The sequence below is a fragment of the Schistocerca americana genome, chromosome 9, assembly GCF_021461395.2.
Source record: "Schistocerca americana isolate TAMUIC-IGC-003095 chromosome 9, iqSchAmer2.1, whole genome shotgun sequence".
Taxonomy (NCBI): Eukaryota; Metazoa; Arthropoda; class Insecta; order Orthoptera; family Acrididae; genus Schistocerca; species Schistocerca americana.
In genome coordinates, this window is record NC_060127.1 from 62249578 (window position 1) to 62321666 (window position 72089).

General features: G+C 42.5%; 1 protein-coding gene across 1 annotated transcript; it reads left to right on the forward strand.

Annotated features, from left to right (window-relative positions):
- The first annotated feature begins 1648 nt into the window (after nucleotides 1–1648).
- Nucleotides 1649–46512, forward strand: LOC124551065 (UDP-glucosyltransferase 2-like). The gene is made up of 5 exons (XM_047125950.1): nucleotides 1649–1705; nucleotides 16104–16950; nucleotides 22505–22727; nucleotides 31259–31478; nucleotides 45426–46512. The coding sequence occupies exons 2-5, from the start codon at nucleotides 16105–16107 to the stop codon at nucleotides 45703–45705; spliced, it is 1569 nt and encodes a 522-aa protein (XP_046981906.1). The 5' UTR covers nucleotides 1649–1705; nucleotide 16104; the 3' UTR covers nucleotides 45706–46512.
- Nucleotides 46513–72089: the final 25577 nt, after the last annotated feature.

The following is a 72089-nucleotide window of genomic DNA, read 5'->3' on the forward strand; positions in this document are numbered from 1 at the left end:
CTTGCCCAATGTATAGTTTTCCAGATAATTTCATCTGAAACTTCAGATGGACCACCCTGTATATATATGGATTAGTATTTTGTGGTGTAAGAGAGATAAAGAGTGTATACGTACCCTTTTGTGTGCGATTTGTATGTGTGCATGTGTGCGCGCGCGCGCGTATGTGTGTGTTTGTGTGTGTGTGTGTGTGTGTGTGTGTGTGTGTGTGTCGCGTGCGCGTATGTGTGTGTTTGTGTGTGTGTGTGTGTGTGTGTGTGTGTGTGTGTGTGTGTGGGATCTACATGTTTTGTGGAGGAATTCATGGACAAGTAGTCGAAAGAGGGTTGGTGGTATTATTACTAATATTACTCTTTGTTGGAGTGCTACTCTATTACATTATCTATTACCGTAGGCAATGAGTTGTTTGTCATATGTACTTGATCATTCAACAGTTTTCTTCTTTTTTTTTTTTTTTTTTTTTTTCCTGCTTCGGTTTTCTGTACGTCGTAGTTTCCTTGCAGAGGTAGGAGGTGTTTTTTGTTGCCGATTCTAATTATTTTCATGTCTTTTTCTCTAGAGGTTGGTTTGTGGTTGTGTTCTGTCAGGCATTCTGGAAATGCCGAGAGGTTTGTCCCATACTTCCAGCATGTGTGTATTCTTCGTATCTAACATCCAATGTTCTTCCTGTTTGTCCTATATACCTGTCATCACAAGTGTTACTCTGTAATTGATATATACCTGCTTCCTGCTATATGTCTGTGTCTTTTGTTACTTTTTAAGCGTATTTTCTGGCAGAACTGTTGTGTACGCTATGTTTATGTCCTGTCTTTTGAAAATGTTGATGATTTTGTGTGTGAGTTTGTGTTTGTGTGGCATTAGAAACCATCTTGTGTTTTCTCTTAAAATTTATGTACATCGTAGGTAATTGGCCGGTCGCGGTGGCCGAGCGGTTCTAGGCACTTCAGTCCGGAACCACGCGGCTGGTACGGTCGCAGTTTGGTATCCTGCCTCGGGCATGGATGTCCTTAGGTTAGTTAGGTTTTTGTTTAGGGGAATGATGACCTCAGCTGTTAAGTCCCATAGTGCTTAGAGCCATTTGAACCCATCGCAGGTAAATTTGAACATAGCTCGTCCGAGAGTGAACCCAGAGCTTTCTGAAAATTTGGTGTTGCCATTATGCAGCACAACCAGCCACAATATTGCGCAACACTGCGTCAATCGAAAGAAAAAAATAGAGCAGTTGGCAGGTAAGTTCTGAGCGCAATAGGAGCACTAAAAGTAGTACTAAAAGCAGTACGACCTATCCTAGTGAGGGTGTAGACCTACTCGCGATTTATCGATATCGTTCAAACAGGCCTCAGGATCCTAGTTTGCTTTCGTAACTTTGCGTAATAACGTGCGCAAGCGAGGAATGCGAGGTGCTGGTGGAACAGGGGCGCTGTGTCAGGAGTTCTGGGACTTGGCGCTTCCACGGGGCTGCTTTCCGGCTTATCGGTGTTGCTGGAGGGTAGGGCTCAGTGCGCGGGCGTCCGTTAAGCGTACGGGTCCGGACCGCATGGCGAGCCATGCGCGCGTGTGACCTTGAGATAGTGTCAGCTCATCCTGTGCAAGGCCGCGCCGCGCGGATATATCAGCTGGGCGATCGCTGCGCACTTCATTCCCACAGATACTGCAGTACCGATAGCACGTTACTCACCGACATCCACTGTGCCGGCGTCCGTAACAGGTTGGATTCACTCATATTGATATTCTGCTTCGTTGTTGTTGCAGTCTTCTGCTTCTACATCTATGGTCTGCAAAGCACCGTGACGTGCATGGCAGAGGGTACATTCAACTGTAGCAGTTATTAGGTTTTCTTCCTGTCCCATTCATGTATGGAGGGCGGGAATAACGATAGTGTGGTGTCACCGCCAGACACCACACTTGCTAGGTGGTAGCCTTTAAATCGACCGCCGTCTGTTAGTATACGTCTGACCCGCGTGTCGCCACTATCAGTGATTGCAGACCGAGCGCCGCCACACGGCACGTCTAGTCTAGAGAGACTTCCTAGCACTCGCCCGTTGTACAGCCGACTTTGCTAGCGATGGTTCATTGTCTACATATGCTCTCATTTGCCGAGACGACAGTTTAGCATAGCCTTCAGCTACGTCATTTGCTACGACCTAGCAAGGCGCCATATTCAGTTACTATTTTGAACATATAATATTGTGAATCATGTACCGTCAAGAGCGACGTTCATCATTAATGGATTAAAGTTAAGTCTGAAACTAATTACGTCCGCTTTCTGAATTCTCATTCCTTGTCATGTACCAGACCTCACGTCAGTATAGTTCTTCCCTCCTCACGCCAGCCTGCGTGAGCTAAAACGCGTGCATTTCGGCCTCCTCTAGTAAGACGGTGTTGGCTCTTCTGCCAACACTACAGATGGTTTGCATGCCTCTGTGCTGCATGAGCGATGTGTAGGGGGTTGTAGTACGTCCCGAGAGTAATCATTTAAAGCCAATTCTTGAAACTTAGGGCAGACTTTCTCAGGATGGTTTACATCTGTCTTCGAGGGTCTGCCAGTTCAGTTCCTTCATCTACATCTACGTGATTACTCTGCTGTTCACAATAAAGTGCCTGGCAGAGGGTTCAATGAACCACCTTGAAGCTGTCTCTCTACCGTTCCACTGTCGAACGGCACGCGGGGAAAACGAGCACTTAAATTTTTCTGTGCGAGCCCTGATTTCTCTTGGTTTATCGTAATGATCATTTCTCCCTATGTAGGTGGGTGCCAACAGAATGTTTTCGCAATCGGAGGAGAAAACTGTTGATTGAAATTTCATGAGAAGATCCCGTCGCAACGAAACACGCCTTTGTTTTAATGATTGCCACTCCAATTCACTTATCACGTCTGTGACATTATCTCCCCTATTTCGCTATAGTACAAAACGAACTGCCCTTCTTTGTACTTTTTCGATGTCATCCGTCAGTCCCACCTGATGTGGATCCCACGCTGCACAGCAATACTCCAGAATAGGGCGGACAAGCGTGGTGTATGCAGTCTCTTTAGTAGACCTGTTGCACCTTCTAAGTGTTCTGCCAATGGATTGGTTTGCTCTACCCAGAATATTATCTATGTGATCGTTCCAGGTTCGAATCCTGCCTCGGGCATGGATGTGTGTGATGTCCTTAGGTTAGTTAGGTTTAAGTAGTTCTAAGTTCTAAAGTTCTAGGGGACTGATGACCTCAGATGTTAAGTCCCATAGTGCTCAGAGCCATTTGAACCATTTTTTGAAAAAAATGGTTCTGAGCACTATGGGACTCAACTGCTGAGGTCATTAGTCTCCTAGAACTTAGAACTAGTTAAACCTAACTAACCTAAGGACATCACAAACATCCATGCCCGAGGCAGGATTCGAACCTGCGACCGTAGCGGTCTTGCGGTTCCAGACTGCAGCGCCTTTAACCGCACGAACCATTTTTTGATCTTTCCAATTTAGGTTATTTGTAATTGTAATCCCTAAGTATTTAGTTCAATTTACATCCTTCAGATTTGTGTGACTTGTCGCATAATCGAAATTTAGCTGATTTCCTTTAGTACTCATGTGAATAACTTCACACTCTTCCTTATTCAGAGTCAATTGCCACTTTTCGCACCATACAGATATCTTATCTAAATCATTTTGCAAGTCGTTTTGATCATCTGATGACTTTACAAGACGATAAATGACAACATCATCTGCAAACAACCTAAGACGGCTACTGAGATTGTCTCCTATGTCGTTAATGTAGATCAGGAACAACAGAGGGCCTATAACACTTCCTTGGGGAACGCCGGATATTACTTCTGTTTTACTCGATGACTTTCCGTCTATTACTACGAACTGTGACCTTTCTGACAGGAAATCACGAATCCAGTCACACAACTTCAGTGTCTCTGTGACAGTTTCCCACGAATTAAACAAATCTGTGACCATTCGTGCTGCCCTTCTCTGTATACGTTCAATGTCTGCTGTTAATCCTATCTGGTACAGGTCCCTTTTGTAGACTGATTGCACTTGGCCAGTATTCTACCAACAAACCTAACTTTACCACCTGCTTTACCCACGACTGTAGCTATGTGACCATTCCATTTCATATCGCTTCAGAGTACTGCACCCAGGTATTTGTACGAGTTGGCCGATTCCAACAGTGTCTCATTGACATTATAGTCATAGGAGTCTACGTTTTCTCATTTTGTGAAGTGCAAAATTTTACATTTCTGAACATTTAAAGCAAATTTCCAATCTCTGCACCACGTTGAAATCTTATTAACATCTGACTGAATATTCAAGCAGCTTCTCTCAGACAATACTTCATTATAAACAACTGCATCATCTGCAAAAAGCGTGATTTCATTATTAATATTGTCTGCAATGTCATTAACATACTACGTGAACAGTAAGGGTGCCAACACCCTACCCTGGGGCACACCCGAAATTACTTCTACATCTGACGGGTCTTTAGTCCAACCGTTGGTTTGAAGCGGCTCTGTATCCAGTGCAAGTTTCTTCATTTCTACACAGCTTCTGCAACTTACATACGCACGAACCAGCTTACGGATGTCTGCATCCATTTCCTTTCATTGCCAAACGAACTATTCATTGGTGCCTAAGTACGCGTCGTATTACCGGTACCTACTTTACGTTGTTTTGTGCCACATATCCCTTTCTCGTCAGCTGGATTCAGTACTTGAGCTAACCAATCACTTTTAGCATTCTTCCGTTACAACAGACTTCCAAAAGCTTCTATTTCCCTCTGGCCTATGCGGTTCATTGCACGAATTTCTCTTCCATACGAGGCAACACTTCACATACATATTTTCAAAATCACTTCCTAATATTTAAATTTATATTAGACTACGGACCCCCCTCCTCTCGGCTTCGCACGGATACCTCTAAATATCTACGATAGAATCATTTGTCTGGCGTAGTGGTAATTACATTATCATAATATTACCACGTGAACACGAAAACTGAACTACCGGCTTTTTAATATTAATTATACACGGAGACCAATGAAACTTATATAATTTGAAAGGCACTTTGCCATAGATGTGCACAAGGAAAAGGTATGTACGTAGCCGCTAAGAGTGGTAAAGAAGCAGATCCTTTCACATTCATAATTCTGATGACACCTTCCCTACCGCGCATTAAAGTCTCCAGCACGTGAACATCGAAAATTGAAATGCTAGCAATTTCCACCCTGTGTACTGACCAGGTGCAACGGTAGGGATAACGCATGAAGGTAAACAATGTTTCGTGAAAATGCATTCTACGGATTCTCATGTATAAATGTTACAGTTATTTCATTTGCAGTAACACAAGCGTACCGGGCATCTACAATGCCACAACTGCTACGTTGCTGAAGTTGTGAGCAGTGGAAAGCGAAACGTAGTAACCAAGCGGTCGGGGGCAACAAACGTTGTTTATTATCGTTGTTTTCTCACTTCTGTCTGAGAGTAAATGGGGCTAACTTTGTATTCGTTAGTCGTTGTCACCACAAACTTTGAAGTGTTCCTAATTTTCAATTTCTTCATTTTGATGGCTAGGACTTCCCTTATTATTCGGAGAATGTATTTGTTTTAAGTTATGCCTTGAAGAACAACACTAACGGGTTGGGCTGAAAGACGAAGAGCTGGAGACACAATTTTTGCACAGGCACAATAATAGGAGTAACGTTCACATTGATAATGATAATTCTGTTGTCGTTTTGAAGGATACATTTAAATGTGATTCTAAATAATTTTAACAGTTATAATTGCAGTTTCATGAATATACAGTGCATATTTCATAATGCAAATTATTTCAAATCAGAGACTACTGTACCGCAATACAACGGCATTCGCACTGTGTTGTCGTAAAGGGAAAGTTAGTGTGCCGCTGTTAACACAAAATTTACTCTTCAACGCACTGTATCAAAGACTCACTTCAAATGATCGATCGATTAAAGCGAAATCAAAGAATTGTTTCAAGAATACTCATAGCTACTATGCAGAATTTGTTATGGGTCAGTTCTCAGACTAAAATTTCAGCAACAGTTTTACGTGGAGATCATCACTTTAAGATACATGGCACTTTTTACCCCAGATTGGGTCCACTAACACAGTTGGTCGAAGTTCGACCACAAGCGATACTAGTACAGCTAAATCCCCGAACTCTGATTCTTTAAAGAATCGAACTGCCATGTATAAAACGCCTTCAAACGTGTGATTCCTTTACAAATGAGTCAATGTGTTAAAGCAGCAATATATCAATTCTTGTAAATGGCTATACACCTTTATCCGTATTTAACATTTGTTGATATTCATCATATAACCTTTCTTCAAGACACAATCCATTCTTTAAAAGGAAGGCCAGCGTTGGCCGTAATATTGATGTTTTATTGATATCAGAATCGATTTTCGATCACATAGTGATCATCTTCAGTGCTGTACAAATTAAACTCAGACACTGGTATCAAGTTATCAATAACCAAAACTGAGAAGCGATCACAATAACTGTTACTGTGATCGCTTTTCAGTTTTGGTTATTGATAACTTGATACCAGTGTCTTTAATTTGTACAGCACTGAAGATGATCACTATGTGATCGAAAATCGATTCTGCTTTCAATAAAACATCAATATTACGGCCAACGCTGGCCTTCCTTTTAACTTAACATATATGGTCGTTTTGCACACAGCACTCCATGGAGTCGCCAGTCAACAATCCATTCTGTTCATCTGATCTCCCAAGTCCTTTGCTGTCCGTAATAGAATCTCAGCGTCCTCGGAAAAGACTGAACGCTAACTACCTTTACAAATTTCTTTTGTGTTTCCTTTACTGCTTGCTTCATGTACACCCCGATTAGCATGAGGGATAGGTTACAACCCTGATCCACAACCTTCTCAACTTCACGTTCGTTTCAGGTTCTTCGCCTCTTACAACTCCTGTCTTATTCCTGTACAAGTTATAAATTAACTCCGACTCTACGTAACTCATCCCTCACAATTTCAGCATTACATAGATCATATTACATTTAACAGTGTTTCGGCGTGGGTTTGTCATTCAACCTGCGTATTAACAAGGGGAGGCAATGACATTGGGATCACGGACTTACTTCAAGCTTTGTACGCGTTTAGTAGGCCATTAAAACAATATCATGTGCAAGTAATAAGATGCGCTACTCTAGCAAATCCGAGAAAATCGGAAGAGAAGTTTTACGCGTGTATTATAGACTGAAGAGCCAAAGAATCTGGTACACCTGGCTAATATCGTGTAGGGCCGTCGCGAGCACGATGATGTGCGGCAGCACGACGTGGCGTGCACTGATGTCTGCAGTAGTGCTGGAGGGAACTGACACCATGAAACCTGTAGGTTTGTCCATAAATCCGTAAGAGTGCGGAGGGGTGGATATCTCTTCTTAACATCACGTTGCAAGGCACCCCAGATGTGCTCCATAATGTTCATGTCGGGGGAGTTTGATGGCCAGCGGAAGTGTTAGAATAGTGTGCCTGGAGACACTCTGTAGCAACTCTTGTCGTGTGAGGTGTCGCATTGTCCTGCTGGAATTGCCCAAGTCCGCCGGAGTGTACAATGGACATAAATGGATGCAGGTGATCAGACAGATTGCTTACGTACGTATCACCTGTCGGAGTTGTATCTACACGTATCAGGGGTCCAAATCACTCCAAGTGGACACGCCCCACACCATTACAGAGCCTCCACCAGCCTGAACAGTCCCCTACTGACATGCAGGGTCCATGGATTCGTGAGGTTGTCTCCATACCCGTACACGTCCATACGCTCTATACAATTTGAAACGAGATTCGTTCGACTAGGGAACATGTCTTCCGTCATCAACAGGCCACTGTCGGAGTTCACGGGCCCAGGTGAGACGTCAAGCTTTGAGTCGTGCAGGCATCAAGGGTACACGAGTGAGTCTTCGGCTCCGAAAGCACATGTCGATGATGTTTCGTCGAATAGTTTGCGCGCTGACACACGCTGATGGCCCGGCATTGAGATCTGTAGCAATATGCGGAAGGGTTTCACTTCTGTCACGTTGAACGATTCTCTTCAGTCGTCGTTGGTCCCGTCCTTACAAGATTTTTTTCCGGCCGCAGCGATGTCGGAGATCTGATGTTTTACCGGATTCCTGATATTCAGGGTACACTCGTGAAATGGTCGTACGGGAAAATCCCCTCTTGATCGCTACCCTGGAGATGCTGTGACACATCCTTCGTGCACCAACTATAACACGGCATTTAAACTCTCTGAAATCTTAATAACCTGCCATTGTACCAGCAGTAAGCGATCTAACAACTGCGCGAGACACTTGTTGTCTTATATAGGGGTTGCCGACCGCAGCGCCGTATTCTGCCTCTGTATTCGAATATGAATGTCTGTACCAGTTGCTTTGGTGCTTTAGTGTACGACTGATGTACTTTTGCGAGGGTACTGGCCATAAGGAGTCATTGTGGTTATTTGATTAACGTTCGCGCTTTGGGAGGGAGCTGTGGACGAGGCAAAGGTTTTTAATCGATATTTTTTCACCACTGGTCATTATTAAATGTACATGACTTTTGAGAGGTAATATAATAGAAAGGAACCCACGTGCATTTTCATGAAGTTGTAGTGAATATTATACGTTACTTGACTATTTACTATGTGTAATTTAATTTTCGAGGACGAGGGACAGGCTAGGAAAGTCCAAGTCAAACGTCGCTAAATAATGACACCACTGACGTTATTCGCCGTCAGTAATATAATAAGTCAGAGTGTGCCAGACCACAAGAGTAATGTACAGCTACTCGTCGAATTTGCTGTCGACATCACACATTGCAGGATGTTATTTTGTCATACAACATGGAAAACAGATATTGAAACCTCCTGCAAACAAACGTGGGTTTTTGCATTCTGTTACCTTTCAAATGTCATATCAATTAAACAACATAACCAGTGATGAAAAAAAAGATGAATAATTAAGTTTGGGTGGGAGTCGAACTGTCACCTCATACACGTTCGTCTTACGAAGCTCGAATGCTATGACTTTTTTTAAATCTCTTTTTGTTCGTTAATGTTCATTGAAGTTGTTCGCACCGAACGTCCGTTGGCACTCGTTAAAGTTCATCACTCAGTTCTTTTACCACACAGAGCAGCTACCCCTCTGGCCGAACTCGCTGAGCTACAGTGCCTGCCCCACTTGACCACCATGAATTCTAATGGGCCGCACTTAGGCACTGACACTTAAGCCACGTAACTGACGCGTGAAACTTCTCTGGAGATTTTCTCTTAATTTCCAGAGTAGTACACCCTACTGGTTTCACATTATGTTATTTTAATGGGCTACTAAAGGTGTACAAAGTTTGAAGTAAGCCTGTGATCCCAACGTCGTGTCCTCCCTCGTTGTATTATTCGAAAGTTCTGTGCTAATGGCGTGTGAGCAGGGCCTCCCGTCGGGTAAACCGCTCGCCGGGTGCAAGTCTTTCGATGTGACGCCACTTCGGCGACTTGCGGGTCGATGGGGATGAAATGATGATGATTAGGACAACATAACACCCAGTCTCTGAGTGGAGAAAATCTCCGACCCAGCCGGGAATCGAACCCGGACGCTTAGGATTGACAGTCCGTCGCGCAGACCACTTTTTTTTTTTTTTTAATCTCATTTTGTACGTTTTCGTTCGTTGTATCTGCTCGGGGCGGACGTCGAAAGACACCCGTTTCAGTTCGTTGTTGATCCATTAACTCAGTTTTTTTATTTTTTTATTACAGTGGGCAGCTAGCCCCCTGACCGAACACGCTGAGCTATCGTGCCGGCTATGACTCAGCTACCGGGGGCGGACAGTTCTGTGCTGTCTCACGTGTACTGTCCCCTACAATTCTCCTGAGCCCAAACTCATCATCCCCGACGTCGCCTCCTACCAATCATTCCCTGTTTAGGCCAATCGTGTGTATATTTGCCTTATTAAAACGTCCGCAGCTCGTGGTCTTCCGGTAGCGTTCTCGCTTCCCGAGCACGGGGTCCGGGGTTCCATTCCCGGCGGGTCAGGGATTTTCACTTACTTGCCGCGAGATGACTGGGTGTTATTGTGTCGTGTTCATCATCATCATTCGTCCCCACTACGTTCGGAGGAAGGCAATGGCATACCGCCTCCACTAGGACCTTGCCTAGTACAGCGGTGCGGGTCTCCTGCATCGTCCCCTACGCTCTGTTACGGAGTATGGGACTTCATCATCATCATCTTATTAAAACACTGATATTTCGCGACATATGCCTTCCTCGAAATCAGACTATTTCATGGAATTATCAGCACTGCCTGGGAAACAGGAATAGAGAAAAGGTATACCAGGTCTTAGTCTCATCAAGTAAACTATTCAGTCGTGTTATAAATTTGAAGCTGCAGCCTGTCAGTGACAGAGTTTATGCTCTTTTTTTTTTTTTTTTTTTGGTCATCAGTCTACTGACTGGTTTGATGCGGCCCGCCACGAATTCCTTTCCTGTGCTAACCTCTTCATCTCAGAGTAGCACTTGCAACCTACGTCCTCAATTATCTGCTTGACGTATTCCAATCTCTGTCTTCCTCTGCAGTTTTTGCCCTCTACAACTCCCTCTAGTACCATGCAAGTCATTCCCTCATGTCTTAGCAGATGTCCTATCATCCTGTCCCTTCTCCTTATCAGTGTTTTCCACATATTCCTTTCCTCTCCGATTCTGCGTAGAACCTCCTCATTCCTTACCTTATCAGTCCACCTAATTTTCAACATTCGCCTATAGCACCACATCTCAAATGCTTCGATTCTCTTCTGTTCCGGTTTTCCCACAGTCCAAGTTTCACTACCATACAATGCTGTACTCCAGACGCACATCCTCAGAAATTTCTTCCTCAAATTAAGGCCGGTATTTGATATTAGTAGACTTCTCTTGGCCAGAAATGCCTTTTTTACCATAGCGAGTCTGCTTTTGATGTCCTCCTTGCTCCGTCCGTCATTGGTTATTTTACTGCCTAGGTAGCAGAATTCCTTAACTTCATTGACTTCGTGACCATCAATCCTGATGTTAAATTTCTCGCTGTTCTCATTTCTACTACTTCTCATTACCTTCGTCTTTCTCCGATTTACTCTCAAACGATACTGTGTACTCATTAGACTGTTCATTCCGTTCAGCAGATCATTTAATTCTTCTTCACTTTCACTCAGGATAGCAATGTCATCGGCGAATCGTATCATTGATATCCTTTCACCTTGTATTTTAATTCCACTCCTGAACCTTTCTTTTATTTCCATCATTGGTTCCTCGATGTACAGATTCAAGAGTAGGGGCGAAAGGCTACAGCCTTGTCTTACACCCTTCTTAATACGAGCACTTCGTTCTTGATCGTCCACTCTTATTATTCCCTCTTGGTTGTTGTACATATTGTATATGACCCGTCTCTCCCTATAGCTTACTCCCACTTTTTTCAGAATCTCGAACAGCTTGCACCATTTTATATTGTCGAACGCTTTTTCCAGGTCGACAAATCCTATGAAAGTGTCTTGGTTTTTCTTTAGCCTTGCTTCCATTATTAGCCGTAACGTCAGAATTGCCTCTCTCGTCCCTTTACTTTTCCTAAAGCCAAACTGATCGTCACCTAGCGCATTTCTCTATTATGAACATATAAAGCTAATTTGCCAGACACATAGATTAAACGTGGCACTCACTTCTTGCGAAATCATCCTTGTACAAATGCACTTGGTACTGAAATCTCTTTACATTTTAGTTGAAACTTGATATTTCACATATTTGTATCATATCTGCCATCAAGAGATGGCTGACTGCCCGGATCAATGTGTGACTCTCATAGCACAACTGGGAAGAATTCCGTCCTCACCACTTTAGCACAGAGGGGCCACAGAGTTTTAGTAGTTTGCAATATATATTATCAAAATTAAAACAACTGTTTACTTTCACCTCCATTTTATCTCACATAACTGATGCCTGTAGACTGTCTATTGCACGTGACCAGGCATCCTTGCAGATTCTGATAATAGTTCATTGGAACCTGCTTAGAGCATAAGTTAAAAATAATAACAATAATAATACTACAAATAATTGCAATGTGGACATAGATATTAGATTAATTTTACTCCTATTAAGATAGTGAAGTATATATACAGTATTCCTTTCTAGTGCACTGACGATACTGTAGCAGAAATGAACGGCGTCAAATACAAAAAATCAAGTCTTCCAAAGAAGTCAATATGGAAGAGCAAGAAAGATAAACAGCAGGGGGAATTTTGAGGAACGAAAAATAATAGCATAAAGTTAGAATAACGAAATAATAGGATAAATTAGAAGAACGAGAGTTAATAGGACAAAACTGATAGAAACAGTGATTGGAAAAACTGGGGTATCATTTGCGATGTGAGAGAAAGGACAGAGGCCAGATAACTTGGATAAGCTGATAAAGAAGCTACGCTACTGATAACAGGAAATGCAGTTGTGAAACTTACATCTCTGATAACATGAGAACATTTGGTTTCGTCTTCTGTCCACCGTGGTATTGGATCTGAAGCAGTTAGGTCGGTAAGTTGCGCTACACATGCAAAGCAGAAATAGAGAAGGAGGTGCAAAATGATTTAACGTTATGAATGGATACATCAAGTGCTGTTACAGAACGACGACAGTCATCTAATGTTCAAAGCGAAACACTGCATTGGTAGACTGGTTGTATTGTCTTGTAATAACGATTGCACGTACGTACGCAACCAGATGTTGACTTTAATTTTTTTCGAAGCATTTCGACCCATTAGTGTACATCCTCGGATTTCAAGACGTATATGTAACTCGGGTATTATATAGTATTAATTAGATCCTCATTGTCTATTGAGATACAAGAGTCTTGACAAGATTATAACATCTCACTTTCCAGAAAGCTACATTTATTGCGACACTTATCTTTTATAATCTCCAAGATGTTCCAGGTAGCTTAATAATGGTTCAGCACTCATCTCTTAGGCTTAATTCATTGTGCTGTAGTAACGTTACTTACAACTAATTAAGCGTGTCACAGAATTTAGTGGAAATTGAGGCAGAGAACAAAATTTAATTCTACCTATCTCCAGTGATTGCTCGTAGTTCATTTGCGGATACAGCCATGATGTTGATGTCTACGAGTTCCCCAAGTTTTATTTGTTTTAAATAAAATTCTAATTGTAATTTCATTATTTATTCACAATCTGTTCACATTTTCTAGGAAACACACTTCACACTTCCTTTTTAACAAATAACACAGGACAAAGAGATGAAGACAAAAGACATACAGCTGTTGCGTCTGAAATTTCAGCAAAAAATCTCCTGCTTTTTGTACGTATTAAAGCAGAAGATCAACTGACTTACACCTGGCGCTCAGTCAACCATTACAAAAACTCTGCTTTGGCGTGAGAACGATCGAAAAAATAACTTACTCGAATGTTGACAAATCATAAAGCATATGTTAATCAAAAGTGCTTATATATACTTTATAAATCTACAGTTTCAATGCAACAAAACAGTAATATTTATCATGCAATTTAACTTCGTTTTGTTTCCGAAATTTCTAGAATATAAAACCTATGCATCTTTGTTTGCATTAATATTTTGAAGAACATTTCTTTAAATAAATTATTTCCAATAAATTTACCCACGTTATTCCAGTTAGCAAGATGGATAATAAATTAAAATATTTAATCTTTGAAATAAAACGTTGACTACAATTACGACTTTCTCAATTCATACGTGGAAGGAAGCATAAAAGAAAAATTAATACTACTTCTACAAATGCTATTATTCTTCCATGTTTGAATGTTTATTTGTTCCAAATGAGATAATAGCGTGACGAACTTTCTTTGAGAAATCTTACGTTTAAGTATCGTGCAACTCATAACAAATGACTATTCACATTAAGTGCTGACGGGAACAGATGTAGCATATCTGTATTAGCCTAAATCGTTATTCAGCTATAAACATGCACTTAAAACTACTAATCCCATACTGTGATAGCGATCTCATGATATTGTTAACTTAGCTGTCCCCTGATGCTTTGCATGATCGATATCGTATCGCTCTCTACAAGAAATGGAAAGAATAACACACGTACAGTAAAAATATTACATATGCTGATGTGTTAACTGCAACATAATATCGCCAGAAAGCATTTACACATCAGAACCTATCAAATATGCTACATCTTAGCATTAGGAAATATGTATCATTTTCCCATTATATACTTTCATTGTAGAATTGTAATGAGGAAACCATTTAAAACTCTCGATGAACGATGTGAAGTAGAAGAAATTGAAACTTTGTCAGTGACATTGTTGTGCTGTTAGAGACGCTAAAGACTTGGTGACAATAATCACAAATACAGACGACACTTCAAACCTAATTGGCAAGATATCAAACAATTTAAAATACTCCATCGATTAACGGAAACCACGAAATCAATTTTTTGGGGTAACTATGGATGTACTGCTGCCAGCCAGGTTAGCCGAGAGCGCTAATGCGCTGATTGCTGGACTCGGGTAGGCGCGCCGGCCCCGGATCGAATCCGCCCGCCGGATTAACGACGAGGGCCGGTGTGCTGGCCAGCCTGGATGTGGTTTTTAGGCGGTTTTCCACGTCCCTCTAGGTGAATACCGGGCTGGTCCCCACGTCCCGCCTCAGTTACACGACTCACAGACATTTGATGCACTCTGCACTTTTCCATGATCTACCCTAGACGCAGACAGATGGGGTACTCTGATTCCATCCTGGGGGGGTACGGGATGGCAGGAGGAAGGACATCCAGCCATCCCTTCACATTAACATGCCAAATCCGATTTAACCACGCCAACCCTGCGCACAATGCGGGACAAAGGCGCAAGCGATAGCAGTAGCGATAGGGATGTACTGCTATTACGAAAAATATATGACACTGTAATGTATTTTCTGAAGTGAAGCAAAATTTTTGCAGTGTGGAAAAGAAACTACACAACTATTTTAGAAGTAGTTAATTACATATTTAGTACTAAGCATGTTTGCAAAACTACAAACGCAATTGATATCCTCATAAACATCTGTAAATCTTATTTCTGTGCTTCGTTTTTCTATATTTGAGTTTCTGGAGCACTATTACATCTTTGTGACTGGTTCATCTACGTTGCAGAATTTGACGTACACAAGTGAATGATATAGGTGATGTGTGCATTTCTAGATAACAGGACACTCAAAATTTACATTTTCCACTGCAACTATGAAGCAAAATCACAATGCAGACCAAAAACTATTGCAAGTTAACATTAAACTTAATTATGTTCTTAGAACATTTTAGTAGCTTACACACAGGAAGAGTAGCATTTAATACGTAAGATATAAAAATAAATGTCAACCCGCCAGGGCAACCGAGACTGCTAACGCGCTGCTTCCTGGACTCGGGTAGGCGAGCCGACCCGGATCGAATCTGCCCACCGGATTAACGACGAGGGCTGGTGTGCCAGCCAGCCTGGATGTGGTTTTTAGGCGGTTTTCCACATCCTCCTAGGTGAGTACCGGGCTGGTCCCCATGTCCCACCTCCATTACACGACTCGCAGACATTTGAAACACATTCACGCTGTTTCACGATTTACACTAGACGCAGACAGCTCGAGTACACTACTTCCTTCCCGGGGGGTATGGGGTGGTTGCAGTAAGGGCATCTGACCACCCCTTTAAATTAACCATGCCAGTTCCGTACTTAACCCTGCCGACCCTGCGCACAATGTGGGATAAAGGCAGTGGCAAAAGAAAGATACAAAAATAAATGCCAGTCAAAAATTAAACAGTGCCCGCCATCCATGTGGAGCACGTATTGGTCTCACTGCGGACTTCTAGTCACACACAAATGATATCATAAAAGTGTATGGGCCCGAAGATGGCGTTGACGCAACGTCGAAACTAGTAGCCAAATAAATATGAAATCTTAAGTACAGCAGGATGAGTTTCATTTTAATAAAAATTGTACCAGTTGATGTCCCACCATGATCCAATTTAAATATGGATGTATGAAGAACCTCAGTGTTGACAATAGCTCTACTCTCTACATGCATGTGCCATTTGTTGATGACCCTAATGCAATGCCTTGATTTCAGGATGGAGAAGACCCACATCTCGGTAGCTGCACTGTTGCTGGTGCTGGTGTCACTCACGGAGCCCTGCGAGTCGGCTAAGATCCTGGGCCTGATGAGCACGGCGTCGCCCAGTCACTACCACTTCAACCGCGCCCTCATGCTCGAGCTGGCCCGCAGGGGCCACCAGGTGACCGTCTTCACCCCAGACGTGGAGAAAAGCCCGGTCCCCAACTACCGGCTCATCCTCTCCGAGAGGGGCTACGAGGGCCTGCGGGAGGGGGAGGAAGAGCAGTTCGAGGACCTGGCAGAACGCAGCCACTGGTACCTGGCCAAACAGCTGTTCGACTGGGGCGAGATGTGCTGCGACCACGCCATCAACTCCGAAGGCGGTCGCCGGCTGATGGAGCTCACCAAAAACGAAACCTTCGACTTGATCATAGCCGAAGTGATGATACAGGAGTGCCTCTTGGGATTCGTACACGAGTTCGGAAATCCCCCTCTCATTGGGATCATAGCCTACGGGAGTCCTCCGTGGGCCAACGAGCTGATGGGGAACTTCCACAACCCCGCCTACGTGAACACCTACACCTTGCAGCATACGGACCACATGACGTTCCTGCAGAGGGTCCACAACTTCGTGTTCGACACAGCTGTCGGCCTCTACCGCAAATACCACTACTTGCCAGTGCAGGACGAGATCGCTCGGAAGTTCTTTGGCAAGTCTGTGCCTCCGCCCAGTGAAATAGAGAAGAATTTTCAGTTTGTGATGGTGAATGCGCACTTCAGCTTCGACTACCCGAAGCCTCTGGTGCCGGCCATTATAGAGATTGGTGGATTGCAAGTGGAACCACCGAAGCCACTGCCTAAGGTAAAGATAAACCTAAGATATTTACTTAAAAATTTCGAATGCGGCTGCGCTTCAGCAACGGCTAGAGGTCAGTAAACGAATGAAAAGCAGCCCACCTGTTGCAATGTAAGTTGGTTTTATTCAAACTTTTGCCATGGTTTCGACGGATTTAATCCAGTCTTCTTCAGTAAACGTGTAGGCCGAAGATAATGCAACAGCAATAACTCGGAAACATACCGGGTGACAACTGTTGAACTACATGAAATAAAACCTCATAACTTCTGAACGGTTTGCTTTAGGACATTGAAACTGCATGGCTCGTCGCGTGGCATTGGGAATTAGTATGCGCTGGATGGTTTGGTTTAGCGACGAAGCCTATTTTCATTCGGATGGGTTCGTCAATAAGCAAAATCGTAAAGTTTTGAATAATACTTTGTGTTCCAGAATAAATATCTAATTCATAAAATCAGAGTTAGAGGATTCAGTGAAAGAAATTGGGAAACTAGAATTTTTTAGCCTGTTTGACATAAAATATCGAATTTCAGTGTATTCTACATCTACATGGATACTCTGCAAATAACACTTAACTGCTTGGCAGAGGGTTCATCGAACCATCTTCACAATATCTGTTACGATAGGTTGTGTTGAGCTGACTGCAATCTGATTACAAAGAACTATTTACAAAGCATCTTCTGTGGTTACTGGTGTTTCTTTACATAATCTGCTCCTTCCCCTCTTGCTAGCAGTCGACAGGCTCCACTTCACATCTGCACTTGGCAGTTTTTGGCATTCCGCGTTATTTATTGTGCTGCATTATTTACGATTGATTTCTTAAATGTTTAGAAATTCTTCCAATCCATATGTGGCATACAGCAAACCAGTGCTTAACAGTATTGGTTAAAAACAGTATTGGTTGCAATTTTAGTTTTTAGTTTTCAACGACGCGGTTCCCCTTATTTAGGCATCTTCAGGTTATCGCGTCCATCTAGAAAAAATAACCTGTAGATGCCTAAATAAGGCGAAACGCGTCGTTGAAAAATAAAAAAATAAAATTGCAACCAAGATAAACACTGTGGCAATGAAGAATAAAAGCAGTTAAGAACGTCCCTATATAAGTTCCGTCCAAATATTTTCGGATTCGGAGGGGCAAGCTCGTGACTGAAATTTCGTGAGAAAATTCCACCGCAATGGAAAACGCCATCCCAATTCCTGTATCATCTCAGTGACAGTCTCTCCGCTATTTCGCGATAATACAAAACGTGCTGCTCTTCTTTGTACGTTCTCAATGTACTCCGTTAACCCTATCTGGTAAGGATCCCAGATTACACAGCAGTACAGTACTCATGTATATATCTGCCACTATATTGCGATTTCTGAGGTCGTGTGCATCATTTCTTCGGTTCGGGGTTACTGTGACCATTGGCTATTATTACCCCAGGATTACAGATAGACAGTTTAATAAACATCGTTGGTGTAAGCACAGTATGGATCTAAGGTATACAAAAATTAACCATCGGGAAGGCTCATTTGTAATTGTTAATCTGTCTACAACTAAGAAAAACAAATGCCAGAAATGTATTGCTCAAATTGCAAGCTGTTGTAGTTCAGGCAGTGATTCAGGTAGAACATATAATGCCGAATATCTCCGGAAACATGGAATGAAGTTTGTTTGGCCATAAGTGCCAGATATTGTCTCGACGAGTGAAGAACAGACAGCATTATTCTAACTGCATTGGATGTTCTGAAACGAGGATTTAGGTCTAAGATGAAAGAAATTGAAGGTATTATGATCAGCTAAATTTGGAGCTATGTGTGTGGTATTCCATCTTAGTATCTTTCATTGTATTTATATACCGTACTAGGCCTTCTCTTTTATGAGACTTAATAAAACGCTTAAGAAAAGCTTAGATCTAAGTATTTATTTCTGGGTGGTCAAAGTTTCATTGCGTTCTTTTCAGTACAAATGGAGCGGTAGCTGACAGTAGTGGTGGAAGAATAGGGCGGTCATTGTATCCCCAAATCCATGCTAATTTTGAGCACATACATTTTTTTCCCCTTTCCTCCTCCGCATTCTAGAAAATGTATTGTCCTAATTAGTACGTAATCCTTTCATTCAAGCCCCTATGTTCACTAACATAAATACCACAGAAGCTAAAAAACTGACCGATTTTCACATTAAAATGTGATAACCATGACTAAGTATACCTGGTTTACGGTAATTTCTCAATTTGTCTGCCGTATTATTAACGAGCAAAGTGTATGAAGTCACATAGCTAGCAAACCTGGTGGGTTTGGAACATTTCTCCTCAGTTCTTTCTCCGTGTAAAACTAATGTATCCCTCACGTAGCATGTTTATAGGTGTAGTTGTAATAACACAAAAATACAAGTCATGAATCACATATATGCAAAAATTGGTTGAAACTGCTCAGTTCATCCCTGACTCGTGCTTCTAGGTCGCCACCCCAATTCCTATGGGAGGTTGGTGTTTCTTATCCAAATTATGCTTCTTTCCAGGCGCTTAAGTGATAAACGTACCAAGCAAGTTTTACTGAAATCGATCCAATGAAAAATCATAAGGCGAAGAAATGTAGTTACTGCTGTTGCAAACCCGACACCAAGAGACAAACACACTCCCGACTTGTGGCGGATTTTTCACATCATTTTCTCTCTCTTTGCCCTTTCCTCTTGCTAATGGTAGAGGTGGTTAAAACATACACTATGTGATCAAAAGTATCCAGACACCCCCCAAAAAATACGTTTCTCATATTAGGGGCATTGTGCTGCCACCTGCTGTGAGGTACTCCAAATCAGCGACCTCAATAGTCATTAGACATCGTCAGAGAGCAGAATGGGGCGCTCCGCGGAACTCACGTACTTCGAACGTGATGGGGCGATTGGGTGTCACTTCCACACTCCTAAACATCCCTAGGTCCCTGTTTCCGATGTGATAGTGAAGTGGAAACGTGAAGGGACACTTACAGCACAAAAGCGTACAGGCAGACCACATCTGTTGACTGACAGAGACCGCCGACAGCTGAAGAGGGTCGTAATGTGTAATAGGCAGACATCTATCCAGACCACCACACAGGAATTCCAAACTGCATTAGGATCCACTGCAAGTACTATGACAGTTAGGCGGGAGGTGAGAAAACTTGGATTTCATGGTCGAGCGGCTGCTCATAAGCCACACATGAGGCTGGTAAATGCCAAACGACGCCTCGCTTTGTGTAAGGAGCGATTGAACAGTGGAAAAACGTTGTGTGGAGTGACGAATCACGGTACACAATGTTGCGATACGATGGCAGAGTGTGGGTACGGAGAGTTCCCGGTGAATGTCATCTGCTACAGTGTGCAGTGCCAACAGTAAAATTCGGAGACGGTGGTGTTATGGTGTGATCGTGTTTTTCATGGATGGGACTTGCACCCTTTGTTGCTTTGCGTGGCACTATCACAGCACAGGTCTACATTGATGTTTTAAGCACCTTCTTGCTTCCCACTCTTGAAGAGCAATTCGGGGATGGCGATTGCATCTTTCAACACGATCGAGCACCTGTTCATAATGCACGGTCTGTGGCGGAGTGGTTACACGACAATCATCCCTGCAATCGACTGGCCTGCACAGAGTGCTGACCTGAATCCTATAGAACACCTTTGGGATGTTTTGGAACGCCGACTTCGTGCCAGGCCTTACCGACCGACATCGATACCTCTCTTCAGGGCAGCACTCCGTGAAGAATAGGCTGCCATTCCGCAAGGAAAACTTCAAGCACCTGATTGAACGTATGCCTGCAAGAGGGGAAGGTGTCAACAAGACTAAGAGTGAGCCAACACCTCATTGAATTCCAGCATTACCGATGGAGGGCGCCACGAACTTGTAAGTCATTTTCAGCCAGGTGTCCTGATACTTTTGATTACATAGTGTAAGACTTACAAGCGTGCCTAGCAAGAGTTCCAGCCTTCATTTGGCCACCCAGAATAAATTTGTTGTGGTTTCTGTAAATCGCTTACCGCTAACACTGGTATCGCCAAATTTTTCCCGCCCCCTGCCCTTCTCGTTCTTGTGCACCGTCGATGACAATGTCGTCGTTGAAACGTTAAGCTCTGCCTTCATTCCATTTCTGTTTTTTCGAATTACGTTGCATTGTGGCGACTAAAGTATTTACTCTTATTCGTAACATTTATTTTGTCACATTATTAACAGACATCAAGTTGTGGGCTGTCTGGGACTGTAACTTCTAGGTTACAGATGTAAATTGTAATAACAGAATTCCGTCCCCCGTCGCAATATATTTATTTTTTAAATATCGGAGTTAGACCTCCATTTTCAAGGACCGTATAGGCGTAAAGGGCGTTACGCCCACTTCAGCTTTTCACCTAACAGTAAAGGAACGACACAGTTGCCACATTTAACGAGAGAAGTGCTAAAGAAGTGAGAGCACTTAAGTCTAGTAACAAATTACCTACATTTGGCTACTTCGTCTTTTGCTTTGGTAAAATACTTCCACATTTTGAACGAATTAGCATATTTGTGACATACTTCACCTATTGTCCAGTTCTGTCATGAAGTATTGAATTTCGTTTTATTTACGGTTACATAGCGTGACAAAACAAAATAAAAAATTAAAATATTACTCTGAGGAGCGACAACTAACTATTTTAGTTTTACATTATTACGTATTCAAAATGGTTCAAATGGCTCTGAGCACTATGCGACATAACTTCTCAGGTCATCAGTCGCCTAGAACTTTGAACTACTTAAACCTAACTAACCTAAGGACATCACACATATTCATGCCCGAGGCAGGATTCGAACCTGCCACCGTAGCGTCGCTCGGTTCCAGACTGCAGCGCCTAGAACCGCTAGGCCACTCCGGCCGGCTATTACGTATTCAACACGAGTTTTGACATGCTTACTAACACACAGAGTGGCTCAAAATACTCGATACAGTTTACTGGTTCTAGTGTCTGTAATTTATATTTGTTGATCTCGTGGGATAGTAATACTATTCTAGTAATCCAAATAAATTACGCATACAAATGAAATGAAACCGCCTGGAAAGTGACTGTGGGAGAGGGGGAGAGAGAGGGTGGAAGGATGTAGAGAGTGAGAGAGAGAGAGAGAGAGAGAGAGAGAGAGAGAGAGAGAGAGAGAGAGGGAGAGAGAGAGAGAGACGGAGAGACGGAGACAGAATTAGAGAGAGAAAGGAAAGAGAGAAAGAGACCAGGGTCATCGAAGGCACGTATTATGTTACAATACTTAATTTCTCCTATCTCTCTACCATCTCTCTCATTAGTACCGAGTGAAAATGTCTTCTCGTTCCTTCTAATAATTCTGCTTCTGAAAGATGGAAAAATGAAGGAGATGTAACTCCCATTGTGCCTGTACAATTCCTGAAAATGGAGTTGTACGTCCGAAACGCTTTGGACAATAATCTGAAAATAAGAATACTGTGACTGAAGACCGAATTTAATCAATAACTTTATTTTGCCTGGTTCGTTAAGGTGGGTGCACATTTGGAGGAATCATTTGCTTAGCAGTGAAGGTAACCGAACGTCCTTGCGACTCTTTTGAAGGACATAAAGCAGTTCCTCGACGCGGCGACGGAAGGCGTCATCTACATGAACCTGGGCACCAACATCCGCAGCGACATGCTCAAGGACTACCAGCGGAGGGCCTTCCTCGAAGCGTTTGCAGAGCTGCCCTACAAGGTCCTCTGGAAGTTCGAGGCTGAAGATTTGCCGGGGAAGCCGGCAAACGTCAAGATCATGAAGTGGATTCCGCAGAACGATGTCCTGGGTAAGTTAACAATCTAAAATTTTGATTTTCTTCCTTGAGGGAGTAATGTTAATATACGAGGGTAAGCCACTTATTATCTGCAAAGTACACTACTGGCCATTAAAATTGCTACACCACGAAAATGACGTGCTACAGACGCGAAATTTAACCGACAGGAAGAACATGCTGTGATATGCAAATAATTAGCTTTTCAGAGCATTCACACAAGGTTGGCGCCGGTGGCGACACCTACAACGTGCTGACATGAGGAAAGTTTCCAACCGATTTCTCATACACAAACAGCAGTTGACCGGCGTTGCCTGGTGAAACGTTGTTGTGATGCCACGTGTAAGGAGGAGAAATGCGTACCATCACATTTCCGACTTTGATAAAGATCGGATTGTAGCCTATCGCGATGGCGGTTTATCGTATCGCAACATTGCTGCTCGCGTTGGTCGAGATCCAATGATTGTTAGCAGAATATGGAATCGGTGGGTTCAGGAGGGTAATACGGAACGCCGTGCTGGATCCCAACGGCCTCGTATCACTAGCAGTCGAGATGACAGGCATCTTATCCGCATGGCTGTAACGGATCGTGCAGCTACGTCTCGATCCCTGAGTCAACAGATGGGGATGTTTGCAGGACAACAACCATCTGCACGAACAGTTCGACGACGTTTGCAGCAGCATGGACTATCAGCTCGGAAACCGTGGCTGCGGTTGCCCTTGACGCTGCATCACAGGCAGGAGCGCCTGTGATGGTGTACTCAACGACGAACCTGGGTGCACGAATGACAAAACGTCATTTTTTCGGTTGAATCCAGGTTGTGTTTATAGCATCATGATGGTCGCATCCGTGTTTGGCGACATCGTGGTGAACGCACATTGGAAGCGTGTATTCGTCATCACCATACTGGCGTGTCACCCGACACGATGGTATGGGGTGCCATTGGTTACACGTCTCGATCATCTCTTGTTCGCATTGTCGCCACTTTGAACAGTGGACGTTACATTTCGGATGTGTTACGACCTGTGACTCTACCCTTCATTCGATCCCTGCGAAACCCTACATTTCAGCAGGATAATGCACGACCGCATGTTGCAGGTCCTGTACGGGCCTTTCTGGATACAGAAAATGTTCGACTGCTGCCCTGGCCAACACATTCTCCTGGGACTATATGGAGGATGGTCCAGTACTTCAAATTTGAGTTTATGGAGCGTTTAAGCAGATCTCTTACCAATTGAAAACGACCGGTCAATGGTGGCTGAGCAACTGCCTCGTCACAATACGCCAGTTACTACTCTTGATGAACTGTGGTATCGTGTTGAAGCTGCATGGGCAGCTGTACCTGTACACGCCATCCAAGCTCTGTTTGACTCAATGCCCAGGCGTATCAAGGCCGTTATTACGGCCGGAGGTGGTTGTTCTGGGTACTGATTTCTCAGGATCTATGCAACTAAATTGCGTGAAAATATAATGACGTGTCAGTTCTAGTATAATATATTTCTCCAATGAATACCCGTTTATCATCTGCATTTCTTCTTGGTGTAGCAATTTTAATGGCCAGTATTGTAGTTATACAATTTTATTGTAATGAAATACGAAACTTACAAGAGCATCATTTGTCGACATAGTCTCCTTGCGTTTCGACGCACTTGGTCCATCGTTGTACAAGCTTCCTGATGCCCTCATAAAGGATGTTTCTCGGTTGAGCTGTGAGCCAGGAATGCACCGTTTCTTTCACTGCTTCGTCCTACACAAATCGACGGCCCCTTAATGCCTGTTAGAGTGGACCAAACAAGTGATAGAAGAGGCAAGATTGGGACTACATGGAGGATGATCCAGTACTTCAAATTTGAGTTTCTGGAGCGTTTCAGCAGTGTGGGGAGCAGTATGCCGACGGGCATTGTCGTGCAACAACACAACACCTTTTGACAGCAATCGTCTGCGTTTGCTTCGGAGTGCAGGCTTTAGCTTTGGAGTAAGCATCTCACTGTAACGTACACTGTTTATTGCTGTGCCACTTTCCCCATAATGTTCCAGTCCTGGACCCTGTGCGTCCCAAAAAACAGTAAGCATCAGTTTTCCTGCGGACGGTTGGGTTTTGAACTTTTTCTTGCGTGGCGAATTTGGATTTTCCATTCCATACTCTGCCGTTTACTCTCCATCTCGTAATGATGGATCCATGTTCGGACACCAGTAATGACCCTGTCTAAGAAGTTGTCCCCATCGTTACCATAGCGATCCAAATGTTTTTTGCTGATGTCCAAGGGCGTCTGTTTATGCAACTGTTTGAGTTGTTTCGGAACTCATCTTACACAAACTTTATGATACCCAAGTGTGTTATGTGTGATTTCACAGGCAGAACTATGACTAATTTGCAGACGATGTGCCACTTCGTCAACAGTTAATGGTCTGTCTAAAAGAGTCGTTTCACGTGAACGCTCAATGGTTTCTTCATTTGTGGCAGCAAACGGTCGTTCGGCTCCTTCATCGTGCGTAACACTTGTGCGACCATTTGGGAATTTTTCAATCCGTTGGTAGACACTCCGTTGAGGCAAAACTTTATTCCCGCGCTGTACCGAAAGTCTTCGATGAAGTTCGGCCCCTGACACGCCTTCCGACCACAAAAAACGGATCACTAAACGTTGCTCTTCTTTGGTGCAAATAGACAGCGGAGCAGCCATGATTAACTGCACGGCAGCGATCACGAAACTAACCTAGCAGCTTGAAAATTGCAGAGATATAACAACATATAACAGCATGCGTGATCAACGTAAGACGATAGTACTACCAACATAAACAAAAATCTAACTAAATTGCGGATAATAATTAACTTACCATCGAATACCGCGAGTGCCTCTCCGAGGAGTCTTCACGTAGATTTTCTCTGTTGGTATTTGCAGATTTTTTTGTTGTAACGTGAAGACTGAGTCAGCACTAAAAGTGTACTAATCAACACGTATTTCATGGGACCACCAGTGGAAATGTACACATGACAAAAGTCACGTAATATCTCTTAATACCGTGTCTGACCTCACTGTGCCCGGCGTAGTGCATAGACTTGGCATAGACTCAACAAGTAGTTGGAAGACTCCAGCAGAAATATTGAGCCATGCTGCCCCTACAACCGTCCATTATTTTGGAAGTGTAGGGTTTTGTGCGCGAACTGACCTCTACATCTACATCTACATTTATACTCCGCAAGCCACCCAACGGTGTGTGGCGGAGGGCACTTTACGTGCCACTGTCATTACCTCCCTTTCCTGATCCAGTCGCGTATGGTTCGCGGGAAGAACGACTGCCGGAAGGGCTCCGTGCGCGCTCGAATCAAATTTTACATTCGTGATCTCCTCGGGAGGTATAAGTTTTAAGCCCTTAACCTCGGCATGAAGTAACTCGATAGTAACTGGAGCGCACGGCGCATAAGCCGTTTGCGCAAGATGTTCCGCATAAGTAGAGCCCTTAGTACCGTCACCGCTTCTAGTAGGAATATGCTCTTTATACCTGAGACCCAGAGATCGTCCCGTTTGCCCGATGTAAAATTTTGGAAAATCCCCGCATGTAATTTTATATACTCCTGATTGGGGAAGTTTATCGCTCTTACTCTGCACGGAGTATTATTAGTAGAATAGGCGACTGTGAAATTATGGGCCCTGAGTAAATGCCCCAATTTGTAACTTATATTGCCTATATAAGGGATAGATATCGTTGCCACCTGTTTGTCATCTAACACATCCCCTGGGGTGGAAGACGTAATGTTACTTTTCTGTATTTCCTTGTTATACATCTGTCTTATCAACTGAGCCCTATAGCCATTATTTATAACAATATTCTCAAGTGTGGCCAGCTCAGTTTCTACCGCATCTGGTGCAAGAGGGATAGCTGTAACTCGATGACTATTAGAATGAAAAAAGGCCATCTTATGGGCGTACGGATGGGCCGAGTCTACAGGTATAATATTGTCGGAAAACGTGTTTTACCGAAAAATCTTAAATTGAATGCGGTTGTCAACCACAGTTAAAGTGAGGTCCAAAAAATTTAAGGACCTAGTATCGGATTCTCGCTCAATTGTAAAACTGATATTATGGCGAAGCTCATTAAAAATTGTTATGTCAAACGATAATAGCTTAGAATCTTCAGAACAATATACCTCGCGTAAACTGGTATCTAAAAGAATGGAATTTTTAACGGAATAGTTATTGCTAAAAACGAAATTTTCTTTAATCTTAGTATGCAAGTATTTCGCCAGCTTATGATAGGCACTTCCCGTACTGTCAACGATAGGGCGAATTGGATGATTTAAATTATGAACTATAAACTGGCTTCTCAATTTAGGGGGCTTGGGATTCATGTTTATCAGCCCCTTCTTTCGGATCTCTCCTATCAAATTTTTAGTATTTTGGATCCCAGTTCTAATTTCTTTTTGGAGAGTAATAGTGGGGTCTTTGTTAAGCATAACTATCACGTTGTCATTGAAAAAAGCTTCGGTCTTGTCTATGTATTCTTGCTTTGTGGATATAACTACGGAGTTTTCCTTATCGGCTTTAATGACAATAGCATCATTTTGTATTAGTTTGCGGTTAATACTCCTTAAAACCTTATTTGTATTATCCTCTTTATGTGCACTGTGTGCGACCTTACTCATAATTTTGTAGGCCAATCGGGTTTGTTTCTCGTTAGGCATTTTGGCATAATCTAGACCGATTTTCAAGTCAACTATTGTGTCTTCTAGAACTTTCGGATTTGCGGTGCTAGGCTCGAAATTAAATTTTAATCCTTTAGAGAGGAGGGACTCCTCTTGGGGCGAAAATACAATTTCTGTCTTATTAATGACCCAGTCAAAGAATTTTTTAGGTTCAGCTGTGAAATTAGTGTGAGTCATTTTGTTAGCACGTTCCTGCTTCTCAACTAAGTTAGCAATTTTTTTTGTCATGTCTGTTGGCCATCTCTTTTATTTGTAGAGCCAACCACTCATTTGCCCTAAACCAAAATGCATCTATTTGGAAGTTAAAGTGAACAGAATAAAACTTTGAAATTTCTAAGTACATCATATATGCTCTTTCATTTAAAATATCTTTCTTGGCATATAAATCGAAGATTCTAGTATTAAATACCTGGTAACACAAAATACATAATACAAAATAAACACAAAATAATTTATTCGCAATCATAGAACACTAAATTAAATAAGTATGCGGCAAATCTCTTTTCCAAAAATGGTCTGGGTAATCAGTGAAGACTGGTAGAAACAAGAATGGAGTCTAGGCTGTAGCTATCCTGGATGGTTGCTGCAGTGTCCTCTGATCTCCCAGTACCTTAAGCAGCGATGCATTCTGAGCGTTTCACTCAGACTGCAAAGCTGAAACTCCCCATCTAGTAATGTTACCGATAAAAAGTCACTGAGACAGGTAAAAAAAAACAAGAGACTTAAGATAGAATCTTGTTATCAGTGGCATAATGATAATACAAGACCATTGACGCCTTTTGTTTCGTGTCAGATATGTATGATTAGAACCAGTTTGCGCCATTTCCTGTTACGTCACGTTATCTCAAAATATTTAGATGTATGTTCTGATTTACACAGTCAAACGCTTCTGACAGCTTGTGGGATATATCAGTTGCTTCTACAGCATTTGCTAATGAATTAAGTGTATTACTACTATACCTATCAACTAGCTTAACGCCCACTGCTTCGCTCGCATAGACTATATGGTTTGCACAGATTTCTTCTATTTTTATTTAATTAAAGTTCACAAATTTCAATACTTTTAAACATTCCACGCTAATTAAGGCCATAGAAGCATGGTCTTTTTCGAATGTACTTCTGACCAAAAAGCGATTCTGGTTGCTGCAGTCCAAGATTTTGTTATTTATGTCTTTTGCCTCCTTGTAGTGATATTTCTATAGAAACTTTCATCGCCAACGTGTATTTCTTTATATCTAACGGAGAAGTGAAAAACCACTTTCGTAGATTTAGGTTTAAAAGCTTTTTAATACAACGAAATATTTTCTTAAAAACAGTGGAACACGTATTTTTTATTTCTAACAGCGAAGCCAATTACAAAATTCATAGATTTAGCTTCCAAAATGCTTTCATAATCAAATAATTTTATAAAACGTTTCATCTCCCATTTCACTCCCTTAAGAGGTTGAATTCACAAAATCATCGAAATATGTATTTTTTATTTCCAAGCCAGAAGTCAAACATCAGTTTTCGTAGACGTAGCTTTCAAATGCTTTAGTAGTTATTTAATAATGATTTATTTTCAAAAGCCTGTCACCCTCTATTTTACTCCCTTGGTTGTTGAATTTCAAAAAATGCTGAAACATGTATTTCAACAATATTATGAAAAGGATAGTTTGCTTCTCACCGTATAGTGGAAATGTCGGGACGCAGATAGCCACATTAAAAAGACTGCCAAACAAGTAAGCTTTCGACCAAAAGGCCTTCTTCCGAATCACGCACACACTTTGCAATTCACACACATTTGAACGCAGTCTTGGCTGTGTGTGTGTGTATGTATGTGTGGTTGTGTGTGTGTGTGTGTGTGTGTGTGTGTGTGTGTGTGTGTGTGTGTGTGATGTCTAATTCGGAAGAAGGCCTTTTGGTCGAAATCTTACTTGTTTATTAGTCTTTTTCTTGTGCCTATCTTCGAATCGACATCTCCGCTATATACTGACCAGCAATCTGCTCTTTTCACAATATTGTCAGTATTCCGTCCTGGATTCTCCACTCTTTGAAACGTGTATTTGTTTATTTCTTACTGAGAAACCAATACCAATTTTCGTAGTTCTAGCTTCAAAATCACCTTAATTGCAACATGGTTTTAAAAGGCCTTTCATCCCCTATTTCATCCTCTTAGGAGTGGAATTTCGAACAATCCTTCTTATACGATGCCTACAGTATAAGATCCACACTCTCTCCTAATTTCAAGTTTGTATTCTTAGCGGTTTGGACTCGACGATGAATCAGTCTTGCCCTAATTTACCCTCTTAGGTATGGTACAGAATTTCTAAATCAGTGAAACACATATTTTTTCATTTCTAAATGAGAAACCAAATAACAATTTTCATAGTTGTATATTTAAAAATGCTTTAGTAGTTCTTTAATAATGATTTATTTTCAAAAACACTAGCTTTAAAAATATTTTCGCAATGAAAAATTTTCATAAAACCTATCACACCCTTAGCGGATGAATATCCAAAAACTGTAAAACATTAATTTTTTTCGCTATTTTGTCGAAAGTCGACATGTTAAGAAACGTGGCTGTTGTACTTAAAGGTTTATAATTTATATAAAAAAACAGCTGCCAGCCACATGTATGGTTTAAAAAGGTTTATTATCTTCAGACCATGACCGGTTTCGGATTTTTCTTTACAAATCCATCTTCAGATGGCAGATTACAAGCATTCTTAGTTGGACCTAGTTTTGTTTATGTTATTCGTTTGCTGCACTGGGAAAGAAAAGAAATATTTTTGTTGTCATATCGGTAATGGTATTTTTACGAAAGATTTACTTCTTTCACAAAATCTAATTGCTCATGAGATGGTTTTTTTCATTTCCAAATGAGTAGCCAAATACTAATTTTCACAGATTTAGCTTTAAAAATACTTTCACAATGAAATATGTTCATAAAACATTTCACTGCTTTAGGGTCTGAATTCCCAGACACAGTAACACACGTATTTTGTTTTTTATTTCCAACCGAATACCAAAACTCAAATTTTCATAGATTTAGGTTTAAAAATGCTTTCATGATGAAATATTTCATAAAAAAATGGTTGAATTTCTAAAAACACTGCAACATGTGTTTTTTTCCCTTCTAACTGAGAAGTCAGATTCCAATTTTCATAGACGAATCTTTCAAAATACTTAAGTATTTCTTTAATAATTATTTATTTAAAAATAACTGTCACCCACTACCTTACCCCCATAAGGGCTAAATTTTCAAAAATGATGAAACACGCACCTCTCGATTTCGACTAAGAAACCAAACACCTATATTCGTGGGTCTACCTTCAGATTAGCACACTGGACTCGCATTTGGGAGGATGATGGTTCAATCCAGCATCCGGCCATCCTCGTTTAGGTTTTCCATGACTTCCCTAAATCACTTCAGGCCAATGCCAGGGTGGGTCCTTTGAAAGGGCACAGCTGACTTTTTTCCCTAATCCGATGAGACTGATGACCTTGCTGTTTGGTCTCCTCCCCCAAATCAACCCAACCCTTTACCTTCAGAATTACTTTGTGACATATTTTCAAAAAACCTTTCATCGGCTCTTTCGCCCGCCTAGGGATGGAATTTCCAAAACTCCATTCTTAGACGACGCCTACAGTCTAAGATCGACGCCACCTGCAAATTGCAAGTTTCTATTCTTGAAGGTTTGGGCTTGACGATGATGAGTCACTGGGTGAGTCAGTCAGTTAGTCCGAACACGGCTTTTTATGTGCAGCGATCACGTTCTCAGTAAACAATCGTCTCGGTGAAGATGTTGTGTATAGAGCTCCCTGGAGCCTGGTTAGCACGCCTCTGTCCACTGCCCGCAGCCCACCCCAACGTGAGGGTGTTCCTGGCGCACGGCGGCCTGCTGGGGACCTTCGAGACGCTGTACCACGGGGTGCCGGCAGTGGTGGTCCCGTACATGCTGGACCAGGCGCTCAACATGCACAAGCTGGCCGCCCACGGCGTCGCTGTGGAGCTGGACCCTCTGACCCTGACCAAGGAGAAGGTCTTGGACGCTCTCAACAAGGTCCTCAAGGATCCCAGGTATGTCGAGACCATCTCCTCTACACAAAGCGTCCCAAGATTCTGCAGACGGTAGGCGATCCTACAGGGATTGCTTCGAGAGCAGGTGATAACACAGGTTTTCGTGCTTTAATGGCCGTTGCCATTGAAGGTAAAATCAAATGGCTCTGAGCACTATGGGGATCAACTGCTGTGGTCATTAGTCCCCTAGAACTTAGAACTACTTAAACCTAACTAACCTAAGGACATCACACACACCCATGCCCAACACAGGATTCGAACCTGCGACCGTAGCAGCAGCGCGGCTCCGGACTGGAGCGCCTAGAACTGCACGGCCACCGCGGCCGGCGAAGGTAAAATCTTCTGAATTGTTAGGTAACGTCATTTGCATCTCCAAACTTCTCAAACACTGGGCGTTTCGATCCGTCTACGGGGATTTGCTTCATGAACCTTCTTCAAAAATAGTATGCTATCACTGGGTGGCTGAATAAAACCTGGTGATATCATAAGAGATCCAAACAGAGGAGTTGATGCGTCCAGTATCGCAGAAGTTTGAAGAGGCATATGACACGACCTAACAACTCAGACTTCATATCTAAGAAACAATACAGCCCAGAAAACGAAGACCAAAAGTGGTCGTTTAGGAGAAATAAATCGTATAGTTGCAAATTTAGCACAGTGCTAGGAGGGAGTGTCCTGAACAACATAATAAAAATCCTGACCGGTCAGTGCTACGGTCGCAGGTTCGAACCCTGCCTCGGGCATGGATGAGTGTGATGTCTTTAGGTTAGTTAGGTTCAAGTAGTTCTAAGTTCTAGGGGACTGATGACCTCAGAAGTTAAGTCCCATTGTGCTCAGAGCCATTTGAAATAATTTTTGACCGGTGAGGTGTGAGCGTCGGGATGGGGGGGAGTGTAAGAAGGTCACTTCATTAAGATATTCTTGAGTACCTTGAAAACCGCGGCTTCTAGCAAAACTATTTCCCAGTGCAAATTAAACTACATCAAATTTTGCTGCAAAAAAGTCCTAATCTTCTTTTTCTTTAGGACTAATAGCTTCCACACTGCACATTGTGCTGTCTGTATACAGTTAATGTTTATCTTCAACTGAAGTGCGTTAGGAAAAAATATTAAATATGTGTACCACATCTACGTGCAGTAGAGCCAAAATAAGGGATAAATTGTGTTCCAGAGGCGTAACTGTGTGGAGGGGGTAGATATGTGGTGTAGAAGCACAAGGAAAGGTACGTCGCCAGATTGTCTTCGTACACCTATCCTCACTCAAGAACTCCAAAGGTCGAACAAGTGATTACCCACGCTTGTTCCTCACTGCGTCACAAGAAGCAACTACAGGGTGTTTCACAAAGTTATACGGACACTCCACAAGGCATCGTATGAACCACTAGTGCATACATGTCTGCTGAGTGTTTATTTTCCTCAAGGTGCGTTAACGCTAGATGGAAAGTAGACATGATTTACTAACAGCACTAACGCAAGTAATGCATATGTACAGAATCTACGTAATTTTATACACTGTATTGTATTGTATGTTAACCGGCGGCCTAGAAAAGATGGAGAGGCTCCATCCCCACCGCAGCCGCAGTGGTCCACAACCCCACGACGACTACCGCAGTCCACATCACCTCTCCCCCACCCCACACCGAACCCAGGGTTATTGTGCGTTTCGGCCCCCGGTGAACCTCCCCAGGGAACGTCTCACACCAGACGTGTGTAACCCCTATGCTCGCGTGATAGAGTAATGGTGGTGGACGCGTACGTGGAGGTGTTTGCACAGCAATCGCCGACATAGTGTAGCTGAGGCGGAATAAGGGGAACCAGCCCGCATTCGCCGAAGCAGATGGAAAACCGCCTAAAAACCATCCACAGACTGGACGGCTCACCGGACCTCGACCCCAGTCCGCCGGGCGGATTCGTGCCGGGGACCAGGCGCTCCTTACCAATCCTGAAAGCCATGCGGTAGATGGCACGGCTAACAGGGCGGGAATTCTATACATACTATTCTGCACTGCCAGAGGGGAAATTTACGCTTAGCCGTCCTGTATGGCAGCTGTAGTGTTCTTCTCGGACATATGACTTCCTCCACAAATAACGCTGCTCGATTCTCAGTTTACAGACTGTATCCCCCACCGATTTTTTGTCCAGTTCTCTTATTTGCTGTTATGAAGTGGGTTTTTATGTAAAATACGTTGCCGTGTGTTCAATTTCTTAGTGTGCTGTAACCCTCACACTGTTAAAATTATTCCAGATGAGATCTATGAGGTTTGCCCAGAAAGTAATGCACCACATTTTTTTCTTCAGCAATTCTTTATTGAACATAATGAAAATTGCACACACGAAAGAATGGTGTTTTATCTACAGACCCTATTTTTCCACGTAATCTCCATCCCGTTCTATGGCCTTCCTCCAGCGTGACACAATGGTGTGTCTGCCCTGTCGGTAGCAATTCCTTGTCCTGGTGTCGGAGCCAGTGCTTCACTGTCTGAATCACTTCGTCCTCAGAATGTCTTCCACGAATGGCAACCTTTAGTGGCCCAGACAAGTGGAAGTCAGGTGTGACAGCCGAGGATGGTCTCCCCGACCGATGCAAATCGTCGCTCAGTCCAGAACCGCGGAACTGCTACGGTCGCAGGTTCGAATCCTGCCTCGGGCATGGATGTGTGTGATGTCCTTAGGTTATTTAGGTTTAAGTAGTACTAAGTTCTAGGGGACTGATGACCACAGATGTTAAGTCCCATAGTGCTCAGAGCCATTTGAACCATTTTTTTTTTAATGCAAATCGTAGAGCTCCGCCGAACCGCCTTCTGATGACCTCACCCTCCTTTTCCAGCGTCTAACTGTACTTCTGTCGACAGCAGATGCCCCATACACTTTTCACAAGCATTTGTGAATATTCCCCAAAGTTTCTTTCTCTGTAGTGTAAAATTCAATGATGGTACGTTGCTTGTAACGTGCATCACTTACACCATTTTCAAGGTGCAGCTATGCTATCCGTTGGAAGTGCGGAAACTTGGCTTGCTCACTTAGGAGGCTTCAGATAATACATACGTAACGTTTCGCATTCGAAGCATTGTTTTCGGCTGAGAAAAAAAATGCGGTGCATTACTTTCCGGGCAACCCTCGTACATCGTCGGATACATGTTGACAGCATTCTGCACTCGGAAATCCGGCCGCGGTGGCCGAGCGGTTCTAGGCGTCTAGACGTTGAGCAGTGCTGTTGCTCAGCGGCTGGCGCTGGGTGCCGGCGTTGATCTCTTGGTCAGCGTCAGCAACCTGTAACAGGTTTTTGTGTCCGATAGGTCATATATCAGATGCACAGTTAGGGCGATGTTGGCGATTTGTTTGTGCGTCAGTGGGCGAGCTCTTCGGTTTCCCAGCTGTAGCCCGTTGGTCGGCTTTAATAGCAGCTGGTATATCCAGTCAACGTTGCTGATATGCAGGGGCTTGCCGACGTTTGTCGCTTGTGGGTGTATGTTAGCTTGCCGTAGGCGGTTATGTCCTAGCTAGTTGGCCGCTTATGCTTCCACCTACGGTTGTTCCCTGAATGAGAGGTTCCCTGAATGAGAGGTATCACGTCTTTAAATACCGGGTGGTTCCCCATTTAACACGTTATAGCCGGCCGAGCGGTTCTAGGCGCGAAGTCCGGAACCGCGCAACTGCTACGGTCGCATGTTCGAATCCTGCCTCGGCCATGGATGTGTGTGATGTCCTTATGTTAGTTAGGATAAAGTAGTTCTAAGTTCTAGCGGACTGATGACCTCAGATGTTAAGTCCCATAGTGCTCAGAGCCATTTGAACCATTTTTGCACTCGGAAAAGGCTCTTCAGTCTGGTAGAACTTGACACAACCAGCTGTGGAGCTTTTTCACCTAACAGCTGACTTAGTAATTGCTAATAAGTACCTACTTAGCAAGCTGAAAATAACTCCACTGTATAAATGTGAGCTCGGTGTGGAGTTATTTTGTCTATTCGCAAAAGAAAACTGGACAGTAAAGGTTTGGGAGGTGAGGTCTGTCTGTAAATTGAAAACTGAACAGCACTGACGAAGGGGGAACTTGCCTTTCCCGGAAGAATCCTGCAGCTACCGCACTGGATGACAAAGAATCAATTTCCCCTCTAGCAGTGTAGAACAGCATGCAGCGTGCAGAGATTTACATACATTCTGTAGACATACATTACTTGCGTTAGTGTTAATAGGAACTCGTCCCTGCATTCCGTGTAGTGTGTGCAAATTAACATTCCCCGGGCACGTCTGCATATGCGTCGCCAGTGATCCGTAAGGTACGCTGTGGAGGTGCATATAACTTTGTGAAACAACCTGTAGTTGCCTCTTGTGACGTAGTGAGGTAGATAGAGGGGGAATCACGTGTTCGACACTCTGTATTCAGATCTGTGAAGGAGGACTGGTGAGTGAACTCAATCGGACAACTTGCCTTCCTTCGCCTGTCTGCGCCACACACCTCTGCACTCAACACTGTTACTCTCCCAGGACACAGTCTATCTCTTAATACAGTTCTACTGCACATAGATGTGGTACTCACATTTAATTTTTTTAACCCATTTCATTTACGAATAAACATCCATTTTATACCGTTAGAGCAGTATTTCTATTCATCTGCGATGCTTCCGTCCCCCGCACTACGGAAACTACTAGTAGTATGGCAAAAGTGAATAGGATATTTTTTGTAGGAAATTTAACTTCGTTTAATTTAGTACTGAAAAATATTTTCCCTTGGACTCGCGGTTTTCGAGCTATTCGAGAAAACCTTTGAAAAGCGATGTTCGAATGCTTCCTTATCCCAGCGCTCACACCCCACCGATCAGGATGTTTAGTATGTTGTCCATGACACTTCATCCTAGCACTGTGCAATAATTTACTACTAAATAATTTTTCCCCTAATTTTCCTTCGTTGACTCGACTAATAGTTGGAAACAGATATTTTCTTACTCACATCAACAACCGACAACTTACATCGACCTGTCCAAATTGCAGTTCACCAGTGACACTGCATGCTTTACTAAAGCATCTACCCACACAACTAAATTCTGGAACCCAAATTATTTGGTTTCACAGCTGACACACGTAGTTTGTGGTAGGGACATAGAAGATGGTCAAGCAGTACTATCCAAACTGTTCTTAGAAGTGCATATTTCATGGGAGAATTGGCACGTGCTTACAGGGCGAACCTTTCTCCACACGATCCAACACCATCTACTCAAATTCCGCTGTGGGGCAACTCTTTGATAAGAGTCTGCAGCCGGCCGAAGTGGCCGAGCGCTTCTAGGCGCTTCAGTCTGGAACCGCGTGACTGCTACGGTCGCGGACTCGAATCCTGCGTCGGGCATGGATGTGTGTGACGTTCTTAGGTTGGTTAGGGTTAAGTAATTCCAAGTTCTAGTGGACTGATGACCTCACATGTTAAGTCCCATAGCGCTCAGAGCCATTTCAACCATTTGATTAATCTGCACCAGCTTCATGTGTCGTGAAGGATCCAATTTATCGCTAGTACACACCTGCGGCGGCAAGTATCTGCCAAATCTGAAATCTTCTATGCAAACTTTTTAGACTTTCCGGGGACTACAGAATTGGTCAAAAAAATGGAAACACCAAAAACACTAAAGCATGTCTAATGTGGTGTAGGAAACCAATTTGCGTTCATAACAACTTCCGTTCATCTCGGAATAGATAAGTACAGGTCCTGTGTGGTTTTCAAGGTGTTATGTTATTCTTCTTGAAAAACAGTGGCAGGTTCAGGTAACTATGATGAAGCTAAAATGGTCACATAATCCTTGGCAGTATTGCCACGTTGCACAGTAACCATTATGCCCATTTATTTATTTTTTTATTTAATCGCATGGCTAGCCCCCCCCCCCCCCCCCGCCCCCCCCCCCCACCCCCCACCCCGACGGGCAGGTCGTTCACCGGGTGCTGGTCTTTCAATTTGACGCCACTTCGGCGACCTGCAGTCGATGAGGATGATAGTATGATGATGAGGACAGCACAACACCCAGTCCCTGGGCGGAGAAAATTCCCCGACTGAGCCAGGAATCGAATCCGGGCCCAGAGGATTGACAATCCGTCACGCTGACCATTCAACTACCGGGGCAGACATTATGCCTATGGAATAGCATGATAGGGCTACCCAAATAATCGCCGAACGCCCATCATTTTCCATTCTTGGACTATAAACTAGGCTAGAAGTTAGAAAGAATGTGAAACCAAACTCATTTCTTCAGATGACTTTCTTCCATTGTTCCTATAGCCGATCCCGTGACTAGAGGGGTAGCTACAGTGCTGGACGATTGGCAGCAGATGGTCGAGATGGGAATGGAGGCCGGTGAAGAGCTGTAGAGCCTCGGCTGTCGAAATCAACACTTTATTTTACTTGTACATTCGTGCTGTGTCAGAGTGGGGTAGCGACCACGCCCCCACTAAACAGAGGGGACAGCCAGGTGAGCAGATAGACGACAACCAGGCTCCAGCCAACTGGCTGCAAACACGTCCCGAGCTTTGCATGTAACCCCATTGCATGAGTCACGTCAGTGGCGAATGAAGATGATAGGGAATCTTGCTTCAGCAGCCAGCTATGCGATGAACGACCGCAACCTAGAAGCCCTTGGTGTGCGGCACCCACACCTTGAGGTTGGAATTCGGTTGCTGTACACAGTATATGACCCACTGTTTCTGGGCAGGTGTTCAGCTTGTTGATGGAATGGGCATGGGATGACACACTGCACCAAGGCACTATGTCTGGGAGGTGGGTCAGTGCAAGATGCTGGTACGATGACGGAGACGTGAACTTGAGGCAGCTGCAGATTGCTCCATGTGGTCTACTCATCTGGCATAGACCCCCAAGTCCTGGTAGACACCGTTTATACAAGATAGCAACGCACCTGTAATGCCAATGAGCCACTTCTAGTCACGTTCTCAGTAACTCCAATAGAAGCCATTGTCCGCCCCGATAGCTGAGTGGTCAGCGTGACAGATTGCCGCCCTATGGGCCCGGGTTCGGCTCCCGGCTGGGTTGGGGATTTTCTCCGCTCAGGCACTGGGTCTTGTGCTGTCATATTCATTTCATCCCCATCCGACGCGCGGGTCGCCCAATGTGGCGTCAAACATAATAAGACCTGCACCAAGGCGGCCGGACCTGCCCCCCAAGGGTCCTCCCGGCCAATGACGCCAGACGCTCATTTCCATAGAAGCCATTGATGGTAAAATCCTCTTGCCCGTACTGCAAGAACTGTACACTGCACTAGTACCAGAGAGAAGTGTGATAGGACCGTTGCTGTTTACAATATACATAAATGATCTAGTAGAAAGCGTCTTTAAGACTATTCGCAGATGATGCAGTTGTCTATACCAAAGTAGCAACGCCAGAAGATAGTAAGAATTTGGAGAACGACTTGCAAAGAACTGATGATTGGTTCAGGCTCTGCCAGTTGACCGTGAACATAAATAAGTGTAAAAATTTGTGCATACACAGGAAAAGAAATCCACTACTGTACAACTACACTATTGATGACAAACAGCTGGAGACACCGTCTGCCACAAAATATCTAAAGAAGTGGCTTATAAGGCGCTTGTTGGCCCGATTCTTGAGTATTGTTCATCCATCTGGGATCCCTATTAGGTGGGACAGTTAGAGGAGAGGAGAAGATCCAACGAAGAGCGGCGCGTTTCGTCGTGGGATCGTTTAGCTGGCGAGAGAGCGTTACGGAGATGCTAAACAAGCTCTACTGACAGACGATACAAAAGAGGTGTTGTGCATCACGGAGAGAGTTACTATGAATTTTCGGGGCAGCTCTTTTCAGAAGAAGTCGAAAAACGTATTGCTTCCCACCACATAAGTCTCACGTATTGACCATGAGCAGAAAATTCAAGAAATTAGAGCCAATACAGTAGCTTACCAACAATCATTCTTCTCACGCACTATTCGCGAGTGCAACAGGGTTGGAGGGATCAGATAGTTGTATCGAAAGTACCCTCCACCACACACCATTAGGTGGCTTGCAGAGTATAATGTAGATGCAGATCCACTTTTATGCTGTTATAAAGTAAAGTTACAATATTTCACATTGTTATATTTTCTGAATAGTCTCAACTAATTTCCACAGGAAACTACCGGTAATCTGAAGACGTCCCCGACGGTCGAGACCAGTAACTCATTGATGAAATTATACGTGACACTGCAGCAAATATACAACTTTGAAAAGCATTTCGACAATCACTGATGTTTCCATCACGATCAAAATACTATTTTCAAAAACTGCATTCACGTAATTAGTAGATTTAGTGATAACTTACGGCATTATTGTATTGAATTTGTTGTCTGAATCGCTGGAATTACCAGAGACAGAATACAGCATGTGAAAGGTGACCTAAATCTTAATGGAAATCCGACTGTAGCTAAAAAAAAGTCGACAGACATTAACAGTATTTGAGAAGGAAGCGAGACAAGTTTGTAGCCTATGCCCCACGTTATTCCGACCGTTATCTACTGGTGGTTTAGAAGGCGCATTAAGTTGTACGTTCAGGAAAATGGGCTGTTATTTAAACACCTCACTTAAATGATCATTCGGCCGCCAGAACATCCACCTGACACAGCCAGTTATGTACAGCATGTTGCATCAACTCCTAAAACTTTGAATGTTTCAAACTCCTAACTAAAATTGATATAAATTTTGTTTAAATTGGCGTGCTCACATTAGGTTTAAATAGATCTGCTACGTAATAAAAATATAATGTCTTATTTTTTTTTAAATATAGCTCTTGGTTCAAATGGTTCAAATGGCATGAGCACTATGCGACTTAACATCTATGGTCATCAGTCCCTTAGAACTTAGAACTACTTAAACGTAACTAACCTAAGGACATCACACAACACCCAGTATAGCTCTTGGCGTAACCGTCTGCAAATAAGGAAATACTCTATATTCATAACTCCTCAGAATAAATATTTCTTACGTTTTCTATCTACGTAAATATTCCTTTCAATTACTATTTGTAAGATACAGAGTGTAGATCACGTAATAGAGAAAACCAGGGGTCAATTTGGAAAGCAAATTAAAGTACAGAGGCAAAAAATTAAAAGTTAATGTTTGCTGACAGCATTGTAATTCTAATAGTGACGGCGATGGACTTGGAAGAACAACTGAAAGAAATGGTCAAAGTCCTCAGAAGAGGTTGAAAGATCATAAAATAAAAACTGAGTAATTGAGGTACTTCAATTCAATCATGTAACAGAAATATAGCTGATAAGTACATATATCCAAAAGTAATATGATGAATAAAACCGTCATGCAATAAGATAATTAAACTGAGGTGACAAAGTCATGGGATAGTTCCAAATATCCTTTTGCCCGGCGTAGCGCAGAAGTTCGACGTGGCACGGACTCAACATCCCCGAAGTCCCCTACAGCAATATTTAGCCATGCTGCCTCTATAGCTGTCCATACCTGCAAAACCGTTGCCGGTGCAGGATTTTGTGTACGAACTGATCTTTCGATTATATCCATTAACGTTCGATGGTATTCATGGCGGACGACCTCGGTGGCCAAATCATTCGCTCTACTTGTCCAGAATGTTCTTCAAACCAATCATGAACAGTTGTGACCTGGTGGCAAGGCGCATTGTCATCCATAAAAATTCAATCGTTGTTTGGGAACATGAATGGTTCAAATGGCTCTGAGCGCTATGGGACTTAACTTCTGAGATCATCAGTCCCGTATGACTTAGAACTACTTAAACCTAACTAACCTAAGGACATCACACACATCCATGCCCGAGGCAGGATTCGAACCTGCGACCGTAGCGGTCGCGGGAAACGTGAAGCTCATGAATTGCTGCATATGGGTTTGGGTAGTTTTGGGGGAGGAGACCAGACAACGGTCTCATCAGATTACTGAAGGACGGGGAAAGAAGTCGGCTGTGCCCTTTCGAAGGAACCATCCCAGTATTTGCCTGGAGCTATTTAGGGAAATCACGGAAAACCTATATCAGGACGGCCGGACGCGGGATTGAAACGTCGTCCTCCCGAATGCTGCAAATGATCTCCAGGTAGCCGAACATAACCATTTCCAGTCAATGATCGGTTCAGATTGATGAGAGGACGCAGTCCATTCCATGTAAACTCAGCCCACACCATTATGGAGCCACCACCAGCTTGCTCAGTGCCTTGTTGACAACTTGGATCCATGGCTTCGTGGGGTCGGCGCCACACTCGAACTCTACCATGAGCTCTCACCAACTGAAATCTGGACTCATCTCACCAGGCCGCGGTTCTCCAGTCGTCTAGCGCCTAACCAACATGGTCACGAGCACAGTAGAGGCGCTGCGGGCGATGTCGTGCTGTTGGCGAACGCACTCGCGTCGGTCGTCTGCTGCCATAGCCCATTAACGCCATATTTCGCCGCCCTGTCCTAACGCATGCGTTCGTCGTACGCCCTGCATTGAGTTCTGCGGTTGTTTCACGGAGTGTTGCTTGTCTGTTAGCACTTACAACTGAACACAAAGGCCACTGTTCACGGTCCTTGAAGTCCGTCGGCCACTGCGCTCTCTGTGGTAAGCAGTAATGCGTGAAATTTGGTACTCTCGGCACACTCTCGACACAGTGGATCTCACAATACTGAGTTCCCCAAAGATTTTGAAAATGGGATGTCCCCTGTGACCAAGCACCAGACCGCATTCAAAGTCTGTTAATTCCTGTCGTGGGGTCCATAATGACGTCGGAAACCATGTCACATGCATTACCTGAGTACTAATCCTCCAATTCATTGCTCTTTTATAACCTATGTATGCGACACTTCCGCCATCCGCATGTGTGCAATATCGTTACCCCGTAACTTTTGTCGCCTCAGTTTATATGCATGTTATTGGCAGTCGTCTTTGTCATGTGCTAAGAAAACAGCATGTAAGATTGGCATTTGCGTAATAATAGTCTGGCAAGAAATAACTAACAATAACTCTACCTGAATTCGGCAGTTTAGGTCAATATATATACAGGGTGTTTATAAATGAATTTCGGGGTTTTAACGCTTTATAATATTTATTATATTAAACTTACAGTTATAAATGATATGTAAAATGCAAGACCAACTCAAACAGTTTTACCAAGAACCTTATAAATGTTCAGTGTGAGCACCATTTGTCACAAGGCACACATCAAGTCTATAGCCGAGTTCTTCCCAAACGTTGATAAGTGCGTCTTCAGTGATTATAGCAACAGCTGCTTCAATCCGGTTTCTTAATCCAGGGAGTCTGTTGGTAGCGGAGGCACGTACACACGATCCTTGATGAAGCCCCAAAGGAAAAAATCGCATGGAGTTAGGTCGGGTGAACGTGGAGGTCATGCAAAGCAAGCCCTGTCACTGGGCCCCTTGCGGCCTATCCAGCGCTTGGGTACAGTGAAGTTCAACCAATCGCATACTTCGCTACGCTATGCCAAACACAACTGTTTGAGTTGCTCTTCCATTTGACTTATCATTTATAACTGTAAGTTTAATGTAATAAATATTATAAAGCGTTAAAACCACCATACCGCATTCAAAGTTTTAAATATATTTATAGGGTGTTTATAAATGAATGTCGGGGTTTTAACGCTTTATAATATTTATTACATATACGCTCCTGGAAATTGAAATAAGAACACCGTGAATTCATTGTCCCAGGAAGGGGAAACTTTATTGACACATTCCTGGGGTCAGATACATCACATGATCACACTGACAGAACCACAGGCACATAGACACAGACAACAGAGCATGCACAATGTCGGCACTAGTACAGTGTATATCCACCTTTCGCAGCAATGCAGGCTGCTATTCTCCCATGGAGACGATCGTAGAGATGCTGGATGTAGTTCTGTCGAACGGCTTGCCATGCCATTTCCACCTGGCGCCTCAGTTGGACCAGCGTTCGTGCTGGACGTGCAGACCGCGTGAGACGACGCTTCATCCAGTCCCAAACATGCTCAATGGGGGACAGATCCGGAGATCTTGCTGGCCAGGGTAGTTGACTTCTAGAGCACGTTGGGTGGCACGGGATACATGCGGACGTGCATTGTCCTGTTGGAACAGCAAGTTCCCTTGCCGGTCTAGGAATGGTAGAACGATGGGTTCGATGACGGTTTGGATGTAGCGTGCACTATTCAGTGTCCCCTCGACGATCACCAGTGGTGTACGGCCAGTGTAGGAGATCGCTCCCCACACCATGATGCCGGGTGTTGGCCCTGTGTGCCTCGGTCGCATGCAGTCCTGATTGTGGCGCTCACCTGCACGGCGCCAAACACGCATACGACCATCATTGGCACCAAGGCAGAAGCGACTCTCATCGCTGAAGACGACACGTCTCCATTCGTCCCTCCATTCACGCCTGTCGCGACACCACTGGAGGCGGGCTGCACGATGTTGGGGCGCGAGCGGAAGACGGCCTAACGGTGTGCGGGACCGTAGCCCAGCTTCATGGAGACGGTTGCGAATGGTCCTCGCCGATACCCCAGGAGCAACAGTGTTCCTAATTTGCTGGGAAGTGGCGGTGCGGTCCCCTACGGCACTGCGTAGGATCCTACGGTCTTGGCGTGCATCCGTGCGTCGCTGCGGTCCGGTCCCAGGTCGACGGGCACGTGCACCTTCCGCCGACCACTGGCGACAACATCGATGTACTGTGGAGACCTCACGCCCCACGTGTTGAGCAATTCGGCGGTACGTCCACCCGGCCTCCCACATGCCCACTATACGCCCTCGCTCAAAGTCCGTCAACTGCACATACGGTTCACGTCCACGCTGTCGCGGCATGCTACCAGTGTTAAAGACTGCGATGGAGCTCCGTATGCCACGGCAAACTGGCTGACACTGACGGCGGGGGTGCACAAATGCTGCGCAGCTAGCGCCATTCGACGGCCAACACCGCGGTTCCTGGTGTGTCCGCTGTGCCGTGCGTGTGATCATTGCTTGTACAGCCCTCTCGCAGTGTCCGGAGCAAGTATGGTGGGTCTGACACACCGGTGTCAATGTGTTCTTTTTTCCATTTCCAGGAGTATATATATATATATATATATGTGTGTGTGTGTGTGTGTGTGTGTGTGTGTGTGTGTGTGTGTGTGTGTGTGTGTGTATTTGCAAGGTACAGAGCACGAGTTGCTCGAGATATACCGCCAGGTAATGAGGGACTGGCGCTGATGACCTCGCTGTTTGGCGCCCGTAAACCTCAAACACACACACACACACAATGAGGGACTTAGTAAATGAGACGCTTGTCCAACTAAACCATGTGACGCTGAGGAATTTTGATTAGGAAATCTCTTACTAAAAATAATAGACCAGTCGCGCTATTTTTGAAGCAAACTAGCTCATAATGCCAGAAGTAAAGAGGACATACGAGTACAATGCAAACTGGCTTTTCTGGAAAGGATGAATGCATCGAAGTCTAACACAGATATCAATGATAGGAAGATTTTACTGAAGCTATTTGTCTGGAGAGAACCTTTAAATGGAAGCAATGTGTTGGTGATAAACAAGATGCACAATAAGAGTATAGAAGCTTTTAAAATATGCTGCTACAGTAAAAGCCCCTAGGTAGGTGGGTAGTTTTGCTAACTAATGAAGAGGTACTGAAAAAAGCAAACTGAGGTACAAGTCTAGGATGAGGGCCGACTGATTCTAAGGCATCAGTTAATAGAAAAATTGGTAATGGGAGGAAGTGGGAGAAGGGGAAATTGCTGAGGTTCCAGAGAATATAAATTACGGTAGTCATGCAAAGATGAATAAACATATGACATGGATGGCTGGTACCCATAGTCTGGTGCACAATTTTAATCCATCAAGAAGTTTAAACAGCTGTCATTTGAAAGCAGTGGTAATGATTCCACTGTTGTTCAAACGAATTGGTCCATTGTGAATAGCAAACTGTTACTTTTTTGGAAGTTCACGTCTTAATGTCTTGTTTTTGTCTTCAGTTACAGGGAAAACATGAAGCGGCTGTCAGCCATCTATCGGGACAAGCCGCAGACGGCCCTGGAGACGGCCGTCTGGTGGACAGAGTACGCCCTGAGGCACCGGGGTGCGCCACACATGCGTTCCGCTTCCCTGGATCTCTACTGGTACCAGAGGTGGTTGCTGGACGTCATCGCCTTCGTCCTCCTGGTCGCTGTCTCGGGCTGTGCTGCTGTCTACCTTCTAGTCAAGAAGCTCATCTCGTCACTCTGGCCCAACAGTGGGAAGGTCAAGACCCACTGACAGGGATATGGGCAAATAGGGCTCATCAAAACGTGTGGAGGATGCTGTATCTCTGTCTGTCTTGTAGTGAAGAAGCTCATAACTTCACTCTGAGCCAACTGTAGAAACGCCAACACCTATCATGACATATGAGAAGCTCCAGACCAACTGTCTTGTAGTGAAGAAGCTCATAACTTCACTCTGAGCCAACTGTAGAAACGTCAACACCTATCATGACATATGAGAAGCTCCAGACCAACTGATACACATGTGACCAGATGGGATTGTAATCAGTGCATGTGGTGGATGATTTTGACAGTGCACAGTGCTCTCAAAGAGCAGCATCTTTAGACTGTGATCTCTCACATGGTTTACGTTTTCTAGTCAGTCTATTGCTTCTAGTAATTCCATGCAGATTCAAAAGCAAACAGTGAAAGACTATAAACCTGAGAATAATGAACTGTAATGTGTGTCGAGGTGGTTGCTAGACTGGAAAACCTTCATTCCCTGAACGCATGTAGGTATGTTAGTAGAAAAGATGTTCCCTGATTTGGAAGATTAATAGCCACCCATACAGCACAGTCTTCTTAGATTTGTGGTCCACAGTTCCAGGCTGGAGGATAATAAAGGAAACATACTGAGGACAGGAGAGCCATTATATCAGAACTGAACATGAGTTTAGTTTCGACATATACGAGATCACAAGAATGAGTCCTCTGTTTCCTACCCACCGTTTGTTCTCCTGTTAGGTCAGGACGATTATTGTCATCTATCTAGACGTGAGCAAGAATGTTCCTGTAATTTGTACTGTTAATACATAAGCGTCATAATAATTTTTTCGAATTAATAAATGATTACTTTATAATTACTGCTGTTGATCACAAATATCATTTTATGAACTCTACACCACTCCCACTTACCACGGCCTTAAAGCTTGTGTGCCTCAACGATACAGATTTATCCAGACGTCGTACTAACTTATCGTTCCCAAAAGATAAGCTGCAACCTTATCAGTAGCAGCAGAGGCAACAGTTTGATTGATTGATGTGGCCTTCTAACATTAGCCGACATGGCCTTACTAGTTTGGTATTACGAACAGCTGGAAGCAAGGGGAACTAAAGCCGCTACATTTCCTATAAACATCCAACTCTGCTGTATGGCTTAATAATGACGGCATCCTCTTGGGTAATCTATTCCAAAGGCAAAATATTCCCCCATTCGGATCTCTGAGTGAAGACTCTTGCCGGCCAGGGTGGCCGAGCGGTTCTAGGCGCTACAGTCTGGAACCCCGCGACCGCTACGGTCGCAGGTTCGAATCCTGCCTCGGGCATGGATGTGTGTGATGTCCTTAGGTTAGTTAGGATTAAGTAGTTCTAAGTTATAGGGGACTGATGACCTCAGCAGTTACGTCCCATAGTGCTCAGAGCCATTTGAACCATTTTGAAGACTCTTCTGGAGGATCTAATAAACAAAAACAAATAAAACTGATGTTTGTGGGTCGGAGCGTGTAATTTTACATCCCTTAATTGGATAGGCAAGCTATAGAATTTTGGAAGAGAAATGGATAAGTTATAGTGGGAATGTGGGAATTATGGTGTTAGGTGAACCTGGGGTTAGCAACCGAAATACAAAATGGCATAACGCAATACTATGTCAGTAGGATAATAAAGAGAGTTAAGGCACACTCCATCCTTATCACTGATAAGATAAGCGTGGTATCAGGTTACACATCCTGTGTCGAGCTACCCACTTGGCCGACTTATATTCAAAGCCTCTCCAACACTCTCTCCCCTGAGGAGCCACTGAGAAGTGCTCAGTGGCACCCAGGAGAATCACCACAAACCTAAGGCGATTGTGCACGTTATAGACTCTGTCATGAAGTAACTCGATACCGTTCATGTGGTCCTATCCACAAACGTTATGCAAGTCGACTCGATACTGCTCATGTCATACAAAAATGGAGGAAAACCCCTCATTCTTCCTGGACCAAGGAGAAACGAGCATCCCCTCTTCTCCACCGCCTCTCCATCTTCATCTTTTATAACTGGGACACTCTGAAATTGGTGTAGGCTGTGTCTATTTGTTAGTAACAAATTATGATAAGTCATGTCAGTTGAGGTCTAGGGTGTCGCTGTTTGTAAACAACAACACAATATTTCATCATTAGAGGCACCAGCAGAGGTCCTACCCTTGCATATATGAAAGTACTCTCATTCTCCCCAAATTTTTCGTATTTTTGTATTTTTTCCGTTTATCCACAATTTTATGGATTTTACCTAGTTACGTGAATTCCAACCCACTGCTCTTGACGTCACGTCAGCATCTCATCACACCACATCATGACGTCACGTCGAGACATTGTGTCGCAGCATCGCATAACATCTCGTCATGTCATAGAGTCACGTTGCATCATGTTGACGTCATGATGATCTCAGCCAAGCTCAATGCAGCATAGTCCCGATTTATGTATCACTATTAAGCCATCACTACATTACTATTATGCACAATATCATATTTTGTGTGTTAGAAATGAACATTGCAGAAATAATGACATCATATCATATTGGTGATGTAAAATCAAATTCTATAACCACTACCAGTTTCTAACGAAACATAGAGTATGTACAAGAAATATCACACTGCAATAGATAATCCATTGCCAAGCCACCGCAACAGTACTACATTATATGATGTCATAGTAAGATTCTGATGCTACCAACCAAGACAGAACAGAACTACAAAACACACCCCTAGAAAGCTAAGCAATTCCTGCAACATCCCCATCAAAAACACGTTGCCTGCAGGATAGTCCACCAGTTGGACTCAGATGTGTACAGTATAGCCACGAACACCGCATTAGTAATGGCTGAGGAGACATATAATCTTCACTCGTCTAGTGGCTGACACAAAAGGCGCAGATGCCATATCAGTTCTGGTTGTGGATCTCCAGTCTGCAGTAACAGCAATCAGATCCCAACACATCGGTGGAAATATCGATCACTGTTACACGTACACACCTAGACTATGAGAAACTCCCCCAGTATTTATATGAACAAGCGAGCCGAGAGAGATGCTACAGGTATGGAAAACCTCAAGCAGCTGTGGCTGCCACAAAGCCCTTAGCGTGAACGAGAGAACTTCACATGACTGCCAATGCTAGTCAGACCGTCTCCCCACTTATGGTAGAGAAAATTGTGTTGCTTAAGCAACAGGTACACTATGTGATCAAAAGTATTCTGACACACCCAAAAACATACGTCTTTCATATTAGGTGCACTTTGCTGCCACCTACTGCCAGGTACTCCATATCAACGACCTCAGTAGTCATTAGACATCGTGAGAGAGCAGAATTGGGCGCTCTGCAGAACTCACGGACTTCGAACGTGGTCAAATGATTGGGTGTCACTGTATGCGAGATTTTCACACTTCTAATCATCCCTAGGTCCGCTGTTTCCGATGTGATACTGAGATGAAAACGTGAAGGGACACGTACAGCACAAAAGCTTATAGGCTGACCTCGTCTGCTGACTGACCGACACTGCCGACAGTTGAAGAGGGTCATAATGTGTAATAGGCAGACATCCATCCAGACCATCACACAGGAATTCCAAAGTGCATCAGGATCCACTGCAAGTACTATGACAGTTAGGCGGGAGGTGAGGAAACTTGGATTTCATCGTTGAGCGGCTGCTCAAAAGCCATACATCACACTGGTAAATGCCAAACGACGCCTCGCTCGGTGTAAGAAGCGTAAACTTTGAACGACTGAACAGCAGACAAACGTTGTGTGGAGTGACGAATCACGGGACACAATGTGGCGATCCGATGGCAGGGTGTGGGTATGGTGAATTCCCGGTGAACGTCATCTGCCAGCATGTGTAGTGCCAACTTTAAAATTCGGAGGCGCTGGTGTTATCGTGTGGTCGTGTTTTTCATGGAACGGGCTTGCACCCCTTGTTGTTTTGCGTAGCACTATCACAGCACAGGCCTACATTGGTGTTTTAAGCACTTTCTTGCTTCTCACTGTCGAAGAGCAATTCGGGGATGACGATTGCATCTTTCAATACGATCGAGCACCTGTTAATAATGCCCGACCTCACACGTCGAATATGACCAAACAACTCTTACGAAAATTTCACTGGGACGCGTTTGATCATCCTCCGTACAGCCCAGACCTCGCTCCTAGCGACTTTCATCTCTTCTTACACCTAAAATCTGTCCTTGTTGGTCAACACTTCAACGATGATGACGAGCTGGAAGAACATGTTACCATATGGTTGAATACAGAGGCGGCAACCTTATATGAAGAAGGCATTCAAAAACTTGTGCCACGCTATGACAGGTACCTACAAAATTTCGGAAGCTATGTAGAAATGTAGTTTAACAGTTGTAGATTTTTGTACAGTAAATATGTCTTTCTGTATCTGTACACGTTTGTTTTATATAACCAAACGGGACTTACTTCGTGGACATACCTCGTAATTTCTACCTGTATCCTTTTTCAGACTGCCTTTAACCAGTTGTTGATGGCATTTCCAGCAGGATAATAAAAGTTTGTTCCCAAGAAATAGTGGGATTCTTAGCCACATATGTAATAGCTCTCTGAAGCAGGGTATTTTCCCAGATATACTGAAGTATGCCATTGTTAAACCACTGCATAAAAAAGGGGATACGTCTGATGTCAACAACTACCGCCCAATCTCTCTCCTGACAGCCTGTAACACTACGCTCGGGCGCACGATACTCATTAAAGCCTGTACTATGGTAAGTTGACGGGCTTCACCTTAAGAGTAAGGATTTTAGTATGGATATTGAGCGCGTGTACCTAAATGGAGGCAAAATCAGACTTACACCCACTCAGTAATAACAATGATACGGCAAGCAATTCCGGAGTGCAACCACACGTCAGGACGGACAAGAAACAACACAGCAGGTGCTACCAATTGTTAATAATACGGTCGCCAGCCTAATTAGGCATTAACTGAGTTTCTTCCCTGTACGAATTGATGTACGTTCATACAAAACAACACGTAATAATACTGCATAATATGGTAAATTTTAGAACCAGAAAATCTACTGAACTAATAATTTCACTTTCTGTACTAATATGGACAAGCCATAAATACACAACATTACACTATAATGTTTACTACAAACTTCGTACTGTCTATTGATCTGCTTAAAATCGGGCATAGGTTACCCTAGAAATAGCACTTTCGAAACACACATACAATGTCAATTTTGAAAAAGGTAAAACACTGATAAATTTTGGTTTTATATTGACTTTAACTTTGCTGGACAAATCAGTTCAGTACACTTCAGAATTCAAATGAATAGAAAGGGGGGGGGGGGACCCTGAAACTGTTATGACCACTGTATTGAAAATTTTGATTATTGAAATCATTAAGCACTCAAGATTTCCAATACATGAGTTACTACTCTTTTTGTCTTATTTCCTGCTCATTTAACTACCGTCATTTTTGTCTCAAATTAATTAAATTTCATTACTAAACCAATTTCAACATTATCTTCCAACTTTGTCAGACCTTTGTTATTTACCGATATATTCATTAACAACAAAGTTCTTTAAACATCATTCTAACATAGATAGGTCTGCAGGTAATTATTATTAACATAAACTTTAAATCTTCATTTCGGGACACTCGGATTGCACAACATGTGGAAAGGACCCTGTCTAGGTTAGTTGTGAGGATAATTAACTGATAGGACAGTTCTGGTAAAATTTAAGTTGTTATTGAACAGTATGGAACAAAAGTAACACTGGTCCACACGAATACAGTACTAAAAGTTTCAACCTGTTCGTATCGCTGCGGCGGTCGGCAGGCGGCGAGATGGCGGGGCACAGAACACACATACAATCACAGCAATGGCTCTTGATGTATCGGCACTTTGCTTCTTCTTAACGTCGCCATACTTTTCCGTTTAGTGCCTATGGAATATTGCCATGTTGTATAGGCGTCGGAAACGGCACATCCGAGGCTCAACGAAATCACGTTTTCCAGGAGAGCCTCCTCGATCCGGAACGTGTTTCTCAGACCGATGCCCAACTCCGACTACTACTGCTGAGCCCGTTATGCATTGCCGCGCCCGCGTGCATTTTCCCGCGCTCGCCTGCCATCCACCTTTTACCGCTCCCCTACTGACAGGGTATTCACCAGAGGTTTTGCATTCTACATATCCAAATACATTGCCTACGTATGGACCAGGCGCACAATTACAACTTTAACATCTTACAATAGTTTCAACGTTTCTTACATTTCAATTCTGTTATAATATTGCTTGAAATTTGGCATAAACATTAATATTAACATCGAAAGTTGTTTATAGTTTCTTTAACACAATAGCAAAAAAAGAAAAACAAATGAAATCAGAACATCGATTACACTAATTTATCGAAAATCAGAAGAAAAAACTACTATATGTACAATAGTATAGCGTTGGTGTTGTTACAAGCCTAATCCAAAATTCTTGAAAAAGTAATGTATTGTAGAGTAGCTTCACACCTTTGTAAAAATAAAGTTTTAACAAAATGTCAGTTTGGTTTCCAGAAGGGTTTTTCAACGGAAAATGCTGTATATACATTCACTAATGAATATTAAATGGTCTGAGTAACCGGAAGTGTGATCTATCAAAGCCTTTTGATTGTGTAAATCATGGAATACTTCGTAGAATAGCTCAAGTACTGTGGTATTACTGGGACAGTGCTCAAATGGTTTAAATCATACCTGACTGGAAGAGTGCAGAAAGTTGAAGTAAGCAGTTCACATAATACACAAAAAACTGGTTATTTCTCAAACTGGGGAACAATCAAGAATGGGGTGGCGCACGGTTCGGTCTTGGGTCCTCTGCTGCTCTTAATATATATTAATGACTTGCCATTCTATATTCACGAAGATGCAAAGCTGGTACTTTTTGCCGATGATACAAGTGTAGATATCACACCCAACAGACAAGAATTAACTGGTGAAATTGTAAACGACGTTTTTCAGAAAATCAATAAGTGGTTCTCTGCAAATGGGCTCTCACTAAACTTTGACAAAGCACAGTATATACAGTTCCACACAGTAAATGGAATGACACCATTAATAAATATAGACTTCGATCAGAAATCGGTAGCTAAGGTACAATATTCAAAATTTCTAGGTGTATGCTGAAACACGTATGTAACGCAGCAGCGATGGCGAGGCATTGTAGCATCTGTGACCAGAGAGTATGCGCTTGACCGCGCGAGTGTTGCGAGCGGTTCTCAGTCAGTAGTAGTCTTTGCGAGTTAGTTGTCGCTATGCAGAGTAGCAGTCAGTCAGTCGTTGCGAGTCTGTCAGTTCAGTCGTTGCGAGTCTGTAGCTCTGTCTAGTTGAGAGCAGTACTCAGTCTGTAGTCGTCATGCAGAGCGGTCGGTCAGTAGTAGCAGCCCAGTGCGGTTGTGTGATGTAGGCGGTCGGCAACAATGGTCAAGATGAGGAATAAGGTATACTGTTAATTAATATAATCATTAGATAATGAAAAATTTTATTTATTGTAATTATTCTCCAACAAGTCTCCCAATAATAATTTTTTATTTCAAAAGCATTTTTTCAAAAGTTTAATTTTTTTTGAACTAAAGATCTCGTTGCACTTCCCATTTCATTCCACTTCTTTTTGAAGAAAAATTTCACTAGAATTACAAAAAAAAGGAGAATATTATTATTTGCAATGTAGTTCCTCCAAGTGGTGCGCAACAACAAGAGCAGATATGTGACATCCATTTATTCTGAGGTAAGACTTTAATTCTGATTGTTTTTACACAGGGCCAAAAAACCGATATTTCGGTTTAATTGAATTTTCTTGTCACTGAATGGACTTTAATTTTTGAAGGATTTATAATTGAGTCAGATTGCGAATTTCACATTTGTTGCCATTGTCAGTACACTTGATTGTAGGCAGGTTACGCATAGAGCCATGTCCATCAGCATTTCTAATTAGTATCGTTATTTTCTTTTAAAATTTTTGTGGGGAGGTTACACTTGGCTCCCATTTCTATTAAGTATTGCTATATTTTCTTTAAAAAATTGCGGTGGGGAGGTTACACTTGGCGACACCCAGTCCAGGATCGTATTTCGTTGAGAGTCTTTTGAGCGACAGTCAGATATCTGCTCTTATTTGCTTAGATAATTAGGATTTGGCGCAACGCTTTTAAATAATATTGTGACTTTCTTTCTACAGGTCAACGGCAATTTGCTGCTTTGTTGTATTTGTGTGTTGCTTTTGCATTGTGCTTATTTGTTTTGTGAAAAATTTTGACTATTGTAAAAATGCCGCGAAAGACTGTGAATAGTGTATCGCGAAGTATTGTGAATGAAATTACCGACTTAAACAACGTGACCGATAGTAATTGTGATACGCAACGTAATGATGACAATCCTGCGTTCACTAACAATCAGTGCATTCCAACCACTAATGATGACTTTCACCTTAATGATGAACAAACGAACTCAATTGTCTCGTCTGTTAACTTGACGACAATTGATGACGCAGAATGCTCTATGGTAATGAGCGCTGCCGAGCTTAACACACCCGATTTAGAAAATCCAAGTAATGTACAGACAAATTTGTCTAATGAAAATGAACAGGATACTGAAAGTACGACGGATTTATTTAATTCCGAAATAATGTCTGACAGTGTACATCCGACTGCTCAGAATAACCAAATGGTTACAGTAAGCGTGAAAGTTCCAGATCCACCACTAAACGGCACAGAGAGTATAAACGCTAACTTTGGCTTTGAACAAATCATGGTAAGATTGCTACAACAACAGAGTGAAGATATCAAACAACAATTTAGTGAACAGGACAAAAAATTTAATAAAAATGATGAAAATTTCAGACAACTTAGGGAAGATAACAAACAACAAAATGAAAACCTCAAGCAACTTAGTGAACAGGTCAGACAACAAAATGAAAAATTTGACGACAATTCGAGGCAGCTTAGTGAACAAATTAAAGCTGTTGCCGCGCAGTGTCATGACACTAAGGAACAATTGCGCGTGGAAATTGAGGCTTGTTCTCAAAAAAATAGCGAAGAAATTAAGTCTGTTGCGCAAGAATTAAGAGAAATGCAAACAGCCGCAACAGAAACACTCAGAGACGAAATTAGCGGAGTCGCTAAACAATGCTCTGAAAAAGCTGCACAATTACGGGACGAGTTTAAAGCAATGACGGTAGAACTTTCGCGCACTATGGACGCAAAGATAGACGCGAAATTCGAACAGCAGAACACTCAGATTAACGAGCGCTTTAGTCAGCACATACAGAACAGTGATACGCGTTTCCGCAGATTTATTCAAGATCAAAACAAAGTAAAACGACAAGTCATGGAAACAATCACTGCACAGAGACAAGAGGACAAACGTAAAATATTCGCGAAAGCGAAGACGTATGTAGACAATAATATTACTACAGTGTCCGACAAAATTAATACCATAGAACAATTGAACGCGGAATTACGGGATGAAATTTCTGATCTTAAAGCAAAAACGGATACACACACAGTAAATATTCAAACAGTGACAGATAGATTTGAACAACTAGATCTAACACAGGATTGCGATGTCATCAAAGCTGATGTTAAAAAACTGAGCGAAACTACGCGCAAGTTGCAAAAACAGATTAATGCGTCTGATTCTAAAACCGATGATCAGGTTAAAATACTGACTGAAAAATGTGATGAATTGGCCAGTCGTATTGATGTTATCGAAAATACTAATGACAATAAATCAGACGATACTGCACCGGTTTCTTTTATCCAAACACCTGAATTTCAAAATTTACAGCTGACAATTAATGAAATCGATTCATCTAACAACACGTTACGTCGGAAGTTATCAAATTTACAACAAGAAGTAACAGAGATGAAAAACATGTCAGTTAATAACATACCACAACAGACGCCACTTTATGAACATGTGTCAGACTCACGCAGCGCGTATAATTTGGGTAATCTACAGAGAGTACGGGACTTAGATTCCGATCAACCGCAGTTCAATAGATTCTCTTACGATCCTGAACCTGTTTCATTACACAGAGATGATAATTTCGACTATAAACATTTTCTGTCAGTAAGAAAGTTCAAAATATTTAAAAACGATAGAACGCAGATTCACCCACTGGATTGGATTCAACAGTTTAGCTTTGCTCTTCCACCGACTTGGCCTGTAACACATAAACTTGAATTTATTTGCAGTTTTTTGGAAGGCGAACCGGCAACTCGTATGAGACCGATCGCGAGACAGTGTTACTCGGTAGAGGAATTTCAGAATGCTTTTCTGTCAGCGTACTGGTCGAAGACGACACAGCGCGGAATTAAAGATCAACTAATTAGTTTGCCAAACTATGAAAACTCAAATTTTCCCAGTGTAACGCAATTTTTTGAGCACATGGTACAACAAAACCAGTACCTAAGTGAACCGTACAGTGAATCCGCACTTATACAACTATGCATCTCTAAATTACCACGGTCATTACGAGTGTCACTTTTAACGGGCCAGCAAAAAGAAAACATTTCAGCATTCAGAGATCTTTTACAGCTCTTGGAAGTACAGCAATCCGATTATTCTTTTGTAAACAAAAACTTTTCGAGTAACAACCAAGGTCAACAACAGTACTGCAATTATGATCAGGGACGTAATTTCAATCGGAAAGATAACAGACGCTTTAGGAACGATAACTACCAGAAATTTAATAACAGGCAAAATTCTAATTATCAATACCGTCAAAATTTTCAGCAACAGGAACAACACTTTAGTAACAATAGAGGTGTTTCACAACAACAACATCAAAACCAGCCGATTAGGATACCTAACCAACAATGGAATACACAAGGTCAACCAGGCTTTAATGTTTCGCCGCGTGGACGCATAGTCCCTGGTCCAACAAATAGTAACGTACGTCAGCAAGGAAACAACTACGTACAAAGAAGACAGTATTTCAATTCCTATCGTAATGCACCGTATAGGAATGACTATTACGACAGACGTAAAAATAATGAAGACAATTTTCAGCGAACGTCTAACAACAGTCGGTCATACCAACAGCAAAATCATACGCAAGAACATATTCTCATGAATGAACCCGACAGTAGGTACCATCCAGAGCGTAACACGCCTGGAAGAAGTAATAGGACAGTTCAAATAGTCGAAATGCCACAGAATCCTCCTAATAATAATAACACGTCAGATAGAATCTGACTAGATAATGTACAGGACGCATCTTGCAATAATACAAGCACTACCTTAGACACGCAAAATGTTGTTCACGAAAATGTAATTACTTTTGACGACATCAGAGACACTCTTTTACAGGAAAGACCAGTTATTCAGAAAACCATTTCACATCCTGTTATCGAAATTAAAATTGGTTCATCGAAATTCTCAGCAGTAATTGATTCCGGATCACCTATATCAGTAATAAATGAGGAGACTTTTAATGAGTGCAACAAAGAGAATACTTATCCGACATTACCTTTAGGCAAAACAAAAGTGAAAGGAGCAGTATCGAGTAAAGGAGTAGACGTTAAATTACAGACACATTTATCATTTTGTATCGCAGGTCACACGTTTCACTCTAATTTTTGGATTGTTCCTTTATTGACAACAGACGTTATTTTAGGCACGAATTTTCTGGTACAACACGAAGCAGTCATTGATTTTCAGAATTCTTATTTAATGTTAAAGGATGAAAATGTACAACTTGCTTTAGAATTTCAGCACTCATTATCTGCGGAAGAACAAACAATTAACCGCACAGAGGTCATTTCCGCAACACGTGACATAGACTGTAATCCCACATTGTTAACGGATACGTACGTACACAACTATAATACTCCAGACGAAATGGACTACGACGTAATACAAATGATTTCCGATAAAGTTAAAGAGAGTAGTGCAATTACAGACGACGAACGAACGCAATTACACAAAATTCTTTTACAGCAAGCTCCAGTTTTTGACAACATTCCTGGTACTATGTCTGGCTTTATGTATGAATTTCAAGTCAAACCGCATGACACATTTAAAGCAAAGCATTATCCTATTCCATACATTCACAGAGAACAGGTTAAAAAAGAATTGCAGGATATGCTCGACCAAGGAATTATAGAACCAGCAGTTAGTCCGTACATAAACCCGCTACATATTGTTAAGAAAAAAGATGGCTCACTTCGCCTTGTACTTGATTCACGTCACATTAATGACATTATTATTAATGAAACAGATCGACCACAGACATTAGAGGAACTTTTACAGAAATTTCACGGTACAGCTATTTATTCCACATTAGATTTGAAATCGGGATTTTGGCAAATTCAACTTCATCCGAATTGTAGAAAATATACAGCTTTTCTCTGTTTCGGCGACTGTTATCAATTTTGCAAACTACCGTTCGGCTTAACTATTTCTTCTGCAGCTTTTATTCGCGGTTTGAACACAATACTTCCGACAGAACTTAAAGACAGAATTACGACGTATGTAGACGATATTCTTATCGCAGAAGCTAACTGGTCTGAACACAATATGATTCTTGAACAACTGTTACAAACTTTTCGTGCACAAGGACTCACAGTTAACCTCAGTTAATTTCACTTTGGCAAAACTTCTATAAAATTTCTTGGACACGTAATTTCAGCAGAAGGCATTGCACCTGATCCGGAAAAACTTCAAGCTCTACGTGACATTACTGTTCCTACAACAAAAAAGCAATTACGCAGTTTTTTGGGCTTAATTAACTTTTTTCGTAAATTTATTCACCATTCTGCTTTAGACACGCCTAGACTATGCCAATTAACGGGTAAAAACACTATTTGGTCTTGGGATAAGCAAGCACATTTTGAATTCATGAACCTGAAACATGCTCTGTTGAATGCTCCACTGTTATCGCACCCCGATCTTACTAGAAATTTTTCCATTGCTACCGACAGTTCCAACACCGCCTTAGGCGTACACATTTTCCAGGAAATAGAAGAAGATGGTTCTACAGTAATTAAAAACATCGCATTTGCAAGTCGCATTTTGTCACCTGCTGAACGAAATTATTCCGTCACAGAACTTGAAACATTATGTGTTGTATGGGCTTTCACGAGATTTAGGCACTTTCTTTACGGCAGACATACCACCGTCTACACAGACCATAGAGCGATACAATTTTTACTTTCAGCTAAATTCACTCACGACAGGTTAAGCAGATGGAAACTATATTTACAGGAATTTAATTTTACAATAGTTCACATTCCCGGTACGCAAAATGTTATAGCAGACGCACTATCGCGTTCTCTCAGTAACAATCAGCAAGACGTAGCAACCAACTTCTGCAAAGCAAATTTCAGTGTCATGTACATTCAGCAGGTTGCATTTGAAAATTTTATTTCATCGTCATTACAGGACATAGCACAAGAACAAAATAAGGACAATATGTGGAAAGAAATTAAACACCTTTGGCAAGATAGGAAAAATGTTACGATTAGGAACCACTACACTGTACGCAATGACATTCTGTTTCGCCGCTCTCATCCTGACAGCAACATTTGGTTATTATGCATTCCTGACGAACTGGTTAACAAACTAATTTGGTACACTCATTTAAGTTACGCACATTACGGAGCACGAAAATGTTTTCTTATACTGAGACAGAACTGTTATTTTACCAACATGGAAAAACGTATACGACGAGTTTTAGCGTCTTGTAAAATTTGCCAGAAAGCTAAATCAGACACCACTTCACATATTCCTCCTTTATATCCCATTATACCTGTGAAATTAAGACACATGGCCGCAGTAGATATTTTTGGTCCGATTCCGAGAACTAACAGAGGTTTTTGCTACATTTTTGTCGCTGTTGAGCTCACTTCAAAATTTGTTACTTTCACTCCGTTACGCAAAGCTACTGCTAAAACTGTTTCGAAAGCATTTGTAAAACATTTTCTATTTCATGTAGGGCATGTAATGAAAGTAATTTCTGACAATGGATCTCAATTCCGTAGTAGTGTATGGACACGCATGTTACGAGCCAGAAACATTTCTCCGATTTATATATCCAAGTACCACGCTTCTTCGAACCCTTGTGAAAGATTAATGAAGGAAATTGGTAAGCTGTGCCGAATATACTGCCACAAAAGACATATTGATTGGGATACACACATACTCTCATTCCAAGATATAATTAATTCCATTCCAAATGAATCCACTATGCTATCTCCGACTGTTATACTGAAAAACGTTGAACCACCGAACAAAATTAAAGAATTAATAGAATTCCCCAAAAATCGTCGCCTACGACACCACGAAATAATTGACATTGCGCTGAACAACATCAAACGTGCCGCAGAGCGCCGGAGAAGACAGCAAAAACAGGTTTGTACACGCCGCGACTTTCACGTTGGACAGAAGATATTAGTACGTACACACTATTTATCCAGCAAATTAAAAGGTAAGTGCAGTAAATTTGAACTTCTATACGCAGGTCCGTATCGGATTCGCAGCATCCCTCACCCCAATGTTGTACACGTCGAAACTTTGAGAACCAGAAAATCGAAAGGCAATCACCATATCTCAAACATTAAACCGTTTATTGAGTGAAACCACTGTATGATTCAACACACTATGATGCCATTGACTAATGCAATTAATTCACCTGACTAATTATTGATGATTATCGTATTTTTTTTCTTGGCAAGTGCCCGGCAAGGTAAGGTTAGCAGGTCGCTTTTCTTGTCGTTACACATCAGACCGTGCATATTTTTCCAGATGAATTTACACATTTACGACTATTTCTGCAATTATATTTATGTGACTACTTATTGATGATTATCGTATTTTTTTTTTCTTGGCAAGTGCCCGGCAAGGTAAGGTTAGCAGGTCGCTTTTCTTGTCGTTACACATCAGACCGTGCACATTTTCCATTTTTTTGTGTATATGACTGTACTCCAGTTTTGTTTGTATGCACTATGAAATAGTTAAGATATAACACACACCAGTCGACTTTGACATTTTTTTTTTTTGCCTTATGACATCTCAACATCGTGACTGTTTCACATTTTTTTTGCTACTGCATTGTATTATTCTGTGTACATTTTTTCGCATCCGAACACTGTCAATGTCTTGGACATATTACGTTTTCTGTCATGTTATGCTGTATGGTTAATTGTGTCACCATAAACCAGTCATTATTTAGTGGGTATAGGATTTAAATGCAAGACATTAATCTTTGTTCATCAATTTCAGAAAGGAATGATGATTCTAAGAAATAAATTTAACATAAATGGGAATTTCACCTACGGAATAAACGAAAGGAGATGCAATAACGTTATGAGGAAGAGTAAATGGATCAGGATTAACAAACATTAACAAGAATATACTATACTCATCGAAGAATAGCAGTCTTAACTAATTTTTTCTTTCAGAATACAAGGTGATTGATGCAGGCTGTCAGAGAGAACTACACATCTTAGTTTTAGTGATGAAATATGCTAGAGATAAGGAATAGTTATGTAATGAGTAATGAAGTGATTTTTTGCAGATGATAGTGAATACTGATGAATAATGATGAAGGAAATGGTATTATGAATAATGAAGTTTTTCTTTACAGGTGATGATAATGGTGAAGTTATGATGATATGGATAATGAAGTTTTTTTCTTTATGCCACGTAGTTATTTAAGTATTTGTTGCGGTTTGCTTTGACAGCAGGTGTTACATTGCATAGTAGGATGACGGAAAGTTTTGGAAAGGACAGCTATGGAACACATTTTATACACATTTCACTACTTGTTAATTCGAAGTTCACTACTTTTCAGCATAGTGTGCGTTTCTTCTTTCAGGTCAATAATCCGTTTTTGTATTTTTTCCAGGAGAAGTTTTTCATGACACTTACTAAACCTGTTACTTATTATACCTGTTCTAGTACTTGCATTTTTATATTTTTTACCCATTTGTGTTTATCATTTATAAATGTGATCACATGTACTGCCTTGTTACATAATCTTGCTACAGCTGACTCATGACGAATGACGTTACCTATCCTCATTTGCAGCAATAGGTCAAAAGCAAAAAGTATTATGCCTCAGCAATTGATTATCGATCCCAACGCAATGCATTGCTACCAAAAAAATGTATTACCAGTCCCACATAATGTCACTAGTTTATGATAATTCTGAATAATACTGATCAACTCTGAATAGCATGTCACTCGAGTAATGACCTCTTAATGAGACTATATTCAAAATAATGCTTTGTCACTAGCTAATAACTGCCACTGTTTATTGTAATGCCTGTGATTACTAATGATTTGACTGTAATTAACTGATTTTTAATAATGACTTTGTAATGATCTGAATAATACTGAATGATGAACTATGTTTTATTCTATTCAATACTTGATGGCCACTGAGTGCCAATAATTAATGTCAATCAACGAAATTGTTATTAATTATGCCATTAATTAACTCTTGTTTTCAATGTCCATACTTTGTAATTGGAAATAAATGTGATTGTTTAATAATGCTTTGTAATTAGGAAAAGACTAATGATTCTTAATAGATTGGAATGACACATAATTAATTAACTATGGTACTGTTTAATAATGCTTTGTAATTAATTAAGGCTAATAATTCTTAGTATATTGAAATGACAAATGATTAATTAATTAACTGTAATTAGACAAATGATTAATTAACGACAAATGATTAGTTAACTGTAATTATACAAATGATTAATTAACTGTAATTAGACAAATGATTAATTAAAAACAAATGATTAATTAACTGTAATTAGGAAAAGGTTAATGATTCTTAATTATACTCTGTAACTGAAAAGAATGCGATTATTTCATAATATTTTGTAACCAGGAAAAGAAGGCTACTGATTCTATGTAAAACAATTAATGAACATTTTTCTGTAATACTATATACTTGGTACAGAAATGTTCAATAACTGGGCTATGAATGCCACGAACTATCAATGAAGACTGTAATTGTCAATATTATGTGACTTGATGTCCTTCACCTCATAAGCTGACTACCCTGAATTACTGCAATGTCCATTTGTCCTGTTTATCCCAGTGATCATGGAGCACTATATTTGGTTTTGCACTAATTCTACGTTGGTGTGCCTTGTAAGAGTGTGGTGTTGACACGACATGCTGTCCACCACCATGAGCGATGAAGACATTATTATGGTCCCACTGTTTGGTGTACCTAATGTACTGCCAAAATGAAAACATGGAACATTACTACGACAGTTCAGTGTCTTGGCTACACTGATAAATTCTGATGGGAAAAGAACTTCAAGTTGTGTCACTTGGTGTTGTACTACTGTGGAAAGATATGGACTTTCAGAGCAGCTGTGTGCAATCTAAAGTGCTACAACCATGATGCAATCCTTCCCTTTCCTATCCTGATTCTTGTCACATAAAGAAAAAATTTTTTTTTTGGTAGCATCATTTATGTTCATAGGTTATACATTTTTCGGTTCGCTAAACTCCAGTGTGAGTACACTTATGTCACTGGTCGACATGATGTTTGCCATTATGTTTATTTGTTGTGAAAATACTAAAGACATTTTTCAGTGCATGTGCACTTTGGACATGAATTTTTTTTGCCATTATGTTTATTTGTTGTGAAAATACTAAAGACATTTTTCAGTGCATGTGCACTTTGGACATGAATTTTTTTTTTGCCATTATGTTTATTTGTTGTGAAAATGCTAAAGACATTTTTCAGTGCATGTACACTTGTCAACATAATATTTTTTGCCAGTCTGTTTATTTGTTCTGAATATGCTAAAGAATTTTTTCAGTGCCTGTGCACTTTGTTATCTGTCAAATAATTTGTATATACTTTTCTGATTTGCTACTATGTTTTGTACTCACATTTTGTCTTTGTCTGATATATTTTGTACTTAGTGCGTGTGCACAACATTTACTTTATGTACTACATCTAATTATTCTTGCCAGTCTGTTTATTTGTTCTGCATATGCTAGAGAATTTTTTCAGTGCCTGTGCACTTTGTTATCTGTCAAATAATTTGTATATACTTTTCTGATTTGCTACTATGTTTTGTACTCACATTTTGTCTTTGTCTGATATATTTTGTACTTAGTGCGTGTGCACAACATTTACTTTATGTACTACATCTAATTATTCTTGCCAGTCTGTTTATTTGTTCTGCATATGCTAGAGAATTTTTTCAGTGCCTGTGCACTTTATCGGTCAAAAAGTTTGTATATACTTTTTTCTGATTTGCTACTATGTTTAGTATTCACATTTTGTCCTTGTCTGATATATTTTGTACTTAGTGCGTGTGCACAACATTTAAATATTCTGTAAGTTGTAGGATTTTGTTAATTAAAGAAAAATTTTGCCGCGCTTGGCAAGTCCAAATGACTCACCATCGCTGCCAAATTTTTGCCCCCCGAGTGGAGGGTTATGAAACACGTATGTAACGCAGCAGCGATGGCGAGACATTGTAGCATCTGTGACCAGAGAGTATGCGCTTGACCGCGCGAGTGTTGCGAGCGGTTCTCAGTCAGTAGTAGTCTTTGCGAGTTAGTTGTCGCTATGCAGAGTAGCAGTCAGTCAGTCGTTGCGAGTCTGTCAGTTCAGTCGTTGCGAGTCTGTAGCTCTGTCTAGTTGAGAGCAGTACTCAGTCTGTAGTCGTCATGCAGAGCGGTCGGTCAGTAGTAGCAGCCCAGTGCGGTTGTGTGATGTAGGCGGTCGGCAACAATGGTCAAGATGAGGAATAAGGTATACTGTTAATTAATATAATCATTAGATAATGAAAAATTTTATTTATTGTAATTATTCTCCAACAAGTCTCCCAATAATAATTTTTTATTTCAAAAGCATTTTTTCAAAAGTTTAATTTTTTTTGAACTAAAGATCTCGTTGCACTTCCCATTTCATTCCACTTCTTTTTGAAGAAAAATTTCACTAGAATTACAAAAAAAAGGAGAATATTATTATTTGCAATGTAGTTCCTCCAAGTGGTGCGCAACAACAAGAGCAGATATGTGACATCCATTTATTCTGAGGTAAGACTTTAATTCTGATTGTTTTTACACAGGGCCAAAAAACCGATATTTCGGTTTAATTGAATTTTCTTGTCACTGAATGGACTTTAATTTTTGAAGGATTTATAATTGAGTCAGATTGCGAATTTCACATTTGTTGCCATTGTCAGTACATTTGATTGTAGGCAGGTTACGCATAGAGCCATGTCCATCAGCATTTCTAATTAGTATCGTTATTTTCTTTTAAAATTTTTGTGGGGAGGTTACACTTGGCTCCCATTTCTATTAAGTATTGCTATATTTTCTTTAAAAAATTGCGGTGGGGAGGTTACAATGCATTGATGAGGGGTTCAACTGGAAAAACACACTGAGGATCTGCTAAAGCGTTTGAGTTCAGCTACTTATGCTATTGGGGTCATTGCAAATTTTGACGATATACATCTGAGTAAATTAGCTTACCACGCCTATTTTCTTTCTCTGCTTTCGTATGGCATCATATTCAGGGGTAACTCATCATTGAGTAAAAGAGTGTTCGTTGCACAAAAGCGTGTAATGAGAATAATTGCTGGAGCTCATCCAAGATCATCCTGCAGACACTTATTTAAAGAGCTAGACATCTTCGCTGTAGCCTCACAATATATTCACTAATGAAATTTGTTATTAACAATCCGAACGAATTCAAAAGTAATAGCATTGTACATGACTACAACACTAGGAGAAAGGATGATTTTCACTACTCAAGCTCCGCCCCGGTAGCTGAGTGATCAGCGCGACAGACTGTCAATCCTAAGGGCCCGGGTTCGATTCCCGGCTGGGTCGGAGATTTTCTCCGCTCAGGGACTGGGTGTTGTGTTGTCCTAATCACCATCATTTCATCCCCATCGACGCGCAAGTCGCCGAAGTGGCGTCAAATCGAAAGACTTGCACCAGGCGAGCGGTCTACCTGACGGGAGGCCCTCGTCACACGACATTTAATTTTTCACTACTCAAGGTTAAATCTAACTTTGGCTCAGAAGGGGGTAAATTATGCTGACACAAAAGTCTTTGGTCTCTTACCTAATAGCATCAAAAGTCTGACAGGTAGCCATATAGCATTTCATAGGAAATTAAAAGAATTTCTTAATGGCAACTCCTTCTACACATTGGATGAATCTTTGGATACAGTAAATGGGTAATTTCCCCAACCCCCACAAAAAAACTATTGAGTGTCATGTAATATTTTGTGTAATGTAATATCTTGTACAGACACCTTTTATTAACCTGACACGTTCCACATCTTTACGAAGTGTCGTATTCATGATCTATGGAACAAGTACTAATCTAATCTAATCATGAAGGCGTCGCGAAATGCTTTAAGTTGAACACTGCTGCGCGACCGGCTGCATTCTTGTGGCGGATTCCCCTTCTAACAGCCCACAGACGAATTCAAGCTGGTATATCAATGACCATGGATGTCGGGAAAAAATTTCAAAGTGTTCCAGTCAAGCGCGAGGGTGAGCATATTACCATTATCACTGAATGTATGAAATTTACGGAGTATTAAGAAGTGCCGGCCGAAGTGGCCGCGCGGTTCTGGCGCTGCAGTCTGGAACCGCGAGACCGCTACGGTCGCAGGTTCGAATCCTGCCTCGGGCATGGATGTGTGTGATGTCCTTAGGTTAGTTAGGTTTAACTAGTTCTAAGTTCTAGGGGACTAATGACCTCAGCAGTTGAGTCCCATAGTGCTCAGAGCCATTTGAACCATTATTAAGAAGTGTTTGTAGTCAAAATCTGCCTTGCCACCTGACATTTCATTACCTCTGAAGTCCCATCGTTTCCCCACCGTTTCCCTGTTTCCACCTGACAGGGATGGACTCCACTGTGTCGACTCCTACACATCACTTGCCAAATCATGTGCGTGTATTCTCCTAAGTGGTGCACAGTTATTGAGACTGTGACTGGCTCGCGTGCCCCACACACCTCCCCCACAGCCCCCAATACTTCGTTGGTTCACCCGTACTGCTCCTTTCTACATCTACATCTATACTCCGCAAGCCACCCAACGGTGTGTGGCGGAGGGCATTTTACGTGCCACTGTCATTACCTCCCTTTCCTGATCCAGTCGCGTATGGTTCGCGGGAAGAACGACTGCCGGAAGGGCTCCGTGCGCGCTCGAATCAAATTTTACATTCGTGATCTCCTCGGGAGGTATAAGTTTTAAGCCCTTAACCTCGGCATGAAGTAACTCGATAGTAACTGGAGCGCACGGCGCATAAGCCGTTTGCGCAAGATGTTCCTGCCGGAAAGCCTCCGTGGGCGCTGGAATCTGTCTAAATTTTACATTCGTGATCTCCTCGGGAGGTATAAGTAGGGGGAAGCAATATATTCGATACCTCATCCAGAAACGCACCCTCTCGAAACCTGGCGAACAAGCTACACCGCGATGCAGAGCGCCTCTCTTGCAGAGTCTGCCACTTGAGTTTGTTAAACATCTCCGTAACGCTATCACGGTTACCAAATAACCCTGTGACGAAACGCGCCGCTCTTCTTTGGATCTTCTCTATCTCCTCCGTCAACCCGATCTGGTACGGATCCCACACTGATGAGCAATACTCAAGTATAGGTCGAACGAGTGTTTTGTAAGCCACCTCCTTTGTTGATGGGCTACGTTTTCTAAGGACTCTCCCAATGAATCTCAACCTGGTACCCGCCTTACCAACAATCAATTTTATATGATCGTTCCACCTCAAATCGTTCCGCACGCATACTCCCAGATATTTTACAGAAGTAACTGCTACCAGTGTTTGTTCCGCTATCATATAATCATACAATGAAGGATCCTTCTTTCTATGTATTCGCAATACATTACATTTGTCTATGTTAAGGGTCAGTTGCCACTCCCTGCACCAAGTGCCTATCCGCTGCAGATCTTCTTGCATTTCGCTACAATTTTCTAATGCTGCAACTTCTCTGTATACTACAGCATCATCCGCGAAAAGCCGCATGGGACTTCCGACACTATCTACTAGGTCATTTATATATATTGTGAAAAGCAATGGTCCCATAACACTCCCCTGTGGCACGCCAGAGGTTACTTTAACGTCTGTAGACGTCTCTCCATTGATAACAACATGCTGTGTTCTGTTTGCTAAAAACTCTTCAATCCAGCCACACAGCTGGTCTGATATTCCGTAGGCTCTTACTTTATCAGGCGACAGTGCGGAACTGTATCGAACGCCTTCCGGAAGTCAAGGAAAATAGCATCTACCTGGGAGCCTGTATCTAATATTTTCTGGATCTCATGGACAAATAAAGCGAGTTGGGTCTCACACGATCGCTGTTTCCGGGATCCATGTTGATTCCTACATAGTAGATTCTGGGTTTCCAAAAACGACATGATACTCGAGCAAAAAACATGTTCTAAAATTCTACAACAGATCGACGTCAGAGATATAGGTCTATAGTTCTGCGCATCTGCTCGACGACCCTTCTTGAAGACTGGGACTACCTGTGCTCTTTTCCAATCATTTGGAACCTTCCGTTCTTCTAGAGACTTGCGGTACACGGCTGTTAGAAGGGGGGCAAGTTCTTTCGCGTACTCTGTGTAGAATCGAATTGGTATCCCGTCAGGTCCAGTGGACTTTCCTCTGTTGAGTGATTCCAGTTGCTTTTCTATTCCTTGGACACTCCTTTGCCTGATACTGTAGTCCAATCCACGAAAGATGGCAGTCCGCGCATGTCGAGCCACAGACGGGGATTGCATTGCTGACGACTCCAAACGACAGTTGCGGTACGCTCATCCGCGTGCTTTCCACTTGAAGAAAGCGTATATCCTGCACATTGTCTCTCGCTTGCTTCTGCAGAATTTATCGCTTTGGTAAGCGAGGGGTAATTCGCAACAAATGGAATAGAAATTCACTAAACAACTCGTTATGATCACGTTTAAAGCTCGCGTTAGCTACAGCATTAAGACCAGAGCGGTCACAGTACTATTGCACACTCATTGGCTTTGGGAGAATGCGTAATGAAGGTGCGCAGAACCACCCTAACTCGACCGCCATCGTTCGTGACTCCAACTATAGTTGCGCAGCCATGTCTTTCTGCTGGCCGTTAATAATGTCATCTGCCGTTCCTTAAAGTCTAGAAATGTTTGAACTTCTGGAGCTTTGCTCATCGGAACAGCAAACGTTTCCCCAGTCTTAATCTCTCCCCTGACTGACTGGTTACTAATTTTTAACTGCTCGGCAGTCGCGCACGACTGCCGCTCAGTTTGCTCTGACGTTTGAAGAGCTTTGTCTTCCAACATCGCCACCCTCTTTCCCACTTTTCTCGGCTTATCTTCGGTTTCATCTTGCTACTCATCATTTCTTCCACTTGCGCTTTAAGAGTGGGAACCTGATCTACCGTCTTAGTTATTCCATTAACCCACATGCCCAAATTTGCCAATTCCCTCTTGGTTTCTTGTAATTCGAGTTGCACAGTTGGAACACCAACTTTCCCGCCCTTTGTTTTTGCATCCAATTTTTCATAACCATCTTTAATCTGTCTTTGCATTGCAGCATTACCATCTTCAATTTGGTGTAGCTCTGTGTTATAATCTTCAATTTGGTTTTTGGCTCTCTGCATTACTATCGTCAGTTTGTTTTTTCATCCTTGCTTTAGTATCTTCAATGTGTTTTTCGTCTCGGAATTGCTGTGTGCAAGAAATTTCATCGAATCCTGCATCACTTAAACATCTTAGTGAATGCTGATAGCAGATCACTTCCATACACCTCACTAGACAAGATCGGAGTTGGTGAGGTCATACGCCTTTTTTGTCGGCTAGTGTCGGGCATTGACTCACAACCCTGGTCGGTATGGTGCCTAATTATGACTACTGCGTCATGGGGTGTGGTTCATTCACGTCCAAGTCATCAAAGGGCCCACTACTCATGCCAACACTAGACATGCCACTAACCACATTAGGCGCTGGTATGTCCTTGATTGGAACAAGTGATCCCTTACTAACTGCAGTGAAGTCGCCTACAGCTGCCATATCATCATTAACCGGATTCACATTCATCTCAGACGAACTGTTTGTCCCGAGATCCCTCTCGTCTTTTGCCTGACTGTGTTCTCATAAACTGCAACTTCCTTCAGATCTCCTCAGACTGCGACGTGGCGTCCTCGGCATCGCAGGGTCCTTTGACGCAGACAGAGAGGAACACGGCACTGTAGCTGGGAATAATAAAACACTTGAAGATGACGGCCGAGTTTTAATACGGCACATCCTGAGAGTTTCCATCCACGTCCAACTTTCCTCCACCGCACACCAACATCTACATTTGGCAGTGACGGGTACATTACTAACGAGGAGACGGAAATTGGTACCCTTGCCACTCTGGTTCACATCAAATCGCAAGGGAATCTGGCATGAGCCAGAGTAGTGTTGTTTGTGTTCTGCACTGCCATAAATATCATCCTTATATCAGCCTCCACCAGGAATTAACTGGTACAGATTGTATGCGTCCCACTGAATTCTACCGATGGGCTCAATTTGATTCAGAGGGATGACACATTTATTAATTAGATTTTATTTACTGACGAGGCTACATACATGAGCCGGTGGCTGCGGCAAGTTGCACACCAAAAACCGTGGTCGGTGTATGTATAGCGTGGGATTCCGGAGGACAGAATTATAGGCCCGTATTTCATCGAAGGAAATCTTAATTTTGGGAAGTACACCACATTCCTTCAAGAAACATTTGGTCTGTTATAGGAAGAAATACCTTTAGGAACAAGGAACAGAATGTGGTATTAACACGATGGGTGTCCGGCACATTTTTCGCTGATTGCTAGAAATGAGTTGCAGACACAATTCCCATATCGTTGGATTGGACGCGGAGATGTGTCTTGGCCGGCTCGTTCGCCAGACTTGACACCTCTGGATTCGTGAAAAACATTGTTTATAAAGACGTTCCAACTACACCTGAAGATATGCGAGAGAATGTCCGAACATGTGCTTAGATAAGTGCCGATGTGAAAAGGAATACCACTCAATCCATGATAAGAAGATTGCAGCACTGCATTGATACCAATGGTCGTCACTTCGAGCATCTTCTGTAAATGAACGTTCATGCCACCTTTGTGACCTTCGTTGACCTTGAAAGACCTTACTGTTACACATCATTGGATTCGTCTCGATAGCCGCCGTCAGAAAATAAGTACCAAACTATAGCATCCCATTAAATGAAAAAAGTTGACCTTCAGTATCTCTGACGCGACCCCAAAAAAAAAAAAAAAAAAAATTATTATATATCATATTATGGCCCCTGTTGCCCCATGCAACTTCTGTCAAACAAACTTTTCAGCTTATATCATACTTTCGGAGTTATTCTTGGTGGCAATAGTTAGTGACTCCCAGACTGTAGTGGAGGACATACGCCCTGAGTGGAGACACTCAGTGCATGTCAGTGGAAATGAGACTGATTACAGCCAACACCACTGGCGTCTTGTATTAAATGACGGCGACCCTTAGCCCGGATTTCACCGTTAGGTAATCTTTTGATCAAGTCAGATAGATATACACTCCTGGAAATGGAAAAAAGAACACATTGACACCGGTGTGTCAGACCCACCATACTTGCTCCGGACACTGCGAGAGGGCTGTACAAGCAATGATCACACGCACGGCATAGCGAACACACCACGAACCGCGGTGTTGGCCGTCGAATGGCGCTAGCTGCGCAGCATTTGTGCACCGCCGCCGTCAGTGTCAGCCAGTTTGCCGTGGCATACGGAGCTCCATCGCAGTCTTTAACACTGGTAGCATGCCGCGACAGCGTGGACGTGAACCGTATGTGCAGTTGACGGACTTTGAGCGAGGGCGTATAGTGGGCATGCGGGAGGCCGGGTGGACGTACCGCCGAATTGCTCAACACGTGGGGCGTGAGGTCTCCACAGTACATCGATGTTGTCGCCAGTGGTCGGCGGAAGGTGCACGTGCCCGTCGACCTGGGACCGGACAGCAGCGACGCACGGATGCACGCCAAGACCGTAGGATCCTACGCAGTCCCGTAGGAAACCGCACCGCCACTTCCCAGCAAATTAGGGACACTGTTGCTCCTGGGGTATCGGCGAGGACCATTCGCAACCGTCTCCATGAAGCTGGGCTACGGTCCCGCACACCGTTAGGCCGTCTTCCGCTCGCGCCCCAACATCGTGCAGCCCGCCTCCAGTGGTGTCGCGACAGGCGTGAATGGAGGGACGAATGGAGACGTGTCGTCTGCAGCGATGAGAGTCGCTTCTGCCTTGGTGCCAATGATGGTCGTATGGGTGTTTGGCGCCGTGCAGGTGAGCGCCACAATCAGGCTGCATACGACCGAGGCACACAGG

Coding starts and splice junctions, on each gene's coding strand:
- LOC124551065 (XM_047125950.1), top strand. CDS start 16,105: ATGGAGAAGACCCACATCTCGGTAGCTGCACTGTTGCTGGTGCTGGTG. Junction 22,728..31,258: donor TCCGCAGAACGATGTCCTGG/GTAAGTTAACAA, acceptor CACTGCCCGCAG/CCCACCCCAACGTGAGGGTG. Junction 31,479..45,425: donor AAGGTCCTCAAGGATCCCAG/GTATGTCGAGAC, acceptor TTTTGTCTTCAG/TTACAGGGAAAACATGAAGC.